General features: G+C 40.9%; 1 protein-coding gene across 1 annotated transcript; it reads left to right on the top strand.

Moving 5' to 3' along the window:
• The first annotated feature begins 18,993 nt into the window (after positions 1 to 18,993).
• plppr4b (phospholipid phosphatase related 4b) lies at positions 18,994 to 57,417 on the top strand. Its single transcript, XM_071924087.2, has 10 exons — positions 18,994 to 19,065; positions 31,313 to 31,498; positions 46,069 to 46,198; positions 47,093 to 47,288; positions 52,145 to 52,202; positions 53,736 to 53,909; positions 55,690 to 56,896; positions 56,960 to 57,057; positions 57,115 to 57,184; positions 57,251 to 57,417. Exons 1-10 carry the CDS (start codon positions 18,994 to 18,996, stop codon positions 57,415 to 57,417), a joined length of 2,358 nt encoding a protein of 785 aa, XP_071780188.2.
• Positions 57,418 to 72,089: the final 14,672 nt, after the last annotated feature.

The raw sequence follows: 72,089 nt of genomic DNA, 5'->3' as shown, positions 1-72,089 counted from the left end.
GGAGACAAGCCAGGCACCAAGGAATGAATACAGGAAGGAAAGAAAAGAAGGAAAGAAGCAAGGAATGAAGAAAGAAAGCAAGAAGGGAAAATAGGAAGGAAGCAAGGAAGGAGGAAAGGAAGGAAGTAGTATAATAGTATAATATATAATATAATTGTATTATCATGGCTCTCAGCGGAGAGTTTTAGTGTCCCATGTTGGTTTAAATGCTGTTTCAGAGGCTTTTCCACCCTGACATGTATACATTTCTTAGGGAAAACACTTAATACTTGTAATTCTTTGACTTTTTTTGGCATGAAAATGGTCAAGGTAGTTGAATATTAGCACCAAATATCAGCACAAAATATCAACTTCAGCCCAAAAATATCGCTCAAACCCTAGTAATAAAATACTAGCTAGTCTTTGAGCTTTGCTCAAAAAATTCCTTATTTGCTTTACTTTACACAAATGTCCTCTCCACCCATGTTTTTCATGGCTTCAAACTGGTATTGATTAGCACACAGTTAACACTGCACTCTATGTAATGGATTTACGTCATTGGAAAAGCAGCTCAAAGTGGGCTCTAATCAATTCCAATAGCTATCTAGCTGCATGGACATTTACATGCTGCAGTTAAAGCACTGCTTGCATACTGAAAGGGAGCAATGTTAACACCTCTCACAAGGCTATAAGACTGACTTTTGGATTTTCAGCGGACAATTATGGACAATTAGGGCGATGACGTCCTTTGCGGAGTGCTGTGGAGATAATGGAGTGCTGATTTGCACAGTCTGGATCCAGTTAATAGATGAGACGCCACCACAGTTTGATTCAATTCACTGTGACTTTGCTACTTGTTCTATGGCCTTTCGGTCTCAGTTTCTATACTTTTCTGTCTCTGACTTTCTCTCTCTCTCTCTCTCTCTCTCTCTCTCTCTCTCTCTCTCTCCTGTTCCTGCTGTCTAACTCAGCCTTTTCCTAGTTACTGACAAGTTCATGTCTTGGGTACTATGCATTAATAATGAGATGTGTTTAAAAGCAGGAAGCGACACAAAGCGTAGGGGGACCTAAAAGGATGATTTTTTTTGCGCATTTTCATAAAGTTCTTATAAAGTGCAATACAATACATTTCATAAAGAGCACTGTAACATTCCCAAAGAAACAACACAAAGTATGAGTCACAGTTCAATGGAAGCAGCGTTTCACTTTTGCTGGAACATTTTTTACTTTTCAGTTGAAGTTGAGGAGTAGTCTAGCTTCAACATTAGCTGTCCTGAGGATCTGCTGTCACCGCCAACATTCAGGTTTATTTCCCCCAGCTCGCTATGTCAATACTTAGAGAAGTAGGCAAACCTACTTCTCTTGAAAAGTAGGATTTGGAACATGGAATGAAATGATGTTGCCTGAATCAATGTTGCCTTGGTTTTAGATGTGTTGGAACTGCAATTTCTAAGACTAGGCGCTGCTTTCTACAGTGCTTGACCATTCATGAACTCCTATAGAACATATGAACATATTCCACTAAAGCAAAATATCACTTGAAACTGCTTGACTTAAAAATCCCTCTAACAAAACAAATTTTGAAAGGGTTAGCATTTCAACTAGCATTACAAAATGATTCCTAAATTCAAACTCACACGGAAGTATTTAAGTTCCTATCTACCTTTCTACCTTTGCTTTCAAAATAGTACTTTTTTTTAACAAAGCTTAATCTGGCAATAGATGAGGTCATACAGTATAGTTGTGTGCACTCTAGTAACTGACTGAAATGTGTCCATTAAGAGATCAACACACTGACTTCTACAGAGAGGAGAGGTCAACCTGGTTGCCCTGCTTCCATCAGTACACTAACCATTCATTTGAAGTATATAGAGTTCACCGTAGGTTGGCTTATACATGTCTCCTTACATTTGATAAAGTAACAAAAAGTTACCAAGCAATATAAATGGCAGAGATTGTCACACGTCACTTAATGCAAGTCCAAGTCAAGTCTCAAGTCTTTGAGCTCAAGTGCAAGTCATGTCTCAAGTCTTTGGTCACCGTCTTTGGTCTGCTTAAACCATAACATAGTCATTTCTGAAAAATTCTCTGGTCCATAGTCAAAGTGTTCTTACTCAGCTAGCTCTCAATCAGTGATGACACATGTAAACACTGCCTACAATAACAAAGGTATTGTGCTAAAACTGACCTATCGTCAGACCTGTGTGTTCTCAGGTGTCTGATAAAGTTTGACATTGTCGATCCAGCCATTTGTAGCCAAGTGTTATTACAAAAGGCACTGCAGCTGATGCCATACTGCTGTTGTGTTAGTCCATGCATCAGAGTGACACCTAAAAACCTAAAAATAAAAACTTAAATCTTTCCATACAGTGCAACAATGCCATTCTTTCTGACGGTCAGTGTTCACGAGTCACTAAGTCGAGTGCGAGTTGAGTCTTCAGTAGTAATTAGAGTAGAGTAGTAGTAAGTAAGTAAAGTTCAAGTTGAGAGTGAAATCAATTTGTATGTGAGTGAGTGACACTCCAGTGACACTCCAGTCCCTATCCTTGATGAATGGTCACATGAAAAAAGCAACTTTTTAAAAGCATCTGTAAATGGTAAAAGCATCAGAAGTCTTTTTCAAAACTTTCAAAAGTCAATTACACTGCATACTGTATGTCACTTGTTAAATTTAACTGAATGTGAATGTGACTGAATCCCTGGTTTAAAGTATATGGCAGAGATATCTGATCAATTTGACTGTGAACTGTAGCCACTAGATGGTGACAGAATACAATTTTTGGACTATGAAAGCATCAAGTGGCTTTATACTGTACATTACCTATACTGGGTTTAGCTGGTCTATAAGGGGAATAGCACTTAATTGAAGTGAATTCACAGGCTCCATGTAAAACCCATCCTATAGTAAAATGACTATGCAACAAATAAATGTTCACAACATTGTACAACCAGGACAACTGTCTGACATCTTACCTCCCCTGCCAGCGCGATGTAGAGTTTCCGTCGATCTTTGCGACTGAGTCGTTTCGGAGGCATGTTTGCTCGCTCTTCTTGGTAGCATTAACTGCAAAGGAGAAGGAACGGACAAGCTAAATTAGATTAGGGTTAAGCCAGAAAGTTTACAGCTCTGGTGCTCAACCATGTGCCATCATGACCCAGTCCAACCAAACACTACAGCAGCTGATTTCAATGATGTGCACACCTTCAACCAGAGAGGAAGAACTAATCAGTGAAATCATCTGATGTAGTCGGTGGGTTGGAAAGCAAACCTGCAGACCCTTGGCACTCCATGGCGCACGATTGGAAACCCTGGTTTACAGTATATGGCACAGATATCTGATCAATTTGACTCTGAATTAAAGCCACTAGATGGAGACAAAATACAATTTTTGGAGTATGCAAGCACCGGGGGGGGGGGGGGGGGGGCGGTTTATATAAGACCCTCACCGTGTCTTTAAAGGGAATAGCATTTCATTTAAGAGAATTGAAAATCGATTTTATCCCTTTGGTCTAAGGACAATCCAATCAAAAGCAAACAACTCTCTCCCAAAGCGAGAGACCAGAGAACTAAAATTGGAACCGGTGATGTCATGATGATGCAAAATCTGGAGCGGCTCCATAGACAGTGAACTGTGAGAGATGGTAAAGGTGACTGGGTAGATTACCTAGGGGTATTCTCTGGGGCTTGGGGGACATTTTCTGGTTCAGAGAGGTTAACCCAACAAACCATCTGAGCATCCACAAAATCAGAGTCTCCCATTCACTGACTGTGAAGCAGCTTGAGATTGTATACTATTATGCGCTCAAAGGTTAGACTGATATGGGTTTTTGAAGGCTGATATAGATACCAATATCTTTGTATTTAAGCTACCGATAGCCAATATTTTGTGCCAAAATTCAATATCTCTACATTTTTCTGTTTTCATGCCAAAAAGTATTCAGCATAGTATTCAGTGTTTCCCCCAGATTTATATTCTTGTCAGGGTGGGAAAGCCTCTGGAACAGCATTTAGACCATCATGGGACACTAAAAGTCCAGCAGGGTGACCCATCCCACCTATTCAATTGTAGAGAAACTCAATGATAGGCATACATGACTGCCTTTAAATGAATTAGGCTACTAATTTACAGAAAGCATTATTGAACACTTAGATGAATACATAAAATGTGCAAAGAAAGTCAAACTTAATTGCAGGTTTTATAGTCTGTTCTTCATCATCTTCATCATATTGGAGGTGAACGACATAACGGTATCTGATATTTATTAAAAGTCCAATGCCATCCTGATATATTGGTCTAATGCACACCGCAGATTGCCACTTGTTGAAGCTCACAGACATTGACTGGACTGTCCAACACTGCAGGACATCAAATGATAATGTCAAATCGCATCCCTAATAGCTCAGTCCTCTCTGTGATACAAACCGGCCTTGACAGAATGTAGATTATGCACTGCAGTCTCCTCTATACCCACTGGGTGTCATTAATAGATATCAGATAGCAGGCCCGATGTGCCAATGTGGGAAAATTTAGTTTTTAGGTTAATTTAGTTTGTCTCATGTCAATAATTATTGGGCACCACATACTGTAAAAATATGTTTGAGGTAAATTGAATATAAGGTAAGCGACAACATCAAACCAGTACCATGTAAGATAACAAAAGCACTGCAATGGCTGATTGAATGGAGAATGGGTATCTGCTTTAGAAAGCCAAATTTAATGCTGCCTAGAACTGCCTATTTGCAGTGTCTATGAAAGTTCTGAAAATATTAAATCGTACTGTAAGTGAAAGGACACCAGGAAATGTATAGGGACATGAAGTCCAACTGTGTTTGATTTAATGAAATTTAACTGTTGAATTCTGAATTTAATAGTGCAATAATTAGGCTATTCTTAATGAAAAAGAAACTTTTCATTACATAGTGGAAAAATGGAAACAGACCTCTAACAATATGTATTTAAGACGTTTTAATACTTTTAAAGGTCTTAAATTTACCACACTCACACACACAAATACAAACACACGCACACAAATACACACATATCTACAGACAAGCGCTGCATGTATCCTCAGCTTGAACTCTGGCGACCTTTATCAAGCTGAGCAGCAGAGTCTGCCGGCTCTCATTACACAGCGCCATGGCAAATCATTGAGATTCAGCCTATTCCGGGAGAATTTGTGAATATGTTACTCTTGTCAAACAGCGTCTCATGATTTAAACATCTATCGGCCTCCATATGGGCCGTCACTGGCTGCGAACCCGACTTCTGCAAGCCTTTCAAAAGCCACAAGACTTTGTGGCTTTGTAACCCGTCTTGGGGGTGAGATCTGCGTACAGGCATGCCTGACGATCGCTTAGGGATACAACACCGGCTTAAGGTCAACAGCTATATCCCGTCACTTAAAATGGCTATCGTGCCTTATCGTTTAAGCCAGTTGTTCTCAAAGTGAAGTCTAGGGACCTCCTGGGGTCCTTGAGGGGGTTTAGGGGGTCCCCAGCACAATGAGGAATGGTTCAACTTCACATTAGAGAATGTATAAGGATAACCCCAAGTTTCCCTCTCAACACTAGTATCTCCTTATGTACAGTGTAGACAGTTCTACAACCCAATACTAAGTTACTAAATCAAGAACAACTAAAATCTTCACATATGGGTCCCTGGGAATAAGTCTGATCAAATGAGGGTCTGTGGTCTGTGTGACTCTTTGGGGGTCCGTGAAATGAAAATGTTTGAGAAGCCCCGGTTTAAGCAAAGAGAAGGTCAGCAAACAGTCTTCAGAGAAACTTGTCATGTAACTTTCCCATAGAGGAATACAGACAAATGTGGAATCGAAATGGTCAAATTTAAAGATACTGAATGTTGGCACAAAACTCTAACACTAAATGAATAGCATAGGTCACGGTCAGCTACAGAACACCTTGAAGCTGATAGGGATTCAATGTCTTGATCAAAGACACTTCGACAGGTCATGAAGGATCGAACCTGGGACTTTTCGGTTACCCTAAGCAAAACACCAACCACCCATCCACCTGCTCTAAAGCAAAAGAACCATCTATCACATGAAAAACACAGGAATCATCCTTGGAGGACAACTCATTTTGGGACAACGCTCCACCATTGCTGTCGGTCCTTCAGTTTAAGAGCCGAAACATTTATCCAATCCCTAACTTTCTCTCTTGAGGTTTTTCATGGATTACTAGAGAGAGTTTTGTTATACTGCCTTCTGTTTCAGAGGGCAGGTTCAGGGTCACATAATAGCCACAATACGTGATCTGACTCTATTGTTTTGCTCACTCTACGCTGATCTCAGTGCTACCCTACGCTACACAATACAACGTGCTGTGGTTAAGGGTAGGCCCAGGTATCAAATACTAATCTGTACTGCTCATGTATTGAAGGTAGGCAAGAAAGGTCACATAAGAAGAGGTTATTATGCATTCTGCTCAGATTCCATCTGTCTGCTTTCCCAGAGAACAGATATCAAGGAGAGAATAACAATTTGGATTGTGTTTTGGGCTTTCACACCTTCATCCATATCCAGTGTGTGTGTGTGTGTGTGTGTGTGTGTGTGTGTGTACGCCAAGGAGGGGTGGAAGAGATGGGATAGCTGAAAATCCCTAAACAAAAATGTTGGCATACTCTGTCTTTTCTGATTTGGCCTTGGGTCTTTCTCAATATGTTTGACATTAATATCTAACGGATGGAGTACAATTCCAAAAGAAAACAATGCCAAGGATGGGAAACTGATAACAGATAAAGTTCGAGGCCGATGCAGCCGAAAATGCACTGGCTGGTGACTTAGCTGATGACGAGAAGCCCCAAGATTCATTGTGAGAACGAGGCATCGCATCCAAACAGTACAGTCTATAGTATAGTGGGCTATAGTGTATAGCACAGTCTATAATATGTCTACAGTACAGTCTATAGTATAGTAATCTATAGTCTATAGTACACTCTATAGCAGTGGTTCTCAAACTTTTTCACATCAAGGACCCCTAAACTGACACAAATTAGACCACGGACCCCGATTTGATAAGATTTTGTCCCAGGTCCCCCATCTGATAAGATTTTTGCTTTTAGATGTTTTATTACAGAAAGTGTATGAAACCCATGACCAAAATAGTCATACATTCTGTCATTGTGTTACCTATGGATGGAATTATAGTGAAAATAAATTATTCCCCTTTTTGCTGGGGACCCCCTGGAACCTCCTCAAGGACCCCTGGGGGTCCCCGGACCCCACTTTGAGAACCACTGCTCTATAGTGTAGAAGTTCATAGTCCATAGTGCAGTCTGTAGTATAGAAGGCTACAGTCTATAGTACAATCTATAGCAGGGTTCTTCAATTCCGGTCCTGTTTGGGCCAGTATCCAGCAGACTTTTGATCCTACATGGTGATTAATAAGCCATAGCTGATCTGTGACCTGAGACCTGAGACCTGAGACCAGGTGTGCCTCATTAACTGCCAGGGAGGAACAAAAACCTGCGGAACACCAGCCCACGAGGACCGGAAATGAAGAACCCTGATCTATTTTATGGTCATAATATTCCCATGATGTCACATGCATTTCCTACCAATATGGTGCTTTACAATACACACAGCTCATTGGCTGTGTTTGTCATTTGATTGTAATCACCTGTTAATTTATTACAATCACCTGTTATTTTCCTACCAAGATGGCCGTGTGGTGATGTAACAGAATACTATGAATAGCAGTGGTTCTCAATCCTGGTCCTCAGGAGCCTGGGTTTCTATTTTACCAGTTAGTTGATTACATTCACCTGGTGTCACAGGCTTCATTCAGGCCCCGATTACAGCAGGTGAATGTAATTAACTAACAGGTAGAGTAGAAAGCCAACAGGGCTCTGGCTCCTGAGGACCAGGATTGAGAACCACTAGTCTATAGTGTAGTATAGTCCATAGTTCAAAACTAGTTGAATCAGCTGGAAAATGAACAGCTCAAGCACACAGTTCATCTCAAACTGTAAAGATGTTCTCTGTTCTTCAGTACATCTCAATCTGTAAAGATGTTCCTCTGTTCTCTCCAATTTGTTCTCATCTTGGCATTGAGAAACCTCTTGTTTAGCCTTAACTCAAACAGCCACAAGATTTTGCTGGTATTCATTTGTATTTACTCAAATGCTGCCAATGTAAAACCCTCAGAGGACAGCCTGACAACGTACCATGCAACAAAAAGCAGCTGGTTAAGTCATTGGCCCTTTTCCATAAGTGCTGTTGTACATGAACCTGTGTTGCATCTAGAACACGCAGACCAGATTTCAAAACAAGAATGATACAAATATTCATTACTGCTCATTTCTGACCAGTCCAGTCCCGCTTCAGATAATAAAATTCATGTAAACACTTTACTTGAAGAGCACTGCGGCACATTACAAACAGATTATAAACCCATTAGATGCATAGATAAACTTTTCCAAGAATAATCATCTGCCAAACATCAGGAAATTATATTCAATTTAATACAAGTCAATAACTATGCAGTTACATAAAGCAGGCTATTCAACCCCCCTACATTTTTAGCACATTATGTTTATTATATCATGCTGTGATTATAACAATTATCATACACTCACAAAGTGCTTATAATGTGCTTCTGATGCCTTACAGTGCCTTATGAGGACCACCTCAAATCAAGTGTTACCCAATTGCATAGCAGTGACATGGACAATTTAGCGGTAATTAACTAGAATTTGTATTATCCATCATCAAAAGATTATGAGCACAGAAAAAAATAAATCATCTTAATTCTCAAGTTTGGTGTTGATAAATCAACACAGAGATGGAAAAAGCTGCAAGACAGATGTAAAAAAAAAAAAAAAAAAGAAACTAACTCACTCTTCTGTATCGCTACACTATCAAACCACATCACTCCCCAACAGAGGGCTTTCACATGACCCTCTGCGGCCATGTTGGAGGTCCTCAGCTTTTTGGCAGCAGTGGCTGTGAACAGCTGATTCCGTTTCTAAACTACAACTCGGCTATCTCAACAGAATTGGATAGACATGGTTAACTTCTGCGCTGGTTTTGACTGGGAATTGATCATTTCACCACTGATGAATTTGTGTTTAGATAATGTCATTATTTTATTTATTTATGGTTTATTTGATAGGGACAGATACAATATACATAGACAAACTGAGAACAGCTATCCGATGCAAGTATCAAAGTGTTTATAGCGGATGCTAATTTGCAACACCCGTCCCTAGAAGGGCTTTTGTGAAAATAAGAGATTAAAACAGTGAGGTAAAAAGAAGGTAAACCGAGTACAGCAAGATACAATAAAGCACAAGGTAAAAAAAAAATGGAAAAAAAAGCTTGTTAGCTAGCAATCACTGTCTCGTAAACAAATCTGATTTGCACACTAGCTAACATATCTAGTAGAACCTGGCATTAGTGGCTAGTAGTTGCATGTTAACATTAACATTGGTTGCTTTGCTAAATTATTAGCTTGCTGACTAGTTAGCTGCTAACAAAGCTATAAAACAATTGTTCAGGACAACTAAGCTGACTCTTCTAAAGCTACAACTTGTAGTGCATTGAAGAAGAGGGTTAAAGACAAGACAGTTTACTGTGTCACAGTCACCTAAATTTGGAAACAAATCTCAGCTACTGAATGGATCTGCACCCACGCTGCAACAATCTTTTTCAAATATCTCTCTTTTTCAAGCCTGACTGTTATATATTTAGACATTATTTGTGCACCAATTCTCCAGTGGACCTCCATGATAGCACCAGCCATGGTTGGTGGGCGATTTGTGATGCTACTGCAAAGCCTCTTTATTTGTACACTAACAAACTACATAATGATGTAGAGCACATCAGGCAATCATGTCTGTTCTTTATTGAGCACTATCTACTTAATAAAAGGAAGTAAAAGTTGTATTATTGTGAAGATTTTACTTCAACTATGAATCTTCACAACTCAGCTGCAAACACCCAGAAAGTATTATATGTTGCCACAAATGCGCTGTGGGACTGTACTGAATCTGTTTCATATTTTTCTCTACTCTACATTATTTTGAGATCTTGGACTTCATGATGCCATAATTTCTAAAGTACATATTCTGTATGACCTGGAGCACTATGATGAAAGACTTCAGAGAAGTAAATTAGACTTAAATTGATCCTGTCTTAGCAGGTCCACTGCCAGCTTTTACCACGAGTTTCAGTTCAAAGTACAATCTCTACTGTTTAACTAAAGGTCTATGAGGGTTAGACCGATCTTATTCTTATTCTTATAGGGGTTTTACTGTCACACGGTGGTCTAAATGCTCTTCCAGAGGCTTTTCCACCCTGCCAAGAAATAAATTCAGGGGCAAACAATAACTACTTCCATTTTTTTTCAGCATTAAAATAGTCAAATATAAAGCTACTGAATATCCGCTATCGGCAGCTTCAATCCAAATACATTGGTATCGGTGTAGGGCTTAAAAAACCCATATCGGTCTAACCCTAATCCACTGTGATTTAGCTTCTGCTCTCACACTGGTGGAATCCATTCATTCAACCACCAACCCATCACATCTGTTAGCAGATATATCAGACTGTAAAGAGTTGGCAAGGTTTCAACACTCTCTTTCTATCCCTGGGATGTGTTGCCGTTGTTTCTCCTTCATTATATCGAGGACAAGGATGAAGCAGCACTGCAGGGGGCCAGGAACACACAATGCAGCATCAGCTCCTGTAGCTCAGCGGGGAAGAACTCCCCTTCAGTTAAAGTAAGGAGGAATACAGGGAGGTGGTATTAAGTTGCGTGCTACTGTATGCCTGTGGGCTGAACAGGAGCCGATTATTAAAAGCCTGCTTAAAGGAATAGGCTACACCAAGTTTTGGGAGGCTGGCCCGTTGGTCAACTTACCATGCAAGTAATGAGAATATGAACATCAAAGTCATCCATATGTCCCTTGTAGATCATTGGGTCCTCTGCTTCAGGCTAACACTTTAGCATACACTATGTTGTTTTTTGTAAATCTGTGATGTTGCTGACAAACTACTTCTGCCACCTTCATTTCCTATGGAAACGGGAAAAGTAGTCCCTGCTAGTTCAAAACAAATTGATTTTCTATCATATTTCCTGTAGATTTTACCAATCTCCTACTGCCAGACTTGGCTGCTTATCATTTAAAATTACTGACCATTTAGCTTTAGAGCTGCTCCAAGTTCTCATTTTCTCATTTTAACATAATGCTAGCAGCATACTATCATTCAACATGGGGTAAGTTTACGTGTTAGCATGGAGCACCACAGCCAACAATCTACCAGGGACATATGGATGATTTTGGTGTCTCTGTTTTCATCACTTAATAGAGTAAGTTGACTAATGGAACAGTCTCCAAAGACAAAGACCGTCCTGTAACCAAAAGGTTCCAGGTTTGATCCTCCATGACCCAAAGCAACTACCCCATGGCGGTGTCTTTGAGGTAGGAAGACACTGAATCGCTACCAGCTCCACGGGTCAATGATCTTTGGCTGACCCTGACCTCTGCCCTCCCTGTGGAGAGGTACAGGACAGGTGAGTTTACCTAAGAAGACAGGGAGAAACCCTGGACAGCTTGTTAGTTCATCACAAGGATAACACAGATAGACAGACACTCACATTCATTCCTATGGGCAATTTAGAGTCACTAATCCACCTGGCTTAGAGGGAAACAGGACTCAAACTCGAGCCATGTCGTCAAAAACAAAATATTATACTACAAAACATAGCCTACACATCATTAGTAACAAACCGACATTTGATTCTGATTTTCACTCTGGATGATTTGATTCAAACAGGGACACAGTGCATTCCAGCGCAGACCTGCACATTGTGAAACCAACCTCCACTTGGCAGTATGTAACCAGAACCCTGGCCGGAACTACACTCCTATCCTTTCTGTCCCCATAGGGAGAGCGCTTCCACTTCAGAGAGTTGTCAGCAAGTTCCCAACACAAGAGAAGAAGGAAAAGCTCACTGAAAAACTTGTCAACAATGTTTCCACTCAAGTTTCATCTCTCCACAATATCAAAAATTAAAGCATCTCCCTTGCACTCGAAGTTGAGTACCACAGCGGGGCCCACTTTTGATTGGTTGATCAATCAATTGGTAGTCCATTCAACAACTAAGTGAAGGCGGGATATCAGGTAAACTGTGCCACATACCAATTAAAAAACCTTAAAGCCACCAATAACAGTATCTTTAAATTTGACCATTTGCATGTTAAAAAAATTCCAAAAACACCTATGTCCTAACCCAGTAGTACATTCATTTTATTCACATTCACTGTGACTTGCATCATGACAACCAACTGCCTACAACAAACTTCCAACTGGACAAACAACTTTTTGAATGTTGTCTGTTTATTGACTGTATAACCAGGGTTGCAGTCGAGGGTAAACCCATCTAGACTCAGTTTACCCACTTTTTTAAATTTGTGGAATAAAGTTGACCACCTTTTTAGCCTGAAATCATCGTTAGGAGGTACATTTCTAGTATGCAAAGTAAGTAGTACCAGACTGACGTAAGTTATATGAGGATAGTGTATTTTAAGGGGGAAAAAGCAACAATGAATGCTAATGTTTTGGTTTCTATTGGTGGTTGTTTGCCACCAACTGGACGACATTCAATAGTTTGCCTACCTCTTTCTTTACCTCTACACTGTGTGTGATAGGCTGTAATGTTGGGGCTGGCTGTGCTGCATTGCTGTATTTCCTAGTTGTGTCGGGGCTCTACAGCCGGCGTGTTGTTGAAATCCAGCCGGTAAAGAGCTGAAGGACAGCCGGGGAGAGTGTCTCCTACCTTGGACAGCTCCAAGAGTTTCTCCGCAGCCTCTCTGGAGTCTCAGCGGGAGAAAACAACAACATGCACCGGTTTAACCACTCTGCCAACAACACTAACCGGTGCCGTTAGCTGTTAAATCTTCCGTTTTGGTCGGTTGCGGTAGGTTCACGCGCATTTCTCCGTACTTTTCCGCATCTTCGCTATGTTTTAATTAGCCTATTGAAGCCTTGGTGGTGCATGGGGGCTCCGCTGCCAGGGCGCCTGCGCGGCTCAGGTCGGTCTCTGCTGGGGCTGGGGTTAATGCTGCCTTCAAGTGTTGTCGGAAATACCAGGACTAAGAGGTGAAGAAAGCAAGATTTGGTTTTATTTTTAGTTCAAGTGATTTGGTTTTTAAGCTTTCTTTGCAGTCATATAAAATGCAATAAATCTGCATTACCTCAATAGTGATTTTATTTATTTTATTGTATTATTATTTTTTATTTGGCATATGTATAGGCTACATATGCAAAATAAAATTCTGCTTGGAGCCCCCATTAGGCCTGGGGCAGCTCTGCAGCAAAGTGTTAAATATGACTGAGAAATTGTGAATTTTCTATGAAACCCAAGTTTCTATGTGACGTTTAGGGAGCGAAGAGCATGTAAACTGTGTCAACACCTGATGCTAAAAGTGATGTATTTTATTATTTTATGTCATTGTTTGGCATTCTATAGAAACAATTTGTATTATTGCGTCTTTCTATGTTCACTCTTTGTTCAACTTCTAGTTATCACACATTTTTATACAACTATTAACCAGTTAATTAAAACATGAATTACATGCCTCAAGTGCATCATCTCCTTATCATTCTGCTGCTGCAGCACAAAGTAGCTCTACACAGCTTAATTTCTAAAATAAAACAGCCACTGAAAAATTTTGTCAATTTTTGACCAAAAGAACTTGAATGTGCAACAAGTCGTCTTTATGACTTGAGGTTTCAGAAGCAGCAGCTTATTACGAGACCCTGAAGGGAGCATTAGCCATGGTTCCAACCAGTAACAAGAGTCCTATTCAGACACACTGACTTGCTATGCAGGCTGGTGTCCGTTTACCAGGCCAGCAGTCACACAGTCAGATATACTAGTGGGAGAGAAACTTTGGCAATCGGCTAATGTGTCAAAGCTGAGATGTGACACTGCAAACTACAGGCTGTGTGATAACAGCTTCTCTCAAATCACAACACTGAAACATTGACAGTTGAATAATATTAATTAGGGTTCAGCCATATGTTTTTTGATGGCTGGTGCTGCTGTGTTTGTGTTGAAACTGATGATAGCTGATATTATCTCTATGTTTGACCATTTTCATGCCAAAAAATTACAGGTTTCCCCCAGACTGTTATTCTTATGAGGGTGGAAAATCCTCTGAAACAGCATTTAGACCATCATGGGTCACTGAAATAATAAAAAATAATAAACATATTCTTGCATACTTGTGTGAAATCCAATGAAAATGTCTCATTAGAATCAGTCCAGGTTAAAGACTTCCCATAGACAACCAGTGTAGCATTAATCAATTCTACAATAAATATGTAATCAATCAAAAGGCATATTTATAGTAATACTGATCAAGGTGATTCAGATGAAATGTATTAACATATTAACATAATCCTTCATTAACTGTATCCATGACTGTGCTCACAAAGAACTATCCTAAACTGATTAACTAGAATATGATGAATATACAGGATCAAATGCAAACCCGTCAGAAAGCTCAATATGACACTAAAATTCACTATAATTCACTACAATTTGTGTGGAGAGGCTGCAGCCATTTCGTGCCACTGTCTCAGATATATGGCAGGGCTTTTTCCACTGCAGCCCCATTCCCTCTGGAACTCTTTCCCCCAGTATATCAGAGTCGCTCTTTCATTATATCCACCATCAGAAAAGCTCCCAAAACTCATCTCTTCACAATAGCTTTTCTTTCTACCTTTTTTTTCAGTTTGCTATTTGAAATATTTTTTCTTTTTTTTTCTTTTTTTTCTTATTGTTGTTTCTATATTGCTATGCATCATTTTATCTTTCTTTTTTCTTTTTCTTTCTTTTTCTATCTTGTGAAGCATCTTTGAGTACCTTGAAAAGCGCTATACAAATACAATTTATTATTATCATTATTATCATTATTATCATTGAAATTTTGACAACCAAGGCTATCTGATGTTGTGCTTAGTTTATCACTTTCTCATTGTCACTGAAATAAATTCCATAGAGGTGAACCAGGGAAGCATTTCTTTCTCTACACCTGAGGATTGCTTATTCGATCTCCTTGCATGTCAAATAAATGAGAGAAGCACCAGACTTTGCCGTCATTTTTTCCACAAACTTCAAAAAAAACATCTGACCAAATTCAATGTGAAAAATGTGCATAAAAAAATCAAAGAGGGTGAATCCTTTCTATGACACTGTTCAGTACATATACAGTGCCCTTTAAAGTGATCTTTAAGAAAGCACTGAACCCTGACCTTTGACCTCTATATGCATACGTGTGTGTGTGTGTGTGTTGAAGGGGTATGCAGAAAGACAAGTTCTGTATACCTTGTGTAAACTGACCAATATAGTAATCTTTTACTCTCAGTAATAGTGAAGTATTAATCGTTAAAACACTCAAAGTAAACAATCATTCCACCCTAACTGTAACCAATATGGTATAAATTAGTAGTTAGTGATACCTCACCATCACAGACTTTTCTTTATGTATTAATCAGGGCCCAAATAGCAATTGATACTATACTTGATGGGATATTTGGGTAGAAAAAAATCAAAGTGTCCACAAATCTAAGTGTCTAAATTTGTTTATAAAAGCTTCAAACTGCATATTTTTATTATCAGTATATTGTTTCAGTTCTTTGTTTCGTTCCTTAACAAGGCATTTGGAAACATGTGGGTTAGTCATGAATGCAGCAGAGTTAATGAGGAACTACTATGTCAATTTTGAACTGCTTCTCTCCCATTTCCCTGCAAGACCTCATTGATCTGGTGGGCACTATGAAAACTTCTTCAAGCCCCTTAGATATCTTACCAACGTCTATGTTTAAAAATGTACTTAGGTCTATTGGTCCGTGCCTGGTGTCTATTATTAATAGCTCCCTGCAATCTGGTTGTGTCCCATCTTATTTTAAACATGCAGTTGTTCAGCCTCTCCTAAAAAAAACTAACCTTGATCCATCCCTGCCCAAAAACTATAGGCCTATATCCAAGTTGCCTTTTATCTCAAAAATTTTAGAAAAAGTTGTTGCCAAACAGCTCACTGCTGTTCTGAATGCACACAACATTCTTGATAAGTTCCAGTCTGGTTTCCGTCAGAAGCATTCCACTGAAACAGCTCTTCTCAGAGTCTCCAATGATATCATGATGTCTTCTGATGTGGGTGAATGCTCTGTTTTGGTGCTGCTGGATCTTAGCGCAGCTTTCGATACTGTAGATCACTGTATTCTGATCGAAAGGCTTAGGCAGTGGGTGGGTGTCTCTGGGAGCGCCCTGGACTGGTTCTCCTATCTCTCGGATAGGAGTTTTTCTGTGTCGGTTGGTCCCTACATGTCTGCAACTGCTGCCCTATCCTGCGGTGTGCTCCAGCCAGGGTTCTGTTTTGGGTCCTATCTTATTTGCTTTATATATGCTTCCCCTAGGACTGATTATTAGCAAATTTAAAGGTATTTCTTATCACTGCTACGCTGATGATATTCAGCTGTACATCTTTTTAAGCCAGATAAGACTGACAAACTGTCTGTTTTGCATGATTGTCTGATTGCCATTAAGGACTGGATGGCCAACAACTTTCTACAGCTTAACGCAGACAAGACTGAGGTTCTTATTATTGCTTCAGACAGTATTGTTTCCAAGGTTGCTCAGTGTATTGGGTCCCTTTCCTCAACTGTACGGTCTAACCTTAGAAATCTTGGTGTTATTTTTGATCAGGCTATGTACTTTGATCAACATATTAAGTCATTGTCCCGTACATGTTTTTTCCATCTTAGAAACATTGCCAAACTCAGGTCTGTTGTGTCTCAAGCTGAGTTGGAGATGATTATTCATGCCTTTATATCATCCCGCCTGGACTACTGTAATTCCCTTTTCACCTGCCTCAGCAAGTCACCTCTGGACCGTCTACAAATGGTCCAGAACGCTGCTGCAAGGCTGTTGACCAGGTCCAGCAGGACGTCTCACATCACACCCATCTTAGCTTCCTTACATTGGCTTCCCATCAAGTTTAGGATTCAATTTAAGGTTCTTGTAATCACATATAGAGCCCTGCATGGTCAGGCACCTGTGTACATCTGTGACCTACTCCATCCCTACATTACCAGCAGGTCACTTAGGTCTTCTGACCAGGGCTTACTGGTTGTCCCTCGCTCTAGGCTCAAAACAAAAGGTGATCGAGCCTTTGAAATTGTGGCACCTAAGCTGTGGAACGCTCTTCCACTTTGTCTAGCCTCTTGTGTCTGTATTTCTGTGTGTTTTTATGTGCTTTGTTTTTATGTTTTATTGTTTCTTACTATTTGATGGTCTTATTTTAACTATTTTACTCCTGTGAAGCACTTTGTGACTTTGCTCTGTGAAAGGTGCTATATAAATAAACTTTACTTACTTACTTACTTACTTAGTAGTGGGAACCACATATTGATTAACACTTAAGTTATATATCAGCTGATGATGAAACAAGCAGAGTTAATAAATGAGGAAGTAGGTACTTACTTAGCAGTTAAGCATTGATTAATGAACCTTGATGTAATTTGTGTCCATCTGATGGACAAGGATGCTGTTTACGCTCACATAGATAGATGGATAGATAGATAGATAGATAGATAGATAGATAGATAGATAGATAGATAGACTCAGTGCAAATAGGGATGTTACCCAAAAAGATGGGTAACCTCAGGTTACCCATCTTTTTGTTTGCAGAAATAGTAATAATAGTAAGTTTTCCACTTTTTCAGCATGACATAAATCCTTATGACATAAATTCATAGTGTAGCCTAGTTATTATAGTAAGTAGAATCTAACTGATTTAGGATATAAGAGGATAGGGAAATATAACTGATTTTTGTTTATAATGTTTGCCTTATGGTGATCAATGACTGGAGATCAGCATTTACCAACCTTTTTATTTACCACTACATCACTGACTATAACTATATTGTAAATTGTAAATTGTATAACATTTTTACTATAGGCTATGGGTATATATGGAGGGGTATATACTGTATATGCTGTATATGGGTATAGGGGTTTATTAATTTTTTTATCCAGTTTATCTCATTTTTAGAGAGATGTGTACTGTCTATATGTAGACTGGCATGTATAGTATAAGTGATGCTTATCTGAAAATATGATTGCTTTTCCTTCATATGGTGGATATAAGGACTCATGATTGCTTATATGTCATGTCTTGTATGTCCATGTACTGACCTTTTGCACATACATATAGTATGTGTATGCCAATGCCTACTATTGCCAAACAAATTTCCCTGTGGAATAATAAAGTAGCCTATTCTATTCTATTCTATATTTGCTGCATGATGATGACTGGTACCCAATTTTTAAATTCAACTCCAAATCACAGATTACAAATAATGGCTGCAGGTGTGTGCAATACAAATGGATGTAGATGGCCTGTTCGTGACCAAAGCCAATAAATAGGCTAATCTGGGAATACTGACAGGATGAATTGTGCGGATGAATTCTGCATATGCGCCAACCTGTGTGAAAACGCGCTGATGCGATGCTGCACATAACGACATGCTGTGACAGCGGGTATTCATTTATTTCATTATTTATTGCATGCAGAGTCAAAGCAGCCTATCTGTTGTCGGTGTCAGCAGTCAAAACCATATGCTGTCAACTCATAACCTGGTCCACAGTACGCATGCGCGCCTCTCTTCTCCTCCTCCTCCCGCTCCGTCTTGTCGGTGTGGAAAAACCAGAGCGGTACCGTTATTTTCTATCTGACAGCTCCTCCGAAGACATGCACGGCACCGAGCCCCGGGCTTCTCAGTAGCGGCGGGGGGGATAAAAGGCCCAGGTCGAGTGGGGGGGAATCGGGAGTCTGGATACTGGGTGTTGTCCCGCGCATCCCGGTGCTCAAGCGGCATGGAGCGCTCCTGATCCCGGCGGGACGCCTGGAAGAGGACAAGCCTTCCTTCCCTCGTCAAATCTCGGATCTGTTGTGGATATTCTGTGGAAGAGGCCCGACCATGTCTGCAAGAGAGAAGGGGATCCTGACCAAAGACAGTGTCAGCCTGCTGCCCTGCTTCTATTTCGTGGAGGTGCGTTGATGCCGCTGCTTGATCCCTCTTCCCCCCAGAGTCTGTGAATATTCCCATAGGAAACCATACTACATAGTGGAGATATTGCAGTCAGTGATGTGGTGGTGAATAGAGAAGGTGGGTAAACTGTGACCTCCAGTTGGAGAGCATCAGAAGGCAAACAACCACCAGTATGAACAAAAAAATCAATTGTCGGCTACTTTCACCAGAGCATTAATTTATGCTTCCCCCCCCCCTTTCCATCTTCATATAACTTACATCAGTTTGATACTACTTACTATGATTTATACTATGAATTTGAATCATAAAGATTTATGTCAGCCTTACAAAGGTGCTAAACCCTATTCTGCAAATAAAAGATGGGTAAACTGACTTAGATTTGACCTTCCACTACATCTCTGATTATAATATACCACATCATTGTAGTGTAGTACTTTTGCTATAGCATGTACTGTGGTGTTTCTGCACAATTTACAATAGTATAGCCTACTGTAGCTACTGCAATAGTTAATATAGTGTGTATTGTAGTATTTTCTGTAGTAGGTACTGTTGTCATATGTAGAAGAATGGCTGAATTTACTATTGTATATTGAAATGTATTGCTGCCTTATATTCCAGTGCTTAGTGTAGTGTGTTGAAAACATAACCACAATACCTAACATTATTATAATAGAGAAAAAAAGGTATGGGAAAAGTACAATTCACCTCTCTTGGTCTAAATAACATGAATATAGCAAAGTAAACACACACTAATAGACACAATGTCTACAGTCAGAGAGATAACAGATTTTGCATAATATACACAATCCAGTGCTATAAACCATATAAATGGTTGCAATATCAACAACTGAATTCATACAGATACAGTGTGAGTCAATTGTGCAGCACTCAGAAGAATGATGCAAACGTGGGAAAGAAAATGATACAAAACAGAGACATATACTGTAATAAAATAGCTTAAAATACTGGATAATATGGATCTGTGGTGACAAGGTAGTGCAGACGTGATGGATGGGGAAGAGGGTATTCCTCTGTGTATCTGGACAGGGGGCGATAGTGAGGGCCACCAGGAGACACTCTCCTCATGATAATGTCATCCGTGGGCCGATAACGTCTGCCATTGTAAAGGTATACGGGTGAAATCCATTGGGTGTTACGGTAATGCGAGCCTGCGTGCGCACTGTGACTTCAGATGTCAATAGAAATTGCACGCAAGATGGGATGACTGTTGCTCGTTCCCCTGCCGGGCGGTTTATGCATGCTCTAATTCACGAGTGGCCTATAGGGGATACAATCGAATTGGCATCATACATGATAGATTTGACTCAAATATGATGCATACTATGGGAATCATACTGTATCCAATGAATTCCTTTCTCAGTGAGGACTTGGACAGGGGATTCCCATCTTTTCATGTAGAGGTGCATCATTTGGAAAGATAGAGGCGATCTATGTACCACAAATAATGCACCTTAAGAAATTGCTGCCTCAGGGTTTTGAAATCACTACACCTGCTGTTAAATGGAGGATTTTTTTCTCCCCCTATTTTTACAAACAGCAGGATGTATTTAAACTAGGTCAATGCTGAAAGTTAATTCTGTTAAATGAACCACAGTGTTTCTGCGTTTCATTAGGCGCACTTTTGAACCGAAGGACAGGGAACTCTTCTCTTCTCTTCTCTTCTCTTCTCTTCTCTTCTCTCCTCTTCTCCTCTGACCTGAGTGTCTTTGTCAGTCCGTGGTTTCCAGAGAACCAAGGCAGCGGCCTGTTCAGCTGAATCCCATCCTGCTCTCCTGTCAGGCATGACTGCCATGTCCCACATTAGATTTGGAGAGGAGATCAAAGCTTGCCAATCACAATGTATCCCTCCTCCCCTGAGAAATTTATCTCTGCTATCGGCGCTCATGGCTCATCACCGGCCCTATGAAATCTTTATGCCATAGTTTCAGAACAGGAGGGAAGCTCAGAAGGACCTCAGATCAGTATCGTTTTAGCATGGCAGGAGTATGCATGAGACATTTGGCCAAACTTAAAGGTGCACGAGACAACGCTTTTATGCAAAACTCCATAAAGTAGGCCTATCATTTTTTTTGTGTCTGTTGTTCTATATTTTAAAATGTCCTGAATGTTTTTAAGCCTTGCTGCATACCAAATTTCACTCGCGGGATAAATAAACATTGACTTGACTTGACCCATCTTAGCCTAACAGCAGATGCACACCAGACACAATTTCACAAGTTGAACAGTTTCCCTCCCTTCTTTGTCTGTGAGAAGAGTAATCCAGTCCGGGATGTGGCAAGCATAAGTTAAAAAGTTTAATATTATTCAAATAAGCAAGATGGTCCAATCACATTCGGGCAAAAATCCAATTCTCAAATTCTCCCATCATCAAATTTTTGTTTTTTAGTTCCACTTTGCGCCATGTTGGTTTTTACACTCTCTATTGTTCCTCCAAAAATAATAATTTGTGCAGGAAGATATCGCATTAAGCATTATTTTTTTGTTTACAACATATAGCTACAGTAGCTACCTACCTACCCCATCTAAATAGCTGTAGCCATTTAGCTAGCTAGCTTGCTAGTAGTAAAGCATAATTTCAAGATTGACATATGACTATGGATTATATTTAGGCAAAATGATCTAATCTAAAATAGGTCCACATAAACAAATCATGATAAACACACAGAATTCGTTCCTATGCTTGAACCCAGACCACATGCACTTTTGCTATAGCAACTTGACGTAGACACAGTGCGCCACTAGCTTAGCTGGTTAACAATGTTATTTAGCTTAGCTATATAATAGCCTATAATATCATACTTCCATGAGTTTAGCACATGAGAGCAATATTTACCATTTATACTGTATGTGACTTGACTTCATCCACAGCGATCCCTATCAGATTTTCGTAAAATCTGGCAACATCCGTGGATTTGACATGGCAGTGTTACCCAGTTTTGCACATTCAGGGTATCTGGTCCACCGTGAGTGCAACCAACATGCTATTTTGTCCGTCACCACCAATAGAGCTAGCCAAATGCGATAGGATAAAGAGCAACAACATCTTCTCCGATGAAAAGGGGCCTTCAGTGTAGTTACACGGTGCAATGCTGATGGGATGTCCAATCACGGTCCAGTTGCCCCCCATTTTGTGGCCAGACCCACCTTATACCTATTATTCCTTCCTCCTCCTATTAGGGAGGAAGGCCAGGCGTTTCTCGCAGTGTCATCAACTTGCGAGACTAGTCTGGCTTGCAATGCTACCACCAGCCACTAAAGGGGAGAAATTTAGGTCCAACGGACATTTACTGATGTTACGTTACATGAATTCTGGGTAATGAAGTCCTTCAAACTTTTAAAATTCAGTTATCTCTCACTGCCACTTGAAATTCTCTTTTTGCACTGTGGTTGGGTGGCAGGGTCAGCTAGCTAGTAAGCTACAACACCCTTGGAGCAGGTAGGGGTTCAGTAACTTTGCTTAAGGCAACTTAGGCGGGTACGGACACAAAGGGGATCACACCCCAGCTCACTGGTTAAAATAATGGAAAATAAATCTGAATCTGAATCTGAATCTGGTTGGGGGACAACCTCACTAATCACTAGACAATCCTGCTACCCAAAGTGTCAGAAGGGTCTTGTAAACTCAATGTGAATTGTCATAGGTATTTAGAAGAGTTCTATAATTTGAACATTGATGTTACAGGACAGTGATGTAGAAGTGATGATGGTCCTAATGAATCATCCTAATTGATGTATCCATCATGTATGATGATGGACCCTCTGTGGTCCAATGCTGCATGGTTGGGCTGGCAGAGCTGGGAAGGTTGCATTCAAGATGTGAGACGTTACAGATTACTGCTGCTTATTTTAGTTACATATGGATACTTTGCCTCCAAAATCCACAACATTTGCAAATAAATGGTTCCAGTTCCAATTTACAGACATCATTGAATGGTATTATCATCATCTACAACCTGCATCAACCATTATTTCAAGTATTTCAAATTTCCTGGTTATTTTTAAAAGTATCTCCAATCTAAGTAGAGTGAGCAAATGTTAGAGATAAGCATTTTTTGTAATCCGATTACTGTAATCCCATTACTGGTAATCAATTATAACCCAATCTTGCGTGGAAGGAAGTTGGATTGGACTCCCATATGTGACGTTCAGAAACAGATGCCGTGTCATTGTGTTCCTTGTATCAGGCTGGCTGCTCTAGTTTGGATTTGGTGGTGAAGTGCAGCGAGGCTCCACTGTGAAGCCCGGGGCTGCTTTCCCTCCAAAGTGGAACAAATGGAAGCATGAGGAGGGCTGTAAACTGTTATCTAAAACTGGGTGAAAACAAAAGATTAAATCATATGCATAATTGTAAGAATCGGTATGGCCATTAGCCTAGATAAAGGATAGCATGCATAAAGGGTATGGTGAAAACAAAGGAAACACCCGCACAAAGACTCCTTTTCTTGACGAGGACTTATTGGTCATTCACCTCCTGGAGTGATGGTATTATAACTTTTTCTCAGGAACCCACATTTTCAGAATCCTTTTCCTCAGTACCTAGCTTTATTTTTGCAGCATTTTTGTGTTTTTGGGGTGTGTTTACACCAGGTTTGGAGAGTTTTAATTGAACTCTGGAGCCTTCCTTTAGTTTGGTTCATTTGCCCAGGTGAGAAAAATGCCAGGGGTCAGCGCTCACCCTTGCTTTGTTCGGTGTGTAAAAACCAGTAGAATATTTACAATAGAAAAAAGATGGTTCACATCCACTCATTGGATGAAGAAGTTGGTCAGTCGTTGTGTCAGTAAGGTTTTAGAATATTCCTGGCCCTTTAAGAGATAATAAGATCTGAAGCCCTACTAGAGCTCGGGAGGTGAACTTTTATTTTACCATATACTGAAGGGTGCAGTAGAGTTAAAAAAAAATTTTTTTAAAACTGGCGGCAAATGAACTAAAAAATTGGAAAATACCAAAAATAATGGAAAGATATTGTTAGAAAAAACAGCAAAGATTAACTGCAAAAATATGGTCATTTACTCTACCTTAAAGGTGCGATAAGTACGATTTTTCCTGCCCCATAACACAAAATGACCATAATATACTGTATCTGCAGGGGTTGATGACTTAATGATTACTCAACGATTACTTCGCAAGGCGCTGAGATTTCTGGCTTTATAGATTACTTAATGCCTCTTTAAATGAGGTATATTATTATACTGCTACGATATTACTATAATGATACGCTTACTCCACTGAAAACGTATCCATTTACAGTAACTGATTTTAAATGTAAAAATAGAGACATTTCCAGCTAAAAAAAAAGAATCCTTTAAAAGATGGCCAATTATTTTTGCTATGAATTATGAAAACCTACACTTTGAAAGGTTTATTTACATGGAAATTCACATGGATAATTCACACCAAATTACATGGAAATGATATATATACTAATTATAGTTGGCCATGTACATACTTACTTGCATGCTACGTTATCTAACAGGCATTAGCTAGTGGAAACCTAACCTTGGCTTGAGGGGTTCTGATATATCTGTCCGATATTGCCCTTTAATTAAAAATCAGATCTGGTCCAGTCAGTGCTCTCCACCTCTGATATGATGGATATGATTCAGTTTGATTGATTACATATTTTATGTAGAATTGATCAATATTACAGTGGTTGTCTATGGGAAGCCCTTAAACTGAATTGATTCTAATGTGACATTTTGATTGGATTCAACAAGTGTGCATGAGTATGTTATTAGTAGTAATATTCTGAGTTTTAGTGTCCCATGGTCTAAATGCAGAGGCTTTTCCACCCTGACAAGAATACAATTCTGGGGGAAATACTGAATACTTGGAATTCGTAGGAATTTTTTGACACAAAAATGTTCAAATTTAAAGACATTTAGATGCTGTTTAGATGTTTAGAATATCAGCACCAAATATTGGGTTTGGCAGCTTTAATCCAAAAATATCGGTATCATGTTGGCCTTGAAAAAAACATCTTAGTTGAACCCTAGAATTCAGGACAGAGAGACAGCAAGAAAGTAAAGAAAGGGATAAAATGATAGCGAAGATATTAGAATAGTTCAGTATGTGAGACAGATAGACAGTCTTTGTGTGAGAGACAAAGAGAAAGAGAAGGAGACAGAGAGATTTACAGAGAAAGAGGAGTCTGGCAGAGTTGTAGCGGATGTAGGGCAATGGAGCATCGCTGCTCGGCTGCGGTGAGCTGAATTCTCCCAGAGGAGCAGAAGCTTTTCAGAGAAAGAGAGCGTAAGGAATACTAAGACATAACAGTCCATGATTTAACACTCAGCTATTCCTGCACTCTGACTGAAGCCTCTTCTGGTGTTCAGCTGCCAGTGTTTCTTGTATCAGTCGGCCTTGACCTGCTACTCACTAGGTCTGGGAGTTCAGTCATATGGTCAGTCAAACAGTCAGTAAACCAGTCAGTCAACCAATCAGCCAGTCAGTCAGTAAAGCAGTGCATCAGTCACTCAGTAAACCAGTTAGTCAGAAGACCAGTCTCTCACCTTGTGTCAACAATTATTTCTTGACTAAAGAAATTGGAAGACAGACATAAGGCAAAGAAAACAAGACAAAAAGAAAGAGGAAGGCAGAAAACATTAAAGTAGAGGAACATAAAATAAATAAATAAATGAATAATGATAAATAATAAATCATAAATAATTATGCAATAAATTATATGAATACAGGAAACAAGACAAAGTGATCAGTACAATTAAAATCATACCCATATAGGTAAATCTATTAAGTGTTGACAACAGTGGTGTGCCCCAACACTTACATTGTTATGAACAGAGAAAGAGATTAAAAAAGGATTCATATGAGCCAGTGAGAAAATATAATATCACGGGACCAATAGCATTGTTCTTTGTGTGCCATTTAATTTGGCAGTTAATCTTTCTAGTTGTAGAATGTCATAGGATACAGTCTAAGCTTTAAAGCTGCATTTGGCAAGATTGTTATGTAAAAATACACCTGTGTTATCAGCCTAAATCACATAGATAATAAGTTGAAACCAACTTTTTAAAATTACTTTTTTGGCAGCAGTAGAGGCTCCCTCAATAGTGACTGTTAACCCCACCAGTCGACTTTTTTACATTTTCTCCCTTTTTCAGAAGGATCTCGGTCTATTGGTGGCGTCAGTGGTCACTTCATAATGGCAGACTTACCCATCGGACACCTCAACGTATTGAGAGTGCTCCATCGCTATCTGTGCCGCTAGCCCATCAAAGCCCACCAAAAATAACCGACAGCCAAAGCCTGCTTTCCATTTTCACACATCCATTATTCAAACTTCACTGTCTCTTCACTGTTCTCTCGTCTCTGTTATCACTGAGTTCTGGCCGTCAATGAGTGGGATCTCAGGGATGGGAGTGTTGTATGGCACCAGGCCTCGCACTTATCCGAATTTATTCTGGGTAGCCATAAAGGAGAGTTGTCACTACAGTTGCTGCCATTTAAAATTCTCAAGCAGCTGTGATTCTCTGCATCTCGGAGACCTGTGCTCAATGATACGTTGTGTGTTGACACCTTTGATAGAAGCAGATAAAGCAAGGTAATGGTAAACACGTCGTTCCCCGCAAATGATGCAGTTCCCCCCCGGTTAGATCAGTAACAAATACTGTATGTGTAATTCTGAACATGCCAAAACGGAGTGGTGAGATGCATCATTCTCCGAATCAGTGGTGTCTGACATTTTGTGCGCGATGGACAAATGAACAAACAAACCGACGGAGACCAATCTGTATTCCCCCCCACACGATGAAATGGAAAACTCGTCTAATCAGTTCTGCAACATGCTAAACTGAGCCACATGAAGCCTGACAATCTACCCCAGTTTGCTGCGCATTTTAATTAGCTGTTGGACACGAGTAGTGACAGTTTTGTGTTGTTTACTATGGTGTGAATTGAGCTTCATAGCATGGATTCAAAATGTCATGATGCAGCTTGCGCCCAAACTGCTCTCACATGAAAAGCTTGTTGAGATGGTCAAAGACTCATTTACATTGGCTGAATTCCCTTTTTACGCACCAGCAAATGTTCAATATAGATGTTCTAGGCTCACTAAAACTGAAGCATATCAAATGTCATTGGCTTCCTAGCGACCCTCACAAATCAGGCTGCAATTTCCCATATGATCTGAAGTATAGAGTGTACAGTATTCTTCAGAGAGCGCAGTCGGCAAGGTGGTGCAGCGGTACGAGCGCTGACACCACTGACCTATATTTCCTCTTTCCACAAGCCGAGATGCTGGACGAGAGCTTGATGCTGAGCTAAGAAAGGAGACCTGAGAGAGAAGGGAGATGGAGAAATGGGCTGACAGAGAGAGAGAGAGAGAGGGAGAAAGAGAGAAAGTCAGGGGGGGGGTTGCGCAGAAAGAGTCGTGACCTAGCTTCAATATGAAGCATATGCAAGCTAGAAGCAAGATGCGTCCTCTTATCTTACATATGCATGTTGCTCCATCCATCTAATCGACCATCCACTCATCCTTTCATCCATACGTCCATCCACCAGTGAACATTCCATTATAGCTGCACTGTGTACCGTTTTCATGAAAATATATTACCTTCTTTTCAATTTAATGCCTGAACTACACAGCATGCATAACATTTGCGTATCCGAACTTGTTGCAGCCCAGTTGCAGCACTTTGCTGCTACACCATGTCCGTTCTTGTTCCGCCTGCGGTCTGCCGGTTGTGTTTTGCCCATCCACATTTTACCTATGGGTAAGTGAACACAATTATCTAGTTTTGCTTATTTTTCCATAAACAACTCAAGTTGTACCGTGAGGAACATTAATGTACCATATACTTAGATACATAGTGTAGGCATACTGTAACCAAATCTCAGCGGCTCTATAATAACCTCATCTCCATCCTCTATTTTGTTTACTGACACAGTGATAAATGACTATAATAAGCAAAATCTTGTCACTACACACTGTTGGCTCGCAACAGACATGTGTAGTCTGACAAAAACAGAAGCCATGTGTATCTCCAAAGTTCCGTCTCTGGTCCGGCTCAGTTTCAGATCCGTCAATGCGTTGCGTGTGTGGCCACTGGAGCAGCTGCATTGAAGTAAATGGCTGCGTATCCGATCCGACGCATGAGAATTCCTGGTTTTACCCATACGAGCCCATGTGGTCAGGAACATCTTCTCGACACACAGGAGGTGATGGATCAAACCTGGGAAATGCATGTTTTATGAGCATCTTTAAAAGAAAAGCTACAAGGTATCAAGTTACCTCAAAGGAAGACATTTACAATTGTGTGGAGAACATTAGATCTTTTGCCTCTGTTGCTCAGTGTAAAGCGACTCCTTCTTCAGTACCTTATAATGGCTTAAGCAACTCAGCGATTTAACTCGCATGAATATTTGAAGATGGCTGGGACGAGTGAAATTGCTGTCTTCACTGTTTTACATGGAGGTGTAGTGCTGCAGCGGCACTGTGGGTTCTCTACAGCAATACACCTGCAATGGAGGATGTACACTGATTACCCATTTCAAAGGTACAGACAAAATCTTCCTTCCTTCATTCCTTCCTTCCTTCTTTCCTTCCTCACTTTCTTCCTTTGTTAATTTCTTCCTTCCTTCCTCACTTTCTTCCTTTGTTCATACGTTCCTTCCTTCCTTCCTTCCCTCCTTCCTTCCACTCTCCCTCCATTTCCCTACATCATCCTCATTTCCTTGAGACACGACTAATGTAAAACTGGTAAAAACCCTTTACCCATACTCTGCTCTTTGGCAGTAGAGACAAAATCTTCCTTCCTTCCTTCCTTCCTTCCATCTTTCCAATCTCCCTCAATTTACCTACATCTTACTCATTTCTTCAAGACACCACTAATGTTGCACAGACTGATTGGTGTGAAACAAGATCACATACAGCTCTTTTTGATCAACTTAATCTTGTTAGGAAGGAAGGAGAAAAGGAAGGAATGATAGGCTGGTAAAAGTAGAACTGTGAAAGGAAAACTAGGACAGCACACCAAATTGACTTTTTATTTGCCACACGGACGTTTCGGGCAAGACGCCCTTCTTCAGCGTGTGTATTGGCAATTTCACAATCCATAGACACAGGTGGGGTTAATTATAGATGTCCACAGCTGGCCCAACAGGTCTATCCCAGCAGGGGGAGTCACGAATCACGTCAGATCGCTGAACTTGGCGTACCTTATTAAGATGATTGTCCAATAATGCATCCCCATATCCCCTCACTTTAAAACTTCTTTTAAAGATCTTTAGCATGTGACTCAAAAGAATCATCAGAATTACAAATGCGTCTAATCCTTAGTAATTGACTATACGGTAGACTTCTTTTTAATGCTGGTGAATGATAACTGCTAAATTGTAGAAAAGTATTTCTATCAGTTTCCTTTTTATATACTTCAGTATGTAAAGAAGTTCCCACTTTTTTCACCAAAACATCCAAAAAAGAAATACGTTCCAGATCATAACACAATGTGAATTTGATGGATTCCTTTCTTGAATTCATGAAAGCATGGAATTCTTTTAAGTCTTTAGCATTACCACTCCAGATAAAAAATAAATTATCTATATACCTCCAATAACTTTTAATGAACTTAGACTAGGGATTGTGATTGTAAATAAAATCGAACTCAAATTTCCCCTTAAATAAATTAGCATTAATAAAGTAGAACTGTGAAATGACTACGCAATTTAAACGAGTAACCACTGGCAGAAAAGTGAGATAGAGGAGGGAAGGAGGTATGCAAACAGAGGCCCTCTGTGTGGCTGTGTGCGCTTATATGTGTGTTAGAGTGTGTCAATGTGTGTGTGTGCCTTTAGTGTTGTGGCTCAGCTCGCAGCAGGAGTGTGTTGAGCGGCGCTGACTTGAAGAGAGGCCCCTCTGTTCGGCTCCCAGCGGGGCCCTCCTCCATCACACTGCTCCACTTAACATTAGCTAAGCAAGCCAACGCGCCAGTCGCTGTGTACAAGTGAATCAGGATATTAAGCTGCATGATGATGCCTATTACGCCCCGGGGTGAGATTCAACCCCCAGTGACGCATTTCACTGCAGTCCTCGGCGGACACTTTGCTAAGTTCAATTACATATCTGGTTTTTGCCTACACATGCACCTAATTTCTCGGCGGTACACTTTTGCTCTTAATGGTATGCTACAGTGGCTTGAGGGTTGTAAGAAAACGTCTGCAAAGGGATTTTGACAACAGCAAAACCACAGGGTGTTGCCGTGTGTAAAGGAGTTCTCGAACTCTGTCGATATTGGAGTTCTTATTTCGTTCTTTTCAAGTCTTGGTGATAAGTATCTCAAAGCAATTTTGTAGGTACTCACATTTCCCCCCAAAGTCTGTGTTGTTTTTATTCCCAACCTGTCATTTCATTTATTTGACTTAGTCATGCCAGTTAAATCCTTGTCTTTCCTCCTCAGATTCTGTAGTCTTTTATAGGGGGCTATAAAGCAACCGCCTCTCCAAGATATTCAAACAGGCCAGAGCTTATACCCTGTCAAGGATGGATCTCGTCCCCCTAGCGAAATGCCCTCGAACCCCCAGCACTTCACAATTCTGTGTCTGAATGTGCAAGACTGTGACAAGTCAGTGGTGAAATCACTGCAGTGATTCATCCCAGCATATCCACAGCGGAAACCTTACTAAAGCCATCCAGAGCCTTTAAATGTTTAAGCGCTGCATTGAGCTTATCCCCGGGTATCTGAGACAGATGCTTTCATTCGTTCGACGGAGAAATCAACACAAGTTTTATTAACTTTATTTCATGGTTGTGATTTAACTGCTGCGTTATGATCAGTCTTTTTACGATCTCGAGGCCTCACGCGGGCTGTTAGCAGCGTGAATTAGCCGTTTCTCATTTTGTTTGATGGCATGAGGAGGATTCATACATAGATTTGAGTTCAGATCCCTGATTAGTATGAGCACTTGATGTTCATAAGTGCAATTAATTCCACATGCCATCCTCCATCACCCCCAACACCATCGCCAGCCCCCTCAGGTCATGAAAACTATTTTCCAAGCCTCCGTCCTTCGTTATCAACTCAAATTAGCATGGTCATTGAACCATAGGGTTATGGGGACATTTGCAGCCTTTCCTGCCTGTTTATCTATTTATTTATTCATTGACAATCTGTTAAACCTCCTCTCCCCCCAGCTGTTTGTGACTTTTGCGCTGCTTCATCTCTGTTATTCCTCTCTCTCTCTGCTTGGCTCTTCCGTTTCTGCAATTGATAGCTGCCGATCCTGGTGTCGTCCGTAGTCAGCCTGTACTTCCTGGAGTGGACGGACGTGTTCAAGCCGGTGAAGTCCGGCTTCAGCTGCCACGACCGCAGCCTGAGTCTGCCCTACATTGACCCCAATCATGAGGTCATCCCCCTGTTGATGCTGCTCAGCCTGGCCTTCGCCGGACCCGCTATCACGGTAGGGAAGAAAGAACCAGGCCAGTGCCAATTCCTTACTTCAGTAATAGAGAGCTTTCAGGTGACGTAACACACCCTCTAGTGGCCATATTGGAGATCCTCAGCTCTTAGGCAGCAATAGCTGTGAGCAGCATAGTTGCGTTTCTAAAGGTGCAACTCAGCCCTGGCAACAGAACTAAATAGACATGGTTAATTTTTGTGCTGTTTTTGACTGGGAACTGATCATTTCAGCACTGATACATCTGATAAATTTTTTGTGTAGATAATCTCAGCTTGTTAGCTAGCTAACCACAGTATCTGGTTACCTATTTTACCAGAAAGTTTTTGTGTCCGGATTTGGCCACCGGAATGGTAGCTGTCTTGTTAACACATCTGATTTGCACACTAGCTAACTTATTCAGTAGAAGCTAGCGTTTATAGTGGCTAGTAGTCACATGTTAATTCAAGCGTGATTGGATGTTTTTGCTCATTTTTTATGTTTTCCGTCCTTTTTACATGCATGCACCACAATTCAAAATATTTTTAAATAAGTTTTGCCAAACCTCTCAGGCTCATTCATTCCCATTCAATTCCAAATATCATAGAAAACAATTCCCTAGACTTCTAATTTGGTTGCTGAAGGTAATCCATCACTGAAAATCGCATTTTGCAAATTGTATCAGAACGCTAATATCAGCCTATAAACTTTTACATTTTCATAATAATGCACGCATTCTGGAACATTGCGAGAGTCAAGCAGAGACAGGGGGGTATACTTCCGCTTTTTGCTTGTAAACAAATATATCACTTCCAGGTCATTATGTGTTCGATTTCTACTTTGCTCCAAATTAAATCTTTCAACCAACAGCTAACATTCTCTGCGGTTTCATTAGCACCCGCCTTCAGTCAATCACAACCCAGTCAAGCCAACATGTAGCCAGCTATAGTCCATAAAATTACACAGAAATTAAAGCTAGCTTTTACACAATTACAGCTTAAAATTGCTGCCCTCTTCTTTACTGGGAGTAACTTAACTGGGAGTAATATTTAGACAGTGTTTGTTTCAAAATGTTTGAAATACTTCTTTTAAAAACAACTAAGACGAAGGAAAATTAGCAAATATCTCATGATATGATAAAAGCACAGGAAAGCAATCTACAGTGATGTAAAACAGTAAGGGGTTGCAGGAAATTAGCAACTCCAATCACGCTGGAACTGTCCTTTAACATTAACATTGGTTGATTTGCTAAATTAGCATGTTAGCTAACAAAACCAAAAACCAGCTTACATTGAAGCAACAGGAGTGGCTCTACCTTGTAAAAGGTTAATGTCCTCATCTGTGGAAATGGAGTCACTCAAAAGAAAGGGGCAAGGGACTCTGCCATTTATACAACACATTAGTTTTAATGTTGCCATGTCCTAGGGCTTTTAGATTTTGTATAAATGGCAGAGTGCCTTGGACTTTGTTTTGAGTGACTCCATTTTCACAGAGAATAATAACCCTTTACAAGGTAGAACCACTCTATTTTCTTCAGTTGAGGTTGATCTTACTTGACTTTTCCAAAGAGCACCTGCAGATATTAATCCTCTAAATAAGACTCAGTTTCTTTCTCAGTTTGTTCAGGTTAACTGAGCTGACTCGTAGAGCTTAGTTTTTCTTGTGAGTGTTTCCTGTGTCACAGCAACCTAAATTTGGAAACAAATCCACCTTATCCGGCCATTCACTTTTACTTCTAACACCACTGAATTGACCTACACCCACAACAATGTTGAAGTACCTTACTCTTTCTAGCCTGGTTGTTATATATTTAGTCATTTTTTGCACACAGCCACTGTACCTCCATGATGGCGCCAGACTTAGTTGCTGGAAGATTTGTGATACAACTGTAAAGCCTATATAGTTGACCATAACCTTGCTGGAAAAGTACTTTGGTAAAAAGAAATGTCCTTTTTTCAAAATCATATTTAGGTTAAAATAGTAGAGTATTTGATATTAAATGTAAGATACTTAAGTAGGTACAAAGGAGAAGTTCACTATCATATTTTATTTCAGAGCTATGAGGCTTTCTATCATCAATACTATGATGTCTGTGGATTAAGCTATCAGTGGTCCATTTATGCTTGCTCTGAATACAGCTGGCTCAAAGTCAAAAATCCATCTTTTTTAAATAAATTATTACATGAGCTAGTTTTCTCAACATCATATGCAAGCATAACATTTACTTCATCCTCTTAAGTCATAGTAAGAATATGTAGTAGAACTACTTGGAAGGACTTGGTTTCATTCCTCGTTGACCTGCATTAATATTGCTGACAAATGCTAGAAGGTGGCTTGTCGACCATTTCTCAGAAACCAAGACATCAGCAATAAATCTGTATAAATGTAAGAAGGTGCTTGGTTAGTAATAAATAGGCTCTAAAAATCTTGTACTTTCTTGTACAGAATAGTGCTTGAGTAAATGTACTTACTTTCTGCCAGCAGCTAAAGTAGACCTGCAGAGTGCTTGATGGACACACACACACTAGTATACACATTATGGATTACGGATTACACAGCATGATAGATTACCTCAATTTCTGGGGTGACACTACAACTCCCACAAAAACGGTTTGGGGGAGGATCAGTGGTGGAGAAGAACTGGGAGAGATGAAATGTAGATGGTTCAATTCTACAGGTTCTAACAAACTGGTAAAGAAGGCTAGCAGTGATAGAGGCTAGAGACAGTGGCATAGATGAGGATGAGATTTAAACTGATCTCCATCTCGGACAATGCCTCCCACCGTCTTTACGATGAGCTGATGCAGCTATGGAGCACCTTTAGGCTCTACCCCATCTACCCCAAGGTGCAGCAAGGAGGCTTCAAGCGCTCATTCATGCCGACTGCCATCTGGCTACACAATGCTTCCCGCAACAACATCCCCAGCATCACTGAACCAGGAGGGTGCTGAAGTTCTCTAATTGTCTCTATGCTGTGCTCCAGACTACCAGGCACTGCCCTACTTCTACTCTCTGAACTCTCTTTATGCACTTTGCCTGTTCATATTTCTGTTCATATCTCTGGACATGAGAAGGTACATATTTCTGGACACATCTTATGTTCCTTACATCTGTAAATCTGATGCAAATTTGCAAATTGGTGTGAATAGCCATTAGCCAACAGTGCACATTTGTACACTTTGCGTACACTGTATGTTCTTGACCCTAGACTGTCAAGTTGTTAATCTGTTACTGCAAACATCTGCAAATCTGTAAAGCATTCAATACTCAACATAGCGAGCATTCTTGCAAGCCAATAGGAGCTCTGTCTTAGCATGATGAAGATGCTGCATCTCAAATGTTCAGTATGATTTCTTTATTGTATTTTTATCTGTATCCAACTCTCTGCAGCTGCAATGACCCATTTTCCCCTTGGGGATCAATAAAGTTCATCTCATCTTATCTTAAGGAGAGGACAAACTATCATTGACACGTTCGTAGACTTGAAGACTCACCTGGAACAAGGGTATTCCCATTAGCTCAGGCTTTGGTGACTGGTATAAACACACTGGTGGTCACACACCCACACACAAAAGTTTAAAAAAAAAATCTTCGCCTTTGGCATGGACTCCTTCGAACATGCTCAGATACACACACACCCGCATATCCTAGAGATAGGAGGCACAAGTTCAGCTGTGGGTCAGCAGGACAGGCCCCCTCCAGGCCAGCTTGCTGACTGTTGATCTATAATATCAGCCATGATCCTGCCCACCTCGGGCCAGACAGGCTAGCTTGTCCGTGTGCATCTATTTTAGCTGGGCGGGCATGTCATCTGCTTCCTTGGAGGCTTCTGAAAGAGCGCGCACACACGCGCACGCACATTTTAAATGCTCAGTTGCAAAAAATGATTTTTTCTTGGTGCTATTTCCAGCACAAACATCAGGGGGCTTTTCCATCCTGCATATATCGGATTGTTTGATGCATGTGTATGACTTGTTCCGTGTCATGGTCTACAAATAGTTGTTAGTGTTTGTTTTAACCTATTGGAATATCCACATGGGTGGGGTTTAGGGCCATATGTGCTGGAATGCTCATACAATCACAGGAAAGTCTTTGAAAATAGTCAATGTAGAACACTTAAAATGTGACTTACCTTATTATTTTACCAGATTATGTTTGAACCAGGTATTTGTAACTTTTCAAGATAGTCATGAAACAAAAACCCAGATGTTCGGTGAAGTCTGTGGTCATTAAGACGACGTTAGCAGTGGTGAGGTGTTGGCAGGTACGTAAGACGTTGCAGTTCTACGAATGCCTTGTTCAATGTGGTACTGGACTGCTTTACCAAGCTAGAGTTATACACTCACTAGACCATGGACTCAGTAGTTTTTGGATGAAGAGAAAGACAGCAGACAAGAAACAGCATAATGACGAGTCACAATGCAGTCATTAGCTCGGCAGTATTTTTTCCCCTGCCTTTCTTACTAAAATCCTGTGACTTGCTGACATGCCCAATCCCATAATATCAGAAGTGCTTATGTTCTTTTCATCCCCATATGACTAATCTGTCAGCTCTGAAGCTGTGTCAACAACACTCTTAACCTCTTGACTAATGGAGATGAGGAATCCAAACAGTTTCTCTTCTTTATATCTCTGACGGCCAACATGTAAAAAGGCAGCAATTTCTTTCATGATGATTTTATACTGCGTAATGATGGGTGTCCTTATTCTAACTTTAGGGCATGTTCACACTACGCTGCCAATGTGCCTTCATACTGACTCATTATAATCAGAGTAACAACTACTACCAAATTTAGTATTGCTACTTTCTGCATTTTCATTCTGTTTGTTGTTATTGTTGTAAACTGTCAGCTGCCAACGTACCATGAAACCCTGCCTCTTCTTAGCTGTGATTGGTTGGCTCACAAAAAAGCAATGTGCTCCTCTAAGGCTTTGTTCAGACTGCAGGCAAATCTGATTTGTTTCTCAAATCCGATCTTTAGGACTGACTGTCCACACTGTTATTTGCAAATGAGCAGGTCGGATTGGCTGTTGTTTTCATTCTCCAATTTCATTTCTGGCGCTCTGGATGTGACGTCAATGGCATGCGTCGCGCTGTGAGTAACGTTAAGGACAGTTTGAAAACCGTTTTGAGCGCCTAGAGCGGTCAGACTGAGACACATCTGTAGAAATCCGATTTGAATCTCATTTCAAACCACATGCAAATGTGGCTTAAATTTGATTTGCAAAAATCGGTTTCCATGTATTTTTTTGCTGTTCAGACTTGATAAAATCAATCCGACTCCAATCTGGATATGCCAAAAATGCGATTTGGGCTGGCAGTCTGAACATAGCGGTTTAACTTTTCTCAACTCCAGGAATGGTTCATTTGTGATTGATTGATTGATTTTAATATAAAAAAGGCATTGGCAATTTGAAAAAAGCTATCAGTGGTAAATGTCAGGTTTTGGTGGGTTTGGCGTACATCTCAAACACCCCCCTCCGATATCTGCCAGACACGTTCTTTTTTTTTACCCTCCGACATCAATCGGATTCATACTCCTTGTATCAGCCGGATGACGCATTCTTCCTCAGAGATCCATCTCCTAGCGACTCACAGAGCAGAAGAAGAAGAAGACCTGAGGCTTTCCTGTCCTCGCGTCAGAATGCCTCTTGCGGCTGCCGATCGCTCGGGCGCTTTGACTGTCACTCTATGTTAGGGCCGCCACCCGCCCGCCCTCAGGGCTTATGGGAAAATGAGTTCTTCCACCAAGAGTTTCGTCAAGTTGTTCTGACTTATGTTCCGACTCATGTTCCTCTGGTGAAGCAGCACGTCCCCCTAGGTGAAGAGCCGGAGTGAAAAAACTGGAGGGCGTGGTCCCGGGGACGGTGTTCAGGGTGTTGTCAGCAGTTTTGGGGATAGTGAGAAGATCAGAGGGTGTGGTTGGCGGTGCTGCCGCAGTGTCTTCTCAGGCTGCTGAAGCGAGAAAAGGCCGCGATTGCTTTATGCATGGTTTCCCTCCCTGGGTTCTGCAGGCGTGTTCCCAGTGTTTGGTAAATGACTGAGATGACTGAGTTGTCACGGCATGTTTGAGAAAATCTCAAACATGCAGAAGCAAGGGGGTAGGGGGCGGAGGGGTTGAATCATTTACTATTGAGAATTAGAGAATGTATAATTAGGGTTAGACCGATATTTGCCAATATATCAGGCCAATATTGGCCTTTTTTTAAACACTGGATATCAGCCAGTCAGTGTCTTCCATCTCCAATGTGATGGATATGATGCATTTTATTTGATTACATTGTATAATTGATCAATGCTACAGTGGTTATCTATTGGAAGCTCTTAACTTGAATTGATTCTAATGTGACATTGGATTCTGCACAAATGTGTGTGATTTTTTATTTATTTTTTGTAATTGCTATCCTGTGTTTAGCCCTATTCACACGGGACTAGTATTACCTGGGGACCTCATGTGATTTAGAAATTACCCCCCCCCACGTCTGTGTTTCGTACAGCGCATTCACACGGGATAAGCGAAGTCTGTATTTTACTCGAATTTACTGACATTATCCCCCGGATATATTAACCTTGAATTATGATATGAATCACCTGGCTTGTTTGTGCACTGTTTTTGGAGAAATATTGATTGGAAAGTGTCTGGTCGCTAGCTATAGGCCTAACGTTACTATTAATAGGCTACCACATAATAACTGTTGAGCCTGTTGAAAGATAAAAAAATTATGCCGCATGCTGCCATGAATGTCATCCATCTCGTCATCTTTTGAGATTTCGCTCTTCTGATGGATTTGAGCTTGCTCTTTCTGCGAATGGGTCTCCATGCTGTGTAGCGAGATGAGCCTCCTGAATTTGCACCCAAAATGCTGTCAAAACTTTCATTTATAATTGCCAACGCAGCCTCCATAATTCTCGACCGGAAAAGAGGTAGAAAAAAGGCGCAGAGAAAACAAAAAACCTTGAAAAAAAAAAAAAAAAAAAAATACCACCCCAAATCACAGAGATGCCGATTCGCACGGGACTAATATTATCACATGACTTCTGTGTTTGGCGAAATATGGTAGGTAATTTGCGGTGGAATTTTTACTTTACAAATTACGGACATGGCAGATTTGCACAGGATTAAGATCACAGACGACCTCCGCAATTATTACAAATTACTAGAGGTCCCCAGGTAATACTAGTCCCGTGCGAATAGTGCTTTTCAATGGAGCATTTTAGTGTCCCATGGTCTAAATGCTTGGGGCTTTTCCACGGCAACAACAAATTTAAATTCAAGGGGAAACACTTTAATCTACGGAAGCGTAATGCATTCACTTGAGAAAAAAAAATTTGCCCTGTTTTTCTGAATTAACGAGAATTATCTCAGAAAAACAGAGCAGAATTTTTTTTTTTTTTTTTAAATGCTGTTTTTCTGAATTAACGAGATAATTATCTCAGAATTCTGAGAAAAGTTTTCATGGAAAAAAATTATTCTGCTCTGTTTTTCTGAGATAATTATCTCGTTAATTCAGAAAAACAGAGCAGAATTTTTTTTTTAAAATGCTCTGTTTTTCTGAATTAACGAGATAATTATCTCAGAAAAACAGCAGAATTTTTTTTTTTTTTTAAATGCTGTTTTTCTGAATTAACGAGATAATTATCTCGTTAATTCAGAAAAACAGAGCAGAATTTTTTTTTCCATGAAAACTTTTCTCAGAATTCTGAGATAATTATCTCGTTAATTCAGAAAAACAGAGCAGAATTTTTTTTTTTCCATGAAAACTTTTCTCAGAATTCTGAGATAATTATCTCGTTAATTCAGAAAAACAGAGCATTTAAAAAAATAATAATAATTCTGCTCTGTTTTTCTGAGATAATTATCTCGTTAATTCAGAAAAACAGGGCAATTTTTTTTTTCTCAAGTGAATGCATTACGCTTCCGTAGAATACTGATCAATTCTTTTTGAATTTTTAGACATGAAAATGGTTAAAGCTGAAATCTGTTATTTCAATTAAGTTTAATGAATTGAATTGAAATCACAGATTTCCCAGATTTCCCCCCTTTGTCTCCCCCTCCGGCAGCAAAAAGTATTTGAAATGATGTTTGTAGTCAGAGACTACCAAACAACACATTAGTATTATGTTATCAAAGAAGGTGTAGCAGCCAGTGTTGCTCGTGTGCTGTCAGCTCACCAGTGAACAGTTCCCATTCTAGTAAAAATGGCTTCCCCAGACCAGGTAATTTGACTTTCAATGATTGTAACTGAAATTAGGCAATAACATGGTTTATGATGGTAAATATTGCGACTTGACAGTAACAGCAGCCTGCAGTGTGCGCCGATAGCATATCAGTCAGGTCCACCAAAAACTATTTTCAATGTAAGCTCTTTGGGTAGGCTAGTATGCTAACTAGCTAGCGGCAATCGGCTACCAAGCGCAGGTAACCTGTGTTGGCTAACGTTAGCAGACTTTCATCCTACCCCGTCAAAAATTTCAATAGCGGTCTATGGAGAGCGTCTCCAACCACGGTAATACTGCCAATTGGTGTTGTGTAACCTGACTCCACAGTCCAGATGGATAAAATAACTATTTATTACTGGAAAAAGTCCTGGATTCCAGCTTTTAACAGATTGAATATCAGCACAAAACATAAGCTATTAGCAGCTTTAATCCAAAAATATCAGTATCAGCCTTCAAAAACCTATATCTGTCTAAACTTAATAATAATTTTCATCCAAGGTGTCACACTTTATCTCCCTACCAACAATAGACACTCCTTCAGATGAAGGTATTTGGGAAACCAATAAGGTCCAAATCTGTATTCAACAGCAGTCCCTTTCAGACAGACAGTCAGTGTCTGCACGGAGTAATCAGACATCACCAGATTGATAAACAAGCTGCTAATGAACCTTTATTGGGATTAATTGATAAATAAAACAGATGATGGCAAAATGAAGGCAGCACTCCTGGGAACAGGTGAGTGAATGGTGAACATACTAACGAGGTATGGTAATTCCATTCACTACGCTGTCTGGTTGCTTATTCCTTTCCTAAACAGACACTTGTTGAATAGCTGCCTGAAAATGGCCGACTTGATTAGACTGTAGGCCTATTTATAATTCAATAGAGTGTAAGATTCATACAGTGTCCCATGATGGTCTAAATGCTGTCTCAGAGGCTTTTCCACCCTGACAAGACATTAAATTATCGTTGTAATTTTTTGGATTTGTGTTTTTTTAGCATGGAAATAGTCAAATATAAAGATAGCACAAAAAGTACTGGCTGTCCAATATTGGTATTGGAATCGTCTAACTCTATTTGGAGCCGCATATGCCCTTTTGCTGGATGTTGGTTTCTCCATTTCGAGGAGAAAAATATTGTATTAATTTCCCAGATAAACCGCGGCTCAGTGAGAAAATCATAACTACAGTATGTCAGTAACGGTATTATGCAGATCCCTCGAGGCCCTCCTCTAAGTACTCCTAATCCCCCTCTCTCTGTCCATCACTGTTGCTCCGTTCTTTTTATTCCTCTCCATCCATCTTTTTCCATGCCGCTCTATCCTTCTCTCCTCTCTCTCCTCTATCCAACCCTCCTTCTTCCCTTCCGCCTCTTTCGGTGGAGATTTACGATCCGGGAGGAGTGCTGTGCACGTAGCCAGGTATCCCACCGCAACACCACTTGTCACTTCTAGAGGAGTGTGCATGTGTGTGTGTTACGTGGAGAAAAGCTGCTTTGGCCTATACACACACAGCGACCATGTGGCGAGAGCTGCTTAAACCGACGCTCAGAGTATTCCTGCCACAGATAGGCCAAGCTGTGGTGCACTGCTGACATCAAACAGCCAATCCTATCGGGTTGGAAAGTCCCGCGGCTGGGAAATTACTGTTGACATATGTGTTGAAGCATGACGTACCGATTCACACAGCGAGGGCCTCGGTTGATGGGTTAGGCTATTCTGAGCGATTGCGGGCGGGGTCGATCGCATCTATATATTGGTCCGCAGCTATAAAGTTTTGGGCAGGTAAATCATGCGTCTTTGCCTCTTTGGTATTGCCCTTCAGAACGTTTCGCTGTTCTAACGGAAGCATGGAAATCTGATTGGTTGTTGATTGACCGCGAAAAGTTCAGCTAAAAAACTTTCATGGGTCAACAAGCTTGGTGACCATCCACACATCCCTGGTCTTTCAGCTCTATAGGAACTGAATGGACTTCCGGTGAGTTGTTGATCATGCTGTTCGCAGTGTGAACTCATGGTCTGCAAAATAATCACACTTTGGCGGCCCCAAGTGGCGACAAGAGATAACTGTTTGAATTTTTGAAAGTTTGAAGGACTTCATTACCTAGAAATAACCTGACATCAATAAACAAAATGTCTATGGATCAGTCTCCATCCATTTGTTTGTTCCTCTGGCCATCCATCACATGCGATATCTCAGACTCTGCTAATCAGACCTTGATGAAACTTGGCGGCATGATGATGGCATCATGACTGTGTTCCGACATTTTCAAAATAACTGACAAGGGGGATGCTACAATTACAGGTCAAAACAAGGTGACATATCTGTTACTGATTGGCCCAGAGGGGATTGGATCATGTTTACTGTTGCCCAGGCTTGTAATTTCGTCATTTCAGGGGCAAGGCCATTTGGTCTTCGGTGTCACAAAATTTTTTAGGGCACAAAGGCCACATGCCAGGGCACAAAGGCCATTGAGTGAAATAAGAGGATTTGGAGCCTACAAATATCCTGTTAAGCCCGACGGACCCGGTAACGTTACCGGGTCCACCCCCGTGGCGTAGTTACGAAAAATCGCGATGGAAGATGGTCTATTTATAGAAGATATGAATGTTATACTGTTTTGAAAACATGGGGTCTTCAGCTTTCAGAATCCGTAATGTATGTTGTATGTTGTCCAAACTATGTCTTATTACGAAGTATTTTAACAATAAAGTCATACAAATATAAACTTCGTAAATATAAGAGCAAGTTGTGATCAAAAGATCCGAGATAATTTTCTCGTCAGTCTACAATAACATGCTTGGTATCGCTGGAAACTAGAAATTCTGAGCTTTCCAATGACCCTAAACGCGGGGAAACGTAGCAGTCAAACTTCACATTTACAGTCACACTGACAAAAATCTATGTTCTTGCCAAAATATTTCACCAAGGCTTATGTTATTTTCACCAAAAACGGCAGAGTTTAGTTACTCACGTTTCTACCGTAACTTTGAGACTGCTTCTGACTCATAGCGATCTTCCGGGGATTTTCACCAGCCATTTCAGTCCAGACAGACTAGAGCTCTATGGTGGGAGCTCTGGCTCTTCGTCGCCATCTGATGGCTGTATCGAAGTACTGACACCAATGAGCCTTATACCATTCTCTTCCTCTGACTCTGACAGTAGCAGGGCACAAATGCCATGGTGGCTGTAGGGGCGTACGGGCATCACGGCCAGAGCAAGGGGCAACGACGGCCATGGCCATCGTGGCCGCCGTGAAATTCCTACCCTGCTGTTGCCTTATTTTCAATTGAATCCAACCCAACCGCGTTCAGGGACAGCCAACACTGCCGTTCTTGTCCTGTCTTTGGTACCAGATTTTATCTATTGATTTGTATTCTTGGTGGGAATGTATGTTTCTGTTGTTTCAGGTACCCTCAACCAAAGGAAGGATATTCTATGTGTGAAGGTCAGGAGTACAGGGGGAGTATCTGCAGGCAGCCAGGCGGCCTGTGGTGTTGTCAATATGTCCGGCGCTGTGGAAAGTCACTTAGCGGGAGGAGAGACAGAGAAAGAGAGAGACAGAGAGACAAAGAGAGAGACTGAGAGAGACAGAGAGAGAGAGATCAACAAAGAGAGTGAGAGAGAGAGATTCACAGAAAGAGAGAGAGACAGCGAAAGCGTCTGTCCTTAATTACAAGCTAGATACATACAACACATCCAACAACACATACATTGTTTCTGCATCCACTGTTGAGAATTTTGAAATGAGCATATTGGATTTTTAAAAATCTAGGTCATGTCATTTTTTTTTTATTTTATGGCTATGTTAAAGGTGCTATGTGCAGCATTTATAAACATCAATATATCATTGTCAAATTCATTGTGATACCTTGGTAGAATTACTGTAAACAAATGAGACCATGGTCGAGACGATTGATTGATTGATTGATTTTATTTGGATCTCTTTTAGCCTATTGGCTAATCTTCCAAGAGTCCACATTAAAAACATTTAAGCATACAATAATTCATATTATACAACACATAATTGTTGACACACATATATCATATACATACATGCATGACACATATAACCTACATACATTGACACTTATCCCGTATGGACCTACATATATACACATATTAATCTACATGTGTTCACTCTACAAACCTACTGACAGTGCAATACAATAGTGTGATGATAACTACATTTAAATCTTGAAATCTTGCAATCAACAATCCAACTGCCGTACTGTTCTTGAGTGAGTTATTGTAATGAATTCCATAATTTAACAGTTCTGAAAATAAAAGTCCGTCTTCCCATTTCAGTTTTTATTTTTGGTAGTACATAATGATTTTTATCTCTTATTCTTATGTTAACTTGATGTTTATCACGTACTAATAGCAGTTTGTCCTTAATACTAACTGGCTTTTTAAACTTTTGAATTTTTGAAATTAGTACTATAGAATGTTGTCTCACATGCTCTACTACTGTGGGCCATCCCATTGTAATATGTAGTTCACTCACTCCTTTTTCAAACCCACACCTTAAGACCATTCTTGCTGCCTTGTTAAGTGTGATCTGCAGTCTCCTCATATCTCTCTGAGCTGCATTGCCCCACACTGCACAGCAATAATTAATGTGACTGTAGATTAGACTATGAGATATTACCTTTAGAATGTCTTTAGATAAAAACGATTGGTAGCCTTAATCTCACGCCATTGGTATTGTTAATGCTAGCGTTTCTAAACATTAATATCACATTTCCCCATAAACCCTGTTGCTTCCTGGCCGCCTTGTTTTGTGCCGTGAAGCAGCAGATTTCCCACCAAATCCAATCCAGTGGCACACAGTGTAAAATCCAGTGTAGAGGCCGGAAGAGGCTGCCAATCTTCTTGATGGTCTCGTTTGCTTACGGTAATTATGGTAATTTCTCAAAATTAAAGTGGTAATGATTTATTGATGTTAAAATGCAACATTACTACATTGCATTCATCCTATCCCGCGAAGCCTCCCTCAAATCTCAATCACCTCTTATGGCAACTGGCAGCACTTGAAGGTCGACTATACATGGCTAACTATAATGCTATGAAAGTGTGCTACAGATGTGATTATTGGAGGCATGTATCACAACTGGAGAGATCCAGCAGCTATGGTTGATTATGCCCATTTTTGGAGAGTAGCCAGCCAGCGTTGAAGTCATTGCCAAGCTGGGCAAATAACAACTGGCTTCATCCTGAATGCGAGTTGTGTTTACAAGCGTGTCGGCTCACTTAGAACTGAATGGACACTGACTGTTTTGAAATTTAGATTCAGTTCCAATCTGATTCCAGTCCCTGTAACTGTAGCTCAGCATGATGGACTTGTCTGCACTCTTTGCCATCATTTCCCTTCTCTAGTGTTCATACCAGGTAGGAACACATGAAGAAATAGCTGTGTAGGAGCATCAGTCTAGACTGCATTTTGTTACATTAGGCTTTACAAGTATGAGGAACTGCTGGCTGTCAGATGTCAACATAAGGCCACTTCCTGTGGCTCAATGGTAGAACACTGTGGTTGTACTGGGCAGGTCCCAGTGGGTGTATGGAAGTGTACAAATGATAAGCAGGGCAGTGCTGAAAGACGCATACATGCTCAGCAAAACCCTTTTTGGTTGAATAGAAGTTAAAAAAGGCTGCAGCTGTCAGACAGGCAGGATTCTCACAGCATCGCTAATGCGTCCTCTGGCCTCTGTCTCACCTCTCAGCTGGCTCTGAAGCAAAGCACTGAGGTTTGCCCTGGGCTAAGACTCACAGAGCTGAGAGAAGAACAAAAGTATATTTTGGAGGAGCGCGTTTTTATCGGGGTTAGACTGATATTGGCCATTTATTACAAATCAGTGTCGTTCATCTCTGATATTATGGATATGATGCAGTTGACATATTTATTTCAGAATTGATCAATACTACACTGGTTGTCAATGGGAAGCGGTTAATCTGAATTAATTCTAATGTGACATTTTGATCAGATATGATTGAATACTGGCTATCGGCAGCTTCAGACCAAACAATATCTTTATCTGTATCTGCTGTAAAAAAAAAAAAAAAAAAAAAACATAGTCTAACCCAAGTTTCTATCTTTCCTGTGTTCACATTTACACCCAAAGGTGCACAGTATTCACACATAAGTGAGCATGTACTATGTACATACAGTACAAGAACACACACACACACAAACACACAATTACACAGATGCATATGTACACATGTTCAAACATATCCTGAGTGCATGTACATAGACACCGCTGGCACCCGAGCCACCAATCAAAACATAAACACACACACACACACACACACACACTGTGCTATCTGTCTCGCCTCTCTAACAGGTCTGGTGTTGTGTGTTGTGCTAACAGATAATGATTGGAGAGGCCATCCTGTTCTGCTGTCTGTCCCGGAGGAAGAGCAGCACCGGGGCCGAGGCCAACATCAACGCCGCCGGCTGCAACTTCAACTCCTTCATACGCAGAGCCGTCCGCTTCATCGGTACGCTGCTTTTTCTTTCCATACACTGACCGGAACATATGACTTTCAATGAATTATTTAAACTTGTATGAATGAATGAATTATTTAAACATGTGATGTGCCATTGTCCAACATCGATTCCAACATTCCAAAAATCTGTCACAACCGTGTGGCTCCTACAAGGTACATGAATCAAGAAGAACCATAGGAATGAAAACATTTTGTCAGTGTTGACGGAGGCTATTGCAGCCAAACAAATGAGTTTTTAATATTAAACCTCTGTGAATTGTTCTCTAATTTTCCATTTTCCAACATTGCAAGGTATAAGACCTTGAAATGAAAACTGTGTGTGTGTGTGTGTGTGTGTGTGTGTGTGTGTGCAAGAAAGAGAATCCGAATCAGTTTTATTGGCCAAGTAAGTTTGCACATACAACAAATTTGTGTGTGAGTGCACTGTAAATGCGTGAATGGCTCTGCTCATATGTATGTGCATGGCTTTGTATGAGTGTGTGTATGTTTCTATTAGAGTTCAACCAATATGGGGGTTTGAAGACAGATACCGTTACTATTTTATATATTATTATAATATTCAGTATCTTAAAATTTTACCATTTTCACGCCAAAAAAAAAAACACTCATGCGCACTTGTGTGGAATCCAATCAAAAGTGTGCATTAGAATCAATTCAGACTTCCCATAGACAACTAGTGTAGTGTTGATCAATTATTCAATAAATCAGTCAGAAATCAAACTGCATCATATCATCATATCAGAGGTAGACCACACTGACTGGACCAGATCTGATTTTTAATAAAAGACCAATATCGGCCTCATATATCTGCCCACCAATACATCAGTCTAGTGTCAAAGCCTCTGTCTGTCTCAGCATGTCCAATGTGTCTTCCTCTGTCCTCAGGAGTCCACGCGTTCGGCCTGTGTGCCACGGCCCTCATCACCGATGTCCTGCAGCTGATGACGGGCTACCCGACGCCCTACTTCCTCACCGTGTGCAAACCCAACTACACCACACTCAACGTCAGCTGCGAGCAGAACCCCTACGTCATGGAGGACATCTGCTCGGGCGCCGACCCCGCCGCCATCAACCAGGGCAGGTGGGGAAGTTTGATGCTTCGAATTGGCATATTTGACATGTTGAAGACTCTTTGTTCCAAAATGAGAAAGCCGGCGTTTAAAAAACAGAGTGACTCCTGCTCAAGGTCTACGCATGCTACTAAATGATTCCATGTTCTTGCCGTTCCAGCTGGGGGCCACAGTGCTGGTGAATAAGTTGCAACACTTTGCTTGAGAGGCATTGAGAGCTGAACAGAAAAACAAAAGAAAAGTAAAGAAAAGAAATGAAATGAAAGAAAAAGAAATCGAAATTGCAATAAGGCTGCAATTAATTGCTTAAGAGAGAGAGGCGTCCAAACTGGATTTCTAAACAAGGTGTTTTAGAGCTGCAGGTAATCTTTGGTCCATGAATCAAGTACAATACTGGTGAAAACCTTTCATCATACTCAAACTCAGTAAATCTATTTTTTTTTAACAAAATCACTTTTCTTGAAACAATTTTAAAATTCTAAAAAATGTATAACAAGAAAAACTTAAATCGCAATTGCAATATTCTGTCAAATATTTGCAGTTAGATTTTTTGTCAATATCTTTCAGCCCTAAAAGGCATTATGGTGTATTACAAGCAGATTATAAGACCATTATAATATAATCATCAGCTAAACATCAGAAAATTGCACTCAATTTAAAGTAATGTAAGAGGAAAGTGGGGGATTATGATATAGGTATACACACTGCATAAATAGAAGAAGAACTGGGTAGTTAGCATGAGCATCTAGAAGATTACTAGTTACTATTAATATCATGTATTTAACTATACAGTTGCCACATAAAGTACCCTATTTTTTTTTTGCACATTGAGTTCAATACTCATGCTCTAATTATAATAATCATGCATTTACAATGCGCTTATAATGCGCTTATGACGCCTTATAATGCCTTATAAGCACCACTTCAAGTAAAGTGTTACCTAATTAACACTCTCCCTGGGTGTCTGTGGGAGGATTTTGCTGATTGCCGGTTTCTGTTGCTGGTATCTATTTTCACACATGAATACGAGCCAAGACAGATCTATTTTGGTCACAATGAAGGAGAGGGAGAGAGAGAGCGAAAGAGAGAGAGAGAGCCATAGCCTTTTGATGTTCATGTTAATGAGGTCAGTTACGAAGACGTTGAATATCAGCAAACAGTTTTTTGCAGAGCCTATGTGTGGATTTTGTAGGGAAAATAGATGATTATATGTATTCATCTCCGAAATAGCTTATTAAGAACACGGGAAATATTGCAGCCGCCTGAAATATAAATGTAAACAGTGACCTCCAATCGAGTAGCCTTAAAGATGACTCGATTAATGATAAATACCAGATTAAGATGAGAAGAAACCCATTTTCGAACATGAAAGACAGTATGCATATCCAACAGTTCAGGTGCTGGATAAAGGCAAAATTCATGGAAAATGGAAAAATACCGCACTCTATTTATTAAAAAACGTTTTGACCGACAAGGTCTTCGTCGGGCCCAAGACATTGTTCTGTCATAAATTTGCCGGGAGCTCGAATTCAGTGCGCACATATTTCTCCATTTTCCAAGAAACCCATTTTCCCCAGACGCGCTTAGCAGACTGCAGATCGATCTGTAGATAGATGTGAAAATCGCCGTAGTTCCATCTAGTGAGTCCAAACAATATTGAGTGTGTTGAATTATGTCTGCAGAATTTCAAAACACCATTTTTTCCCCCCCCAAAAAAATCCTCATTCCTTTTCTCTCAGAGGAAAGTGACATAATTCTCCTCCCTGTGTGATTTAGCTGTTTATCAGTGTCTAGGTCTTCTGAGAAAGCCAAGGCTGGACTCTGACAGACATAACAGACCGCTATATGCAGCCCGGCCAGTTAAAAAAAACCTCCTGACCGGCGCTAGCTTAAGGCAGTGACTCCCTCTCCCTGTCCCAAGCCTGGCTTTCTCTGATTAAATTAGTGGCCTTAATAGAGATGGGAGCTTTTGTTAGTTTTAATGGAGTCATGTTTCGACTCTGTGTGTGATTGTGTGTGTGTGTGTGTGTGTGTGTGTGTGTGGCGGTAGACATCAGCGGGATAGGGCGATGAGGCAAGGTTTGACCCGTGCATTTGGGACACACGTAGTTTTTGGCCGCGGAGTAGCGGGGCTAAATATAACCGAACGCTCCCGGCATAAACACTGTCTTCCGCTCTCTTGTATGGCAGCTTTAGTCTGCGCTCTCGTTTGCAATGCGGCATGAAAAACTATTTTGCTGTGATGGTTGTGGACCAGGGGTATTATTAACCTATTTTAACAGCATAAGCAGCAGAGTGAACTACCTGACTCTCCTCAGCAAAGGCACAGCACTCTGGTTTCAGTATAGGAAGCATCGACGCTAACTCTAGCATCAGAATCAATGCATCCAGTGCACTAAACATACAGTTTTGGTGACATTAAAGGTGCTATGTGTAGCATTTTAACATCAATAAATCATTACCACATTCATTTTGAGACATTAGTAGAAGTACCATAAACAAACAAGACGATTGCTGAGAAGAATGTCAGCCTCTAGCGGCCTCTACTCTGCATTTTACATTGTGTGCCACCAGGTCAGATTTGGCAGGAAATCTGCTGGATTGCTTTATGGCACAAAACAGGAACTGTTTTACTTTGCTTTATTCCAGCTCCACTGTTCTAACTGCAACAGTTCAACTTGATATTAGCTTACCTGGTCAGAATGCGTATTGGCTGTTATCAACTGCCTTATCCTTCTTCTTGTTCCTCTAAAAAAGGAACCAGGGAGGAGAAAAGGGCACAAGTAGCATCCTCTTTGCAACAGGATGCAACAGGTTCATGGGAAATATGGTCTTGATTCTTAGAAATACAAAATCCAGTGATCATTCTATCACTCTGTGCATCCAGGCAGCATGACGTATGTATGGTTGTAGCTGTAGAAGTATGGTGAGTGTCAAGCAGCGCACTAAAACAGTATACCATGAAATAGTTACAGTGAGAAGGGTGAAATGCATGAAACACTTAGGATGGACTAAGCAGTAACAGTAGTATGATGAAAGTCAGAACCATAAGGAGTGGTGGGAGACCAGAGATTGTGTTTGTGGTCATGATTCGAGTGCTAGATAGGCTGGTTGAACAGTTCTTGGCTCTTGGGGAGAAGATGTTGAGATGGAAGGTAGTCCTGGTCTTAATGGATTGGTAGCGTTTCCAAGGTTGGTGGCAATCCAGTTCAGTTTCACAGATACAAATGGGACGGTGAACTCTGTTTATGTGTCTCTTACAGCTGCACTCGGCAACTTTGCCAAAATGCAGTCAGAGAAACCTGTTTGAATTTTTGAAAGATTGAAGGGCTTAGTGGCAGTAGGGGTGGGGGGGTGTTGAAAAAAAAATGTGCAAAAGGTTCAGCCATCGTTGGTGAGTCCAGCTTTCTGTGGACGGAGCACTTGCTCTCTGCTGCTTAGGAGACACTTTTGGATTCGTCACTTCATGTACGCTTAGAAGATTTCCCACCAGAAATTAATTTGGGCAAATAGGGCGAAAACCACACGGTCTGAATTAGTAGGGATGAGACGCTCTTCCCTGTTGCAACCCCTCTTTGTGATTTAGACTGATGAGACGGGTGGATTTTTATAGAAAAATTTTGCCTGGTGCAGCTTTGATGAGAATGTGACCCATTGTAAGTCTGCTGTAGTATTCCTTTGTCAAAGCTTGTAAAGCTGATTAGGCCTTTTTGTGATAATTTTGGGGTCAGGGACATATAAATGGTTCAGTTCAGTTCAAAATATGCACCAGTTCTTCCATGATTTGTACTACAACATTTGTTTAAAAAATTATAGTACCTTTTTAAAGAATAATAGCTAACTTCAGCCCTTGATTGATAAAATATTACTTTAACAGACTAGATCCTTTACTCATTTATTTGCGATATTAGAGATATTCAGGGAAAGATGTCATTGTACATCTTTGTACAATGTACTTACAGCCTTTTTGAAACTGAAAACCACATTCTTTGAGCCCAGCATTTGTCAACCGTTTGTCTTTATAATAACAGTTGTGCATTGGTTATTTCAGTTCTAGAAATGGGCCACTTCATTCAGAAGCATTGCTACCGGAGTTTCATGTGTGAATGAAAGTTTTATGACTCTCCAGATGTTGTAAATGCTGCTTCGGAGAGGAGAGCTCACAGTCGGTACACAGCGGGAGGGATGAACGCCCACGCACACACACAGATACACACAAATGCATTCATGCACACACACACACACACATTCACACACGCATACTCAAGGCTAAAGATCATAGATAGAGTAGAGGAGTGAGTGTATCAGTAGTCGTCATAAGTAGGTCATTTGGATGGAGCTCAGTGAGAAACTGGGCCACAGGTTCACTTCCATTATGTAGCGCTCAGTAAGGCTGCTGCTGCTAAACTCTGCAGTATATTAGATCACATTGAAACATATTGTACTCAGGGATTGACTCCACAGCTGTGTACGTATGTGTGTATAGCCAATAGCAGCAGGTAAAGACATATGTACCATCTAAAGAGCCTCTTCACCGCTGTCTGACTGCCTTTTTTTTAAGGGAGCTGGCTATGAAATTATGTTTTTGAGGTTTATTTGTATGTGGACACGTGAACAAGAGGCACATGAACACCAAACGAGGCCTCCGATTTGTTACGTTCCCCAAATACAACTCAAAAAGAAACATTTGCGCGCACGTTTGCCCCGTGTGTGTGCAAGGCGACGTTCGAGATACCTCATTACGGTTATGTTTTGTTGGATGTGGTATAATCTCTCACCCCCCTCCCTCTCTCATATATGACTCATACATCGTGAACGTTGGCTGGGACTCCGGCTCAATCTATTCCTGTTCTTCTGTCTCTTCCAGAAAATCCTTCCCGTCGCAGCACGCCACCCTAGCGTCCTTCGCCGCTGTCTACGTTTCGGTGAGTAACGGTTTGAGCCTGCACAAACACTCAGCCCCTGTTCACCTCCTCAGAAAGTGCTTCATGTGATACAAATAGCCGAGTCAACATATGGTACATATCGTCTTTATGGTATTTTTGGTTTATTAGAGCGTGTATAATAGGGGAGGGTGACATGAAAGTTGCAAAAGAGAGAGGAGATGACTGTATTTGAACCAGTTTTGCCTCAAGTAAGTGGTATTCATCCTTGCCTGCTAAGCCACCAAAACGCCCTGCTGTTGTACAATGTAGAATTAGTTTACCTGCCATTTGACAGTTTGACCAGTTTTCTTTCCCTGACACAACAGACTAAGGCCCAGATTCACTACAGGGTTGCGCAGGGAAGAGTGTACGCTATCTCACCAAATAAGAAAGCCATGCTCTTCACTAACTGTCCAGGGAGTGAAAAGCTGCCTAACAGCACTGGTCAATAGATGAAGCCTTTTTGAGATTGCTCCCAATTCACGAATATGTCACAAAACAGTTATTGTAGCGCATATAAGATCCTTTGAAAGGCGGCATAAAGACTTTGCACAAAGAGTTTGTCCATTCAGAAAGGCTGCTATCATTGCTGCAAGATGCAGCATTGTCACCAGCAAGTCAGGAAGCAAGGGAGAGGATTTTCTATCCTGGAATCTCAGATCAAATCAGGGAATGCTCCAACGCTCCATGAATGATTGGAGTGAAACTACGTTGACACTAAAAACTCCAGCTGTTAACACCAAAGTGCTGTGATAGCACAGGGTTGTTGACAATCATTGAACAAAATATGTAATTCACGCGTTGGCTTAGCCACAAATGTTAACCTAGAGCTGGCTCATGCTTGATTGACTTCACACTGTATTTACCTAATGCAGGACTCTTGGGGCTCTGCTCACCCTAAGAGCTTACAGTAATTCCCCTAAGCACTGTGCATTGCAAAAAGTGTTACGCATGAACAAACCAACAAACCCACAGAGCTCAGCTCTTATAGAGGTGCTCCAAATGTGCATGCATACAAACATGTAATACTCAAACATACAATATTAATTTGAATATTCACAATATTCAAACGTGCAATATAAACATGCAATAATCAATCATAGAATCTGCCAGGCCCAGGCAAAATGCTGACAGGGACTAAAGAGTGATCCTGAGGTGCCTGTTGAATGGATTGGCACCGACCGCATTGCCCACAATGCAGTCCAGCAGTGCAGTCCAGCAGTGCAGTCCACAGCGAAGATTGGTTGGCATATCAATCTATGCTAATAAAATGTCACTGTGATGGAAGATGCTGACTCACCCTCTCTGGAACACAACCAATAATCAGATGATGTAGAGAGAGCAACCTCTTCAGAAGAGATGAGAACTCTCTCAGGTTGAATTGTGTTTTGTGTCCATCTAAATGCCAAATACTTCTGATTGGGAGGGGTGGTACTGTGGCACATCGCCATCAGATTATGCATAATGCTAAGTAATCATGGGCATAACACAAAATAATTCTGTAAATGTGTGTGTGTGTGTATGTGTCCACAGATGTACTTCAACAGCACACTGACGGACTCGTCCAAGCTGCTCAAACCCCTGCTGGTCTTCTCCTTCATCATCTGTGCCATCATCTGCGGTCTGACCAGGATCATTCAGTACAAGAACCACGCCATCGACGTCTACCTGGGCTTCCTGCTGGGAGGGGCCATCGCCGTCTACCTGGTAGGGGCCGGTCCCATCTACTGCCTGCCTTACAATGGCTTCCTCGTACAGAGGGGCTAGTTGGGGATCATTTGGCTTTGCTTTTATCTCTGTTGCTGTTTTGGTGCCAGTGGTAGCTGTCCCCATGATGAAAATTCAATTCTTTGTGATTTTTACTGACATAGTCCTACATAGTGCAGCTTTAACTTGGAATAAAAACAGATCTGCTAAGAGTAATGCTCGTCTTGGGTGGGATTTTGCACCTGGCATTTCATGCAACTTGTATCCAGATTGTATCCGGATGTGATTTATCCACATTACATTTAAATTTGTTATCGAAAATGCGTCTTCAGCAGCCAGATAGAAATTCAATTACTTACTGAATGTAGGCCTAGTTTTTAACCACTATTAGCTAACTCAAACGAGCCGTAACTTTTTGGCAGGAGTTTCTGGATGTGACTTGCAGAAACATTTTCATTTACACTTGGCCAACTTGCAGCCATAATGCGTCTCAAACAATCAGATTTTAATCCGTCCCCAATGCGTCTTGGGTGCATTTACGCCTGGAATTCAATGTGAATAAGTGAACATAACATAAGGCAAGTTGCTCTGAATACATGGCTCTTTATTAGGTGCTTGGGAGGAGCACCTCTATAAGAGCTGGGCTCTGTGTGTGTAAGACTTTTTGCCATGCACACTGCTTAGCAAAATTATGGTAGGCACTATTTAGGCTGCACAAACCCACAAGGGCCCTGAGGAATACTGTGTGTGGGAAATCGAGTGTGTGCTCATACACCAGGCAATACGATAGAAGAACAAGCTTCAACCTTGCTGGTGCATGCTGTGGTAGCATGGACAGTTCCAGCAGCTCCAGAGTTTTTAAAGTCACGTAGTTTCACTCACTAAAATCATGTCTATGAGTTCTCCACCTGAGCATCTAGAAAGCACTAGCGCACTTTTTTGTTGCAATTGACCTCCAAGATGAAATAGGGGAGGGGTTTATGATCTTCATCTGTTCGGTCATTACTTTGTTTGCGTGTTCGTTCGTCCATCATGCACAATATCACAGACACCACTATTCAGATTTTGCAGAAACTTGGGGTTTTCAACTGATTAACCCAATGAAGGCGATTCATTAGTCCATGTGTCCATGATATCTTATCTGATCTTCGTATCTGATCACTGATCACATTTTGTCTAAAGGCCTCTAATTTTGAAAGTGTTTTCCGGCTTTTTAAAGAATGACACTGATTGGCCCAAGGGGGTGCTGGAATGACAAAACAAAGTACATATATGTTACTGATTGTTCTGGAGGGGTTCTGCATGATTCGTGGGGGACAACATGCTTACATGCTTACTCTTGCCTTGTTCTAAAGCTGTTCTTGTTTGGTTACTTTATCATGATGAAAACACAAATTCTAATTACTGGCCTTTTACTTGCTTGTGTTTCGGGGGATAATTTCAATTTCACAGTTTCTCTAGTAGTGGTGGCATCACTGCTGAATGAAAAATGGAGATAAGCCCACCTCTGGCCATGTTTAGAATGATGAAAATGTGTTTCTGAATTTGAAAGTCCCAAAAAGGATTACTATATAACAGTGTAATTTGTGTTCATTGTCCTTGAGTAACCTTTTAATTTAACAAATCAGAGGGATCTTTGAGTCATTACAAACATGTTCTCATAGTTGCTGTTACAGGAACGCCCTGTAGGTCTTGTTTTTAAATAGTGTCAAGCACTTCTTCTACTTGCACTGTAGCCTTATGTCCTATATTGTTTGTGTGTTTCCTCTGTCATCTCTAGGGGCTGTATGCGGTCGGGAACTTCCAGCCTAGCGAGGAGGCCAGCAGCAGTCCCCCTCCCCAGCTCCACCGGCCCCCCTGCTCCTTACCCCACATCAGCCAGGAGGCCGTCCTCCACCACCTGCAGATGAAGGCCATGGCCGGGGAGCCGGGCATCCCCACCTCCCACTCCGAGGGCCTCCTCCACCGCGCCCTCCAGCAGCAGAGACCCGGCGACAGCCTGAAGCGCTCCAGTGCCGACGTGGAGGTGATCTCCCCCCGCAGCCCCCTGGGCAAGGAGCCCATGGTGACCTTCAGCCACACCCTCCCCCGGGTCCACACCCCCCAGGCCATGGCCGCGTACGAGGAGGCCGCCAGACGCCACGCTGCCACCCTCCACCATGCCTCCATGGACTCCAGCCGCTCCAAGCAGTTGCTCTCTCAATGGAAAAGCAAGAACGACAGCCGCAAATGCTCCTTGCAGGTCCCCGACTCCTTCTCCTCCTCCATGGACTCCTCCTCCGGCCAATCCTCCCAGCACCCGCACCACCATGGTAGCATGGAGCTCCGGTCCAATTCTGAGCCATCGGCTATGGGTCTGAACGGAGGCTTCGACGGCAGCGCTCATGCATACATGGCCAAACTGGCCACAGGCGCTAGCACCACCCTGCCCAGTAACTGCAGCGGGATCACCGGAGGGACCAGGATATCCATGCAGTCTAGACCGGGGTCTTCGCAGCTGGTCCACATACCAGAGGAAGCTCACGAGAACTACAACAACACCTCCCCGAGGACGATGGTAGGAGGTGAGGGGATGACAACAGTTAATAGCGCAGCGCAGGCTAATTGGCAAAGGGCGGCAGAGAAGACCGCAGCCTGTAGGACTAACGACGGCGGGCCAAACAGCCAGCCGCGAATCATGCAGGTGATTGCTATGTCCAAGCAGCAGGGCCTACTGCAGACTCACTCCAAGAGCTTAGACGAGGGCAGCATGGGCTGCAGCATGGCCGGGAGCTGCCAGGGCTCTGCTCGCTACAGGGCACTGACCGACCAGGATCCCAACTGCACCACAGGGCCCAGCTCGCTCGGCAGCACCACAGGCAGCATTTCAGGGAGTACCGGGGCAATCGTCCGAGTCGAGGCCCACCCTGAAAACAGGCCTGTGATCCAAGCCCCATCCACAGATGGGGCATGGAGGTGGCGGTCCTTGGATCACGGCACTGGAGCTGGTGGAGGTGGTGGAGGAGGTGGAGGAGGTGGAGGAGGTGGTGGAGGAGGAGGAGGAGGTGGAGGTTTGAGGCAGTCGTTTGAGCTCAACGATCTAAACAGAGACTCGGAAAGCTCAGATTCTATACGCGAAGGCTCCATTGACAGGAAGCGCGCAAATCACGTCGTCACCACCACTGCCACCGTCAGCACCCCGCCCGTGGTTACCGTCCACACCCAGAACACCGGCCAATCAGAGCAGAGGCTGCATCCACAGGGCCTCTCCACCATACGGGTCACTCCAGGGGATGGCAGCGGCTCTGGATCTGGAGGAGGCGGTGGAGGTGGAGGAGGAGGAGGAGGAGGAGGCGGTGGAGGTGGGGAGGCTACTTCAGAGACCCCCTCAATAGCCTCCAGCCGTGACTCCACACTGCGGAGAAAAGGGAATAACATAATCCTGATCCCAGAGAGAGCCAACAGCCCAGATAATACCCGGAATATTTTCTACAAGGGGACGTCGCTAACTCCCACTTTCAAGGAATAACATAAGAAAAGACTGGAGATTTTTGAGAAAACAGAACAAATGCAGCAGGACAGGTCGGATTTTCAGAGAAACTTTTTGGCCAAACAGCAACCCTATATCTGTGATAAGAGCCAGTGTTAGCGGTCACTGTACATATCATTATAAACCCAAAAGAAAAGGTTTTATTCAGCATGAGATTTTTGTACGTGTTGACACTAAAGCACAACCTTTTAAGTGTTGTAGAAATAATCACTGTGTACTTTTGTGGTCACTCCTAAGGATACCTATTGTAGCGTTGATGCTGTGCCAGTGGTTTGGGGACAGAGATAACTTTTTTTAGACAGTTCTGTACGTTTTGGATATAATTCATCACAAAAAAATTTAAACGTGAGTAGCACTGAAAGATTCAAACTGTAGCAAACTATTGCAAATTTATTGTATCATAGCTGTGAAACCAATGTTTACTTCCCTGCACTGTAAATACTGTGTATGTTTGAAAAGGGTGCTACACCAGAAAATACTATTTAATATACAACATACTGTACAATTTGAATAGATAAAGAATGAATTATTTTACAAAGAGTAAATGACTATGACATTAATATGTGACAGAGATATGTTTTGTATTTTGTCTCTTTTCTGTACAGATACCACATACTCAACAGAAAACTGTTTTGAACCATAAGTGTGCTTAGCATTCCTTCTGTAGCGATGAAGTCAAATATGCTGTGACTTGCACTGAAATATGCGTTTACTGTACCTTGTATACCGTAAACTCTGACCTTATCTTTATATTCTGTACACTTACATGTGATTGTCCATGTCAATCCCCCTCCCCATATTTACAGCACAAAAAACAGTAATTCAGTGTAATAATTTTGCTTCTTTAAAAAACCTCAAAACCTGCCACCTGAGTTTGACAGGTGTCAAACTGCTAATAAGATGTCCTTGTATCTTTTTAGTATATTTTTCTTTGAAGCATTTCAAATTGTTTTAGGCTTCCTTTTGAACCAGAATGCCCCGTAAAACACTGTGCTCACCTAGTATGTGTTACATGGTAGCAAAGAGCTACAGTTGATTCTCAGTTGATTTGTTGTACATTTAAAGGTGCTACCTGCAGCATTTTTAAACAGGAATATATCACTGTCAAATTAATTGCGATACCTTGGTATAATTACCATAAACAAATAAGACCATGGTGCCAGTGGTATTGTTAGTGCTAGTGTTTCTCAAAATTAAGACATTTCCCATAAGCCCCATTGCTTTCTGTTCTCCCTCCCCCTCCCTGAAGAGGATAAACATGTTGGAAGTGATTTTTCCATCAGCCTTTCACTCCTTCCACCATCTTCCATTGCCAGAAACTCAGAAAGCTTTAGCTCTGTTTGAGCTGGAAGAACAGCGCCCTCTTCCTGTTTTGTGCCATAAAGCATTCTCCCTTTGTGCTGTAAAGCAATCCTACTCAGTGGCACACAATGTTAAATGCAGTGTAGAGGCCGATAGAAACTGCCAATCTTCTTGGCAGCAGTGTGTTTATGGTAATTATGCTAATGTATCAAATTAATGTGGTAATGATTTATTGATTTTAAAATGCCACACATAGGGTGCGTCCTGGTGGCTCAGTTGGGGGAAAGCTGAGACAGAGGGTATTTTAATAGAGTTGAACAATTACAAAAATCTTTGTTTACATTGATTTACATTATGGTACATATCATTGATTAGTATCTTAGATTCAATCAGTGGTTAAATTAAACACCTATTGGATACAAAATACATTTGATACTAACACACAATATCAGCACCAATAGTCCTATGAAACTATAAGACTGTTTTGCCAGTGTCATTTTTGAGTATATGAAATATTTGCCAAAGCAAGGAGTTTTCATAGAAAATAGGAATATAAATCCTCAGATGTAATTTTCAGTATTTGTATAGCAAGCTTGCATTATATTGTACATGATTTATTCTATACCCCCGTAACATTTGCATGGCCACTTTTATGTAGTGCATATCACACAATTTTATTGTAAACATGCTTTTACCTGGCATTTACCGAAGTGTTTTACGTTCCTTTTGCTGTGTTTCATAGTAAGAGAATTAATTGACAATCCTTTAATCTAAGTACTGTTGCCCCTTTCAGGTCATTATCCCAGGCTGGTTTTCTTTCATTAATGAAATGACGATGGCGCCCTGCCCATATCATAGGTCACTATATGAAATGTGTATGTATTACAACCATGACAAAAATTAGTAAAGATAGCTGGGGTTGTGAGTTGATGTCATACAGTTGATTCAAGCTCTCCAAAAGATGGAAAGGAAAAGAGAAATATTTGTTTTTAAAATCACAAGAAGTCCAGCTGCATTGAATATTTTAAGTCCAGTCATTACTTTTTAAACTTCAAGCTTTGGGACACTTAAGTAGCTGGATTTGGTTTTAAGTTAAGCCCATGAATTGTTTATAGTACACACACACATTCCACCATCATAATAATTTATGTAGCTTTTGACTGATCTCATGAGACCATGAGACAACACAGCCAGTGGTTCTGGTGAAAATCTATCCAAAATAACATCAAATGTAGGCTTGACTTTAACACGATGTAACTAGGATTCTGTCATTTGTTAGATACTTGGCTGAACATTTCGCTTGCTAGCCAACTTGGCCAGTGGGTATCTTCCTCACTGTGGTGCATTTAATAGAGAGGGCATTCCTATTCAAATTAACATTCTCCAATGGTCAATTGGCTGGTAGCTACACGGCCATAGAATGTATTATATATTAGAATTTACAATTTAATCTATTGATATAAACCTCAGAAAGCTGATGTGTTACCATGGCCAGTGGTAGAAAGAGTATCAACACATCCTTCTCAAATTGATGCTACTTAACTAACATTTTGCTTAAGAAGTAAAATTACTTTTGTAAAAATCACTTCAACGCATAAAGTAAAAAGTAGCCTATTTAACATGTACTAAGAGTAAAAGTTCCTCAGTTACTACACAGTTACTAGAAAATTCAATAGTGATATTGCACATGTAATATATGTAATATATATGTAATATAGACTATATTGAACTTTCCCTGTTATTTAATAACATTACTACATTGATGCTTCTTTTGTTATTTGCTATCCAGCTAGCTAGCATGGCTAGCGAACTACCTAGCCAACAACCAGGCTAACACAAACCAAAAATACTGTAGCTGGATGGATATACCTTTTTGGCTAACGTTAACTAAGCTACTTTCATGGATACATTTGAGAATTTAGTGTTGAAGTTAACTAACTTAATGTCTCCTCCACATGCCTGTGCAGGTTTGATGCAGATGTTAATTAAATTTAAGGCAGTTTCTGATGACATGCTTCTAGAGAGCCTACAAAATGTTGGACAAAAATCCACCTGGATGCAGTTGAACATGTAGCAAAGTACAATACCTCAGTCAAAACATACTAAAGTAAGCATGAATTTACTGCCTTCAAAAAACATTTTAAAAAGCACAGGTACACACAAAAAAGGTACTCAAAGCTACAGTAATGACAGTAAATTCATTACTTACATCCATGAACCATGGTGACGAAATCATTTGGCTGAAACTTCCAGTTGTGTTACATTTCTAACTCACTGAGCCTGATGTGCTGTCCACACATGAAACACTATTCATTTCTTCAACAATATTATATAAATTCAGACAGTGTCTATTCCTCGTTCCTATTCTATGGGTATATAGTATTTGTGAAGCCAGCCTGTATGACATCACCTGATCACGGCCATCTTTACCAACTTCTGCTTACTTGACGTAAGAGGCCAAAACACAAAGTTACTTACTGTATTTCAAAGCCTTAACATTGTCCATAATCCCTTTAGAAAGATACACACAAAAGATAACACACAAATCCCCCAAATAACATATTGTCTATATAGATTGGAGATAAAGGAACAAAAATATGACGCGAATATTTACATTACGTTGTTTTGAATGATTTGTGTCTCATTTAGAGTCTGTCCCAAAGGCCTGTGAAATCAAAGAGTGTAACGTGACACTTGGGTAGAAATGTAGATCAAAATGGGTAGAACTGTGAATGGATGCTCTCTGCATGTGTAGCCTCTTGTGTTGTCCCTGGATGAATAATAAATATGTTTTCTGATACTGTGACGAGCTGTATGAATCCTATGCAGCCCAAAAAACACTGTAAAAAAATGGATTTACCATCAAGTGAATCAGCTGAGTTCAAAAAGAAGAAAAAAAAAAATACACCCAAGGATCAATAGTTACAGTTTTGTGTAACAGTAAAATATAGCAAAGTATTGATTGCTTTACAGTCGTTTTAACTTAGCAATCAAGACTGACTATTCAGTTCAGAGCACGTTGATCAGGGTAGATGACAAACTGTGCATTGTCTAAATGATTGGAATAAATGTTTGCTATTGAAACCAAACAAGGTATGTCTTCTCATCCATGTTGCTGTTGTCAATTCAGATTCACAGTCTGTTTCCCACAGGTATACAAGTCAGAATATACACATTCTAATTAGAGCTGATTGCATTGCTACACGTACAACATGGCCGTCTCAACAGAATTCAATAGACAAAATGAATGGGCAAATTTGAAAATTATAACATCAAAGCTATTATTGTAACAGTGCGTATACTATGGGGTTTTGGAATTACAAAAACTACAGATTTTCCCATATAGATTTATATGTGGAAGCCTGGAACAAATACAGTATTCCCAAACTGATACAATAACACATTAACAATACTTGCTTATATAAACATATTACATACTAATAGACATGGTTAGACATGGTCCCTTAATTAACATCAAGCCAAACCAGTATCATGCACGCATCATCTGTCAGTGAGTATTCTCGTTCTCACTGAGATGAAGCACACAGATTACTGGTACAGCCTGATGAAAGCAGGAATGACACTGGCTTGGCCTGATGTTAAGAGACCACAGGAGCCTGGAAGAGACGCACATTATGAGTACTGACTCAAGTATATGAAGGATAAAAGAAAAAGCTATTAAAGCTGCAATAAGCAATTTTCCGATCACTAGAGGGTGACAGAAACCACAAAACATTTATAAAGCACAGCAAAACTGCTGGGCTATGTAGGCCACTAAGGACAAACTGTGTGTGGCGGGGTGGCGATATAAGCAAACAGAATATAACTAACCCGACAACGCCACCTGGGGAATTTCACCCCAGGAAGTATATTGAGGAACCTGGACTAATACCTCGGTCATACACAGGCTACACAAGTTCGACAACTGAAGGAAGACAGAGACGTGATTCCAAAAGAAATGCAAATTTATTGAATAATTAATGACTGGAAGGGTCTGGGGAGAGGATGGGTTAAACACAAATGAAAAATGAATCAAACCTATGTGAAAGGAAGTAACAAAATGTTTATTACAATCATTTAATCAAAATCTAACAAATGCAATTATTTTACTAAACACTTCCAGTACTTACAAAGGGGAGCGTGGGCTGAGGCCAGCAATGGAGAGGCAGGCTAACTGAAGGCGTGTCCAGGGGTGCAACCACTTACCCACCACACGTGTATTCACTGCAAAACAGCAATCACGGCAAACAGGTGAAAAACAGTATCCCAGTGCTCTTTTACCATTACAAGCTTGTGAAGGGAACTGCACCAGGGTGTCTAGCCTCCCCAACCAGCCAGCACTCTGCTCCACTATAGGGAGATAACAGAAATATTAAATTACTGGAGCAAAATATAAAAAGGTCATTAGTAACAAACCAGTTGGCTCACACTAAAAGTACCAGACAACTGGCAACAAGATAAAACAAGCAAGTCAACACACATACACAGTAAATACAAAACTATCTATAGAGGCAAAACAGCAGCTGATAGAGACCTTGACGAAATGTGCGTTGGCTAAGCAGACTCAGGGTGGTAAGAATCCACGGCACCCAAGGGCAGACAGGAACTTAAGTCACAAATCTCAGCCAGCAGACACCAGTACGACCAGGTAGACAGGAGACTCAGAGTCACAAAGAGGGGCCAATATGGCAACCAACAGGCAGAGAAAAGGAGAAGCAGCCATGATGCCACAGCTGCCTTAAATACCCTGACAAGCTAATTGGAGGGCTGGACCAGGGAGGAGTCAATCTAATGCTGTGGGGGTGTGTCGAGAACTAAGAGGGAGTACTGCATTAATATTGAAACAAGTGTTCCTACTACATGTGCATAAGGCTAATAGCTAAGCTAACTGTACCTACGGAGAAATGTCGCCGGTTACCAGTCTCGCTTTGCCAGATTTTTCTCCCGCTGAAGGTTACATGTCCCACAATGACAAGTGAAGAGGTAGGTAGCAAGGTTACTAGTTTATCAAGTTTACTCGCTCGCTTCATCGATTCCGCCGTTACGAGATTTTTTTCAGGAATGTGAGGAGGAGAGCGTCGCTTTTAAACAGCGAGGGAGGAGACAAGCTAGTTTAAAAAAAAATGAAAAGCTACTGAATGGGTCGGGAGGAGCTTCGAGTCGGTCCGGATTTGGACGTCAAGCTTTAGAAAAGAGGTGAAAACAGCAACACAGCTGGCCAGCGTGTGTGGCTATTGGTTTATATCATTATCTCTCAAGGAAATCTCCACATAGTATACATTAGTTTCAGGATTGATTATAGGGTCTGAAAACGCTTTGTGCAGGTTTAACTTCATGACTGATAGAATTAATGCATGTGTATATGTTTTTAAGATGGTAACTTTATCTTTTTTATATGCACCAATGTGAGTCACTTAGGCTAATGAAACAGCCATGTCATGTAAAGACGTGCCAGTATACAGTAAATGTTACAGAACAAAATTAGCATTTTTCAGCTGATGCCATCAAAAAAGATGTACAGCTTTCGTTAGCTTAGGTTAGGCTTCATATAAAGGAGACTATAGGAGTCAGAAAGAGACTAAAAGATAAAGGATAAAGTAAAGGATAGTAGGTAGGAGGTTTAGGATAGTATGAGGACAGTAGATAGTATTGGACTGTCCAGGTTTCCTCTAGAATTGTATTCTTGTCAGGGTGGAAAAGCCTCTGAAACAGCATTTAGACCATCATGGGACACTAAAACTCTCCATTAAAAGCCATACTAATGAAATGCTTTGAGATGGGTGAGCAGCTCCTGGGCTCCTGGGCTCCTCCTCCCATGCTGCAGGACAGAGGGGCTCAGACGTTCCTTTGTGCCGGCGGCCATTGGACTGTTCAACAGCATCAGCGACCCCTGCGACAGCCAGCCTCTTCTCTTTATTATCTTCTGTACTTATTTTTCCCTGGTACTGTTCTGCTAGTTGCTGCTGTGGCACCCGAATTTCCCCAAGGGGATTAATAAAGTGATATCTTATCTTATCTTATCTTAGCTCCTTAAGGCAGGGTGAGGCAGGTTTCATAGGAGTTTCATAGTTTTACAGACTGACACCTGAAACTGTTCAGAGATCAAGCTAGCAACCTTTTGACTACTTTTGTAGTCACTCTTAACAACTGGCAGTCTTCCACCCTGTATTTCTTCTCTTTTCTCTCTTTTTGCTTCTACATTCTTCATCATATCTTAAAATACACCTTTATCGGCTTGATTTTATGTTGTTTCTGCAGTGCTGTGTCACTTTGCTGTAGTTATTTTAGTTTTCATTTGTTTTTTTGTTTCATTTTATCATTTATTTTTCTGCTATGATTGTTGTTAATATCCATTGCCCTTCATGTCAGGTGTTATATTATTCATTGATTTTAATGTATTTACTTTTTACTTTCCTGACAATGACGCATTTAGTGACTTTACTTTTCAAAAGTTCTATATAAATAAAGTTTATAATAACAATAATTATTAGTATTTATTTATTCACTTATTATTTCCTTTTACCTCGCCAAAGAACAGCTTTGTGCTGGGTGCTGTGTGAAGATTAATCAGTTCACATAGCAGATACACTCCGCCTTACTGGGCAAAACTCCAAAGCTGTCTACTTCTCTTTTGCCCCAGATGTGTCCTTTTAGATGAAAGCTCAATAATGCAGCATTAATTTCACACTTATTTAGCCCTTTTTTTCTCTCTTTTGAGAAAATCTTGGCTTTTTCCTCTTTTACTCGCCATCCCTCTCTGTTACTTTGTGTAAGTGTAACAGAACTTGTTAGCATTGCCATGTGTAATTATCATCATGGGGTCTAAACTAGGGCATTGAAATGACCTAAATTAAAGAGTTAGCTTTCGAAGAGGAAGCTCATCTTAACATGAGAGTCTAAGGGAACCTGTGAGGCACGACCAGCAGAGCTACGACCATCTGTGGGAGTGCTGAACACATGAAATTTCAGTGCACACACACACACACACACACACACACACACGCATGCATGTAAACACACATTCCATCGTAGGCACACAGGAAAACACACAGAAATGCTCTGTCAGGTGTGCACATATGCTCAAATGGACACACACACACACACACACACACCACATCCACACTTTCACACACGCTTTCATCCATCATCTGTCAGTGAATACAGATCAGAAGATGTTTTTTTTATGTCATGAAAGTACTCCTGACACCCAGTGGCAGTGGAGATAATGACCCTTATTCCTAACACTCAACTTTATCAGCATTATCAGCTCAGTAACTCAGACCTATTCATTAACTTGCTGTGATTACCGTGATGGAGCCGCATTACCGAGAGAATAAGGTGGCCAATGGAAATCAACATGTTGATTAAGTGTTACATAATTAACAGCCACCCTGATGACCCAAGCATGTGTGCAGGTTCAATGGACTGCACATCAGATATGGCAGAAAGCCAAAATTCAGTGCAAATTCAGTGTGTATACCAAAGTTATGTAACGTTTGTATGTGCTTTCCGGAGACAACAAGGCAACAGTAAGCCATCCCCTACAAATGATGCAGTAATAAACATGTCACCTTGATTTGACCTGTAACTGTAGCTTCCCCTTGGGCCAGTCAGTGTAACGTGGTTACGGAATATGCAAATGATCAAGAAGTCAGCAGTGATGACGATAAAACTGACCCAGTAATTCACATTTATGAATAAGAAAATGCCCTGCTGAGGTCGTCTTAGCCCATATTTATGAACGACCCCTGTCCCTAGGCAGCCAGGATCAGGTCCCTTGTGGCTTTATCTAAAAATGGAACCATCCAGCGTCCTCAGTCAGCCTCGTTGCATCACCCTCGGCTCACTCGCAGAGAGTGGAAACGGGATACCTGGGTGTCAGGTTGTGGTGAAACATTAGCTGTGAAAGGCAACCCATGGACCTGGAAAGCAAAGATAAAGCAGAACTTGGCTTTGCTCGCTACAACAGCAAGTATCATTGTGGCTTGTTTACTTTTTTATTCTCATACTCATATCCTCAATGATGAGCTAGTATAGAGAAATCGGACGAAAATAATGTTTTGGATTTTTTTTACGTATATTTAGCTTTCCAGCCATAATGCCTTACCGTGCTTTTTTACATGCATGACTGAACTAACAAACTGATAGTGGCTTTGCAGGTTTGTTAGATGCTTTTATTCAAAGTGCACATGGCATGGCTTTAAGTGTTTTGAAGTGTTTTGATGCCAGCAGGCATTTATAGGGGAGAAAGGGGTAAGTTGAGCCTATGGGTAAGAGGGGCCACCCCTTATACCTAGGCAGCCATATATATAATGAGTCAAGTGACCACAGATTTAGGAAGAATTATTAACTTCCCTGAATCTGTGATGGGGGAGTAGCACATTTTACCCCCATACCCATCTTACCCCTACCCTGGGGCAAGTTGTGCCACAAGACCAACTTTTTTTAATTGGCCATACGTCCATAACTGTATTAGCCACAGAAAATGTTTTAATTTCCATAGATGCTGAACAACCTTAAGTATTAATATACATTTATTTTGATGTAGTTGCACAAAATGTAAAAATGGCTCATTTTTCCCTGTTCTCCCCTACTGTTAAGAGATGGCGCAATATGATGACCAGGTTTACATCGAGTAAGTCCATACTATATCCTAATAACTCTGGGAAGCTTAAGTCAAAACATCAACACTGAGTTGCTCCATGCAAAATAGCTATCTTTGATGGGGCAGCCTGCTCTCAAAACCATTTCTTCATGTCAAATGAACAGTGAATTATTGAAAATGCTATAATCCATAATTCAAAAATACACATTCTAAATGCTAAAACTATCTCATTCAAAAGGACGAAGAGCTTGACAAATTATTTAAAGGTGCATTGCGCCGTGCCCTACATTAGGTCTGTAGAGATTTGTTTCTGTTGCAATTGAAGGAAAAAAGACAGATGCACTGTATGCCTTCCAGTGGCTGCTCTATAATATCTTGTACGTATGGTTAGAGGTCATTTTGGTTTTGGTTCCATGACTAAATCCGTTCTTATGTGAATTCTTTATAATGGAACTGCACAGCAAATTTTCCAGTGTTGATAAGTGTGGATTGTAGTGTGTTGATTTGAGAGTTGTTTGTTCAATCACAGAACTGATCTGGCTCTGGGACAGCTGGTCAAATGATCAAAAGTGTTAAATTAACTGTGATAGGTGTGGACTGATATAAACACTGGCACAGTATTGATGTATAAAACTATCAGAGTTAAATTAACATTGACGATTTTGCTTTTAATTATGAACAGCCAAATATTTTTACGTGAGCATGTTACTTAATATTTTTTTTAAATGATGACAACTGTATTATAACTTTGTATGTAAATGTCTTTAGTTGGCTAATAACTTGCAATACAATTCCATAGTGAGTTTTCCATCCATGTCAGCAATTTGTGATAGATTTTTCAAACAGTAGATACTGTATCTCTCATTTGGAATTAATCACAATTTTCAGCAATGGTAAAAGGACGTTTTGGTTCATGCCTGACTTCCTTTCAGCTGAGCTCTGGGTGGAGAAAGCAGCTTAGAGGCCAAAGTGCCTCCTGAGCTAAATGCTAAGCTTCCATTCAACAAAGTAAGCTGTTATAACACTGACTTGAGGCCCACCTGAGGGCCAGAGCACAGCTCCGCCTCACCGTCTTAAAAAAAAAAAGCCACTGAAGCAATTACCAGGATTCCCCAAGACACTTGTTGTAACAGGGAACTCAGACATGGCACAGGAGTAACAAACAGTGAAAACAAATCTGAATTTGCACGGGAAAGTCTACAGGGTGATGTTACATTGGACATGGGTCTGACATGTTTTCTCTCTCCTTAGCTTTATTACTGTGGTCTGTGCTTTTATGAATGTGCTTCATGTTTTGTAGCGCATTCATAAAAGTAGCACAACATAAAAAATTCATAAAAAATTGGGTGAGAATGCTTGTAATAATTTGTGTTAACAAAGGCCTGCAACATCCTCAATAACACCTTAAATGGCAAAATTAAATTTCAGTATTTGTGTAGGTGTTGCACCTAAATGAGCTTTATTTGATTGCAAGACCAAAGGATCGGAACTAAGACCCCAGTGCTCATATCCCCAAAACCTCATCCTAGGTTTACTAACAGTCATGTTTGATTTCGAATAGAGCATTTTCTGTGCTACAAAATAAGTTCAGAGTTCATTCATTTGGTACACTTTCCTATCAAACTGAAATGGGAATTCAAGAAATTGATCCATTCATTAATTTTCTTAACCCACTTATTCCTATTCAGGGTCATGGGGTGTCTGGAGCCTATCCCAGCATGCATTGGATGGAATGCAGGGAGACGCCCTAGATAGGTCACCAGTCTAACATAGATAGACAGACATTCATACCTATGGGAAAGTTAGAGTCTCCAATCCACCTGATTTGTAAGAGGAAACCCTGGAGAACAACATGCAAACTCCACACAGAAAGAACCAGGACTTGCAACCTTCTGGCCATGAGGCCGCAGTGCTAACTGGTGAGACAATGATCCATAAGCCAGACCCACAAGGCCCAAGGACCCACAAAACATCATCAGCTACAGACCTATCAGTCTCCTTAGCCACACTGGGAAACTTTTTGAACGCATCCTCACCTAACGTCTCAACAGCCACACTGAACAATTGGGCCTTCTTGCAATTCTCCAAGCCAGATTCAGAAAGCACCATTCCACAACTGACGACATCCTCCATCTATCTGAATCCATCACATGTAACTTCCTAAAAGACAACCCACCTTGGCAGTTCTCTTCTAAAGACTATCTGACTCAAACCTTCAGCTCCCTCACTCCATCCACAACATCATTGCCAGTTTCTTCACCAACCCCCAAATCAAAGTTAAGGTATCCACATTCATCTCAGTACCTTTCACCCCAAAAGCAGGTGTCCCCCAGGGAGCAGTACTCGGCCCACTTCTCTTCATCCTCTACATCTCAGACATCTATCCCACCACCCACAATCGCCCAATTCAAGTATCCCATATCGCCAACGACCTCTGTTATTGGACATATAAACATCTGGAAGCTGAGGGCAACAAGTGACTAAACCACTTGAAAGCCCCAATAAGACTGGATTACAGACTACACATCAGCTCACACTACTGCCACCACATCTCTGGACTCCAAGCCATTCACCAAAGACGAATCATCATGGGACAGAAATATATCAACAGAGCCACCAACCACTCAGCCATCAAACCAGTAATAGAAGAAGCAAGATGGACAACCGCACTGCAATCAAATAAGGTTCATTTAGATGTAAAACCTCAATCAATAAATAAATATATGATAAATCTTAAACCACAGCTTACAGTCAGGTTTGCCTTCATTCAATAGAACAGCTCATGGTTGTACATCCTGATGACATGACAGACTGCAGTTAGTTCTCTTGAGATGGGCAGAGAGTACTCAGTAATACTCAGTGATTAAAGAAACATATATGAATTATTAAATGGAGTGTCATTGCTCATTTAGACTGGCTAATATCTCAAGCCCTGTCACTGAGAGGAGGTTTTTCCACAGAGCAGATGAAGCAGTATTTTTTCCTCTTAGCATGTGTAATAGCTGCTGTCACAAGAAAATCCCCAAAAAGTTTTTACTTGAATTGAAATTATCCCTGGTCCTTTATGTACCCTTTCAAAACACTTTGTATAATTAATAATGCTATGTGCAGAATTTTGAAACATCAAAATATCATTATTGTGATACCTTGGTATAATTACTGTAAACAAATGAGACCATGGTGGAGACAATTTGTTGCCTCTATCTCACACCAGTGGTATTGTTAGTGGTAGTGTTTCTCTAAATTAAGACCACATTTCCCATAAACCCCGTTGCTTCCTGCCCCCCCCCCCTCCCCCACTCTGAAGAGGATCAACATGTTGGAAGTGTTTTTTCCATCAGTCTTTCACTCCTTCCACCATCTGCTGTTACCAGAAACTGAATGTTTTGGCTCTGTTTGCTCTGGAAGAACAGCACCCTCTTCCTGTTTTGTGCCGTAAAGCAATACAGCAGATTTCCCTCCAAATCTGACCCGGTGGCTCACAATGTAAAATGCAGCGTAGAGGCCGGTAGAGGCTACCAGTCTTCTTGGCGATGTTTCCTTTATGGTAACTGCTCTAATGTCTCAAAATGACTAAAGTAAGTAAAGAGTTATTGAGGTTAAAATGCTACACATAGCATCTTTGAAAATACATAAAGATTGAATAGGAAATATAACTGACTTTTTGAGTGAGCAAAGTTTTTATTTGACAGAAAAGCTTGCTATGTTACAGTAGCGTGTCACAGTGGCATCGACAAGCTGTTCAGTGACCTTCTAGTTGTATTAAATGGCCGGATCAGACAGCATGACTGAGACTGCTCGGCCAGCTCGGTGTTGTCATACAGCCATTAACTCAGGCTGACCGACTGTAAGACGATACATTTGATAATAGTCTACATTTCACTTTACAGCACCCTCAATCCCAGCTGTCAGCAGCCAAAGGTTATGTCTCAATTTGCTCCCTCTGACTTATGCAAAGTGTCTGTGCTCAATGGACTCGCCAATGAAGACTCGGTCAAGGATGGTGACTCACAAGAAGCCGTGGAAGACAATTAGCTGCACTCGGCTCTGTCACTTTCTTTCAGGCTATGTTCACACTGCAGCTGAAAGTGTCCCAATTCTAATTTCCCTCACAGCAAAAAGCAGCATGGAGTCGCAATCTTTTTTTTTTTTCAATCTGATCTGGACCACATGGATATCTGGTACAAAACTGGATCCCGAAGCATGCGACCCACATGCGACTTGAAATTCAAATTTGTCAGTGTTGTCATGACAATAAGTAAATCTTATGTTATTCACCTGAGACAGTTGTCTTAATTTTGGCACCACGGCAGCTTGGCTGAGCCAGCTGGGTTACATACTGGAATACATAGGAACAGTCATCCAAACAAAATCGGATATGAGCAGCAATTCAGAAGTGAGCTTGAATGCCTGCGGTATGAACGTAGCCAGAATGGATACTAGGGATGCATCCATACAGTTCCTTGCCAGATGTGGTTGTATGTTTCGAGAAATGAGCGCACCCTCTGTTACGTTTACATGGAGGAATCCCAACAAATGGTATCTTGATACTGCATTGGACTAAAATGCTTTGCTTCAGCTTGCTCCATATCTCACTATAACCCAGCAAACATTCTGACGTTGAATAGATGTTACTAGGACGGCGTAAATACAGTGCCAAAATGACATTTCAGATGACGTCTGTAGCTGCTACCTACATCGTTTTGTAAAGTCAGAACCTATATCTTTCTGGTACATGTCACCT

The sequence above is a fragment of the Centroberyx gerrardi genome, chromosome 22 (assembly GCF_048128805.1).
Source record: "Centroberyx gerrardi isolate f3 chromosome 22, fCenGer3.hap1.cur.20231027, whole genome shotgun sequence".
Taxonomy (NCBI): domain Eukaryota; kingdom Metazoa; phylum Chordata; class Actinopteri; order Beryciformes; family Berycidae; genus Centroberyx; species Centroberyx gerrardi.
Note: the sequence above shows the minus strand (reverse complement) of the source record. Positions and strands in the feature narration are given on the sequence as shown.

Excerpts from the sequence above, each read along its gene's own strand:
- plppr4b (XM_071924087.2), top strand. The coding sequence starts at position 18,994 with ATGTCTGCAAGAGAGAAGGGGATCCTGACCAAAGACAGTGTCAGCCTG. Across the intron at positions 53,910-55,689 it reads GGGCCATCGCCGTCTACCTG|GGGCTGTATGCGGTCGGGAA; the intron begins GTAGGGGCCGGT and ends TGTCATCTCTAG. Across the intron at positions 57,185-57,250 it reads ACGGGTCACTCCAGGGGATG|GTGGGGAGGCTACTTCAGAG; the intron begins GCAGCGGCTCTG and ends GAGGCGGTGGAG.